The sequence below is a fragment of the Somniosus microcephalus genome, unplaced genomic scaffold, assembly GCF_052327205.1.
Source record: "Somniosus microcephalus isolate GS21.2 unplaced genomic scaffold, FLI_Smic_1.0 unresolved_chr4, whole genome shotgun sequence".
Taxonomy (NCBI): Eukaryota; Metazoa; Chordata; class Chondrichthyes; order Squaliformes; family Somniosidae; genus Somniosus; species Somniosus microcephalus.
The window spans coordinates 6,768,456-6,827,467 of NW_028225182.1; the positions used below are offsets into that span (position 1 = coordinate 6,768,456).

At 45.6% G+C, this 59,012-nt stretch overlaps 5 non-coding genes across 5 annotated transcripts; 2 read left to right on the plus strand and 3 right to left on the minus strand.

The window, feature by feature from the left end:
• Nucleotides 1–17,042: 17,042 nt before the first annotated feature.
• trnar-ccu (transfer RNA arginine (anticodon CCU)) lies at nucleotides 17,043–17,115 on the minus strand. The gene has a single exon. It is a non-coding gene; the product is annotated as a tRNA-Arg (tRNA).
• Nucleotides 17,116–17,553: 438 nt separating this feature from the next.
• On the plus strand, nucleotides 17,554–17,626 carry trnar-ccu (transfer RNA arginine (anticodon CCU)). Its single transcript has one exon. It is a non-coding gene; the product is annotated as a tRNA-Arg (tRNA).
• Nucleotides 17,627–31,787: 14,161 nt separating this feature from the next.
• On the minus strand, nucleotides 31,788–31,860 carry trnak-cuu (transfer RNA lysine (anticodon CUU)). Its single transcript has one exon. It is a non-coding gene; the product is annotated as a tRNA-Lys (tRNA).
• A 1,100-nt stretch (nucleotides 31,861–32,960) lies between these two features.
• Nucleotides 32,961–33,033, plus strand: trnaa-cgc (transfer RNA alanine (anticodon CGC)). Its single transcript has one exon. It is a non-coding gene; the product is annotated as a tRNA-Ala (tRNA).
• Nucleotides 33,034–36,188: 3,155 nt separating this feature from the next.
• trnak-cuu (transfer RNA lysine (anticodon CUU)) lies at nucleotides 36,189–36,261 on the minus strand. Its single transcript has one exon. It is a non-coding gene; the product is annotated as a tRNA-Lys (tRNA).
• Nucleotides 36,262–59,012: the final 22,751 nt, after the last annotated feature.

The following is a 59,012-nucleotide window of genomic DNA, read 5'->3' on the forward strand; positions in this document are numbered from 1 at the left end:
TGTGAAGCACCTGATTTAGCGCTCCAATCACCTCCAGGGGCAATAAAAGCCAAGTTTGCCGTCGGAGGCGATAATTAGTGCGCCAGGCACTAAATTTTGCGCATGGCCGATAATGCCGCCCCAAACGGGGCGATACTGAACTTTTCCCCCCTAGTCACAGTGCCCCGTGTGTGGCACTAATGGAGATTAACTGATAATAATAGAATGCTATTGAAAGATATAAATATAGACCGTATCCTAAGGTACTGCACATGGCAAGGTTCCTCTTCGCTGTGTGTGCTATTTCTCTCTGTCTCCTCCTTTGCTTCTTTCTCCCTATTTCCCTTCTCTTCAATCCTCAATTCCTATGTTCGCTTCTCTTTTTCTCCTTTTCTCACCCTACCCTTTTTCTTTTTTTCCTTTCGCATGGGAGCTGCTGGTTTGCATCGTGTGGTGGTGCACAATAAGCAGCCGCCAATGTCTTCTGGAAGCAATTTGTGGGTAGGACTTGGCCGGAATTCCCTCCCGACCCATCCCCAAACACTCACGCCTCCCACCCCTCATTCCCATTGCATCCCCTGTACCGTTACCTTCCCACTGACCCCGCCCATTATCTTCCCCTCTCAAGAACATGAGAAATAGTAGCAGGAGTCAGCCATATGGTCCCTCAAGCCAGCTCCGCCATTTAATAAGATCATGGCTGATCTTCGACCTCAACTCCACTTTCCCACCTGATCCCCATATCCCTTGATTCCCCTAGAGTCTAAACAGCTATCGATCTCAGCCTTGAATATACTCAACGATTCAGCATTCACAGCCCTCTGGGGTAGAGAATTCCAAAGATTCACCACCCTCAATGAAGAAATATCTCCTCATCTCAGTCGCCCCCTCCTTCTGGACTCTCCAGCCAGGGGAAACAGCTTCTCAGCATCTACCCTGCCAAGCCCCTTAAGAATTTTACACGTTTCAATGAGATCACCTCTCATTCTTCCAAACCCCAGAGCACATAGTCCCAATCTACTCAATCTCTCCTCATAGGACAGCCCTCTCACCCCAGGAATCAGTCTGCTGAACCTTCATTGCACTCCCTCTAAGGCAAGTATATCCTGCCTTAGGAAAGGAGACCAAAACTCTGCACAGTACTCCAGGTGTGGTCTCAGCAAGGCCCTCTACAATCGCAGCGACACTTTCCTCACTCTTACATTCAAACCCATTGAATTTCGTCTGCCATGTGCTCGCCCATTCCACCAGCCTGTCAATGACCTCCGTGTACACAGGGAAAAATAAACATAGAAACATAGAAGATAGGAGCAGGAGTAGGCCATTCGCCCCCTCGAGCCTACTCCGCCATTCAATGAGATCATGGCTGATCATCCAAACACAGTACCCTGTCCCTGCCCTCTCCCCATATCCCTTGATACCTTTAGCCTTAAGAAATATATCTAACTCCTTCTTGAATATATTTAATGTATTGGCCTCAACTGCCTTCTGTGGTAGAGAATTCCACAGGTTCACCACTCTCTGGGTGAATAAATTCCTCCTCATCTCAGTCCTAAATGGCTTACCCCTTATCGTTAGACTGTGACACCTGGGTCTGGACCGCCCCGCCATCGGGAACAGCCTTCCTGCATCTAGTCTGTCTAGTCCTGTTAGAATTTTATAAGTTTCAATGAGATCACCTCTCATTCTTCTGAACTCCAGCGAGTATAAGTCCAATATAACTCATACGTCATTCCTGCCATCCCAGGTATCAGTCTGGTGACTCTTCGCTGCACTCCCTCCATGGCAAGAACATCCTTCCTCAGATAAGGCGACCAAAACTGCACACAATACTCAAGGTGTGGTCTCACCAAGGCCCTGTACAACTGCAGCAAGACATCCTTGTTCCTGTACTCAAACCCTCTCGATATGAAGGCTAACATACCATTTGCTTTCTTAACCGCCTGCTGCACCTGCGTGCTTACCTTCAGCGACTGGTGCACAAGGACACTCAGGTCTCGTTGCACTTACCCTTCTCCTAATCTATTGCCGTTCAGATAATAATCTGCCTTCATGTTTTTGCCAGCAATGTGGATAACCTCAAATTTATTCAAATTATACTGCGTGTGCCATGCATCTGCCCAATCAGCCAACCTGTCCAAATCATCCTGGAGTTTCTCGGTATCCTCCTCACAGCACACACACCCACCCAGCTTTGTGTCATCTGCAGACTTGGAGGTGTTGATTGAAGGATAAACATTTGTCCAGGAGAATACCCCGGTGTTCTTCCAAATACAACTGTGGAATCTTTTACGTCCACCTGAGATGGAAAACAGAGCCTCGGTTTAACATCTCATCCAAAAGACGACACCTCCGACAGTGCTGCGCTCCCTCAGTACTATTTCACAGGAATTTGTGCTTCAGTCAAGTGGAGCTTGCACCTATGACTCACGCGAGCACGCGAACAACTGAGCCGAGGCTGACACCCAACATCAACCAGAAAGCCCCCTTAGAACAGAATAACCTAAGAATTAGGAGCAGGAGTCAGCCATACAGCCCCTCGAGCCTGCTCCACCATTCAATGAGATCATAGCTGATCATCGAGCTCAACTCCACTTTCCCGCCCGATCACCATGTCCCTTGATTCCTCTACAGTCCAAAAATTATATCTATCTCAGTCTTGACTATGCACAAAGACTCAGCATCCACAGCCCTCTGGGGCAGAGAATTCCAAAGATTCACCACACTCTGAGTGAAGAAATTCCTTCTCATCTCAGTCTTAAATGGCCGACCCCGTTTCCTGAGACTATGCCTAGTTCTATACACTCCAACCAGGGGAAACAACCTCTCAGTGTCTACCCTGTCAATCCCCATGGAACATAGGAACAGGAGGAGGCTATTCAGCCCCTCGAGCCTGTTCCGTCATTCAATGAGATTATGGCTGATCTGTGATCTAACTCCATCTATCTGCCTTTGCCCATACCCCTTATTACCTTTGGTTAACAATTATCGATCAATCGCAGATTTAATATTAACAATGGACCCAGCATCAGTTGCTGTTTGTGGAAGAGAGTTCCAAACTTCTACCACCCTTTGTGTGTAGAAATGTTTCCTAACTACACTCCTGAAAGGCCTGGATCTAATTTTTAAGCTATGTTCCCTAACACTAGACTCCCCAACTGGGGGAAATAGTTTCTCTCTACCTACCCTATCAGTTCCCCCTTAAAGATCAAACCAAACTTGGGGGTGTGGCAAACATTGAGGTTGATACCAATCGACGGCAACAGGAAATAGAAAGCCTAGCAGAATGGGCAGATGGAATTTAATACAGAGAAGTGTGAGGTGATGCATTTTGGCAGAAGGAACAGGGAGAGGCAATATACACTTAATGGCACAGTCTTAAAGAGTTTTCAGGGACAGAGGTACCTGGGAGTTAATGTACATAGGACACTATGGAGGGATTTTCTAGATTTAATATGATAATTTCTAGCAGGCATTTGAGAAGATTTCACACAAGCGACTGTTAGCAAAAATTTAATTCTACGTTAAATTAGTAACTGTTAATAATATATTGCATTGATAACTTTAATTAGGTACATCTTAGTCTTAATATTCTGTAAAGTTAGTTAATAGTCGAATAAATAAAGGCAGGGCAGCTCAGTCCCACGGAATGTGCATCCTGTGCCATGTGGGAAATCCAGGACGTATCCCATGTCCTGGACAACCACGTGTGCAGGTCGTGTCGTCAGCTGGAGGAGCTCGCGGTTTCGGAGCTTGATCAGCAGCTGGCGTCACTGCAGTGCATCCGCGAGGCTGAGAGCTACGTGGACAGCACGTTTCAGGAGGTGGTCACCCCGCAGCTAAGGAGTGTACAGGCAGAGAGGGAATGGGTGACCGTTAGACAGACGAGGAGAACAGACATGACTCCAGGATGGGGAGACAGGGACTGAATTTATATGGCTAGAGTTAAGATATAATAGAGGGGCCGTTACACTACTAGATGTATTCTATAGGCCACCAACTAGTGAGAAAATATGGAGAAGCAAATTTGCAGAGAAATTACAGAGAGATGTAAGAACTATTCAAGAAAGGCTGTAAGGATAATTCTAGTAACTACAGGCTGGTCAGTTTAACATCAATGGTGGGTAAAGTTCTAGAAACAATAATCAAGGAAAATATTAACGGCCAGTTGGAGAGGTTTAAGCTAATTAAGGAGAGCCAACATGGATTTGTAAAAGGCAGATCGTGTTTGACTAATATAATTGAATTTTTTGATGAAGTAACAGGGAACATTGATCAAGAGAATGCAATGGATGTTGTCTGCATGGATTTTAGGAAGGCGTTTGATAAGGTACCACATAGAAGGCTGGATAACCAAATTGAGGCTCATGGAATAGATGGGTCAGTGGCAGCTTGGAGAAGGAATTGGCTTAAGGTTAGAAAACAGCGAGTTGTGGTAAATGTGTGTTTTTTCAGACTGGAGGATGGTAGACAGTGGTGTTCCCCAAGGGACAGTGCTGGGGCCACTGCTTTTTATGATATATATGTAATTGACCTGGATATTGGAATACAGAGTAGAATTTCTAAATTTACCGATGACAACAAACTTTGGGGTGTGGCAAACAGTGAGGATGATACCAGTCAAATACAGCACGATATAGAAAGGCTAGCAGAATGGCCAGACAAATGGCAGATGGAATTTAATACAGAGAAGTGTGAAGTGATGCATTTTGGTAGAAGGAACAGGGAGAGGCAATATACACTTAATGGCACAGTTTTAAAGAGTGTGCAGGGACAGAGGGACCTGGGAGTTAATGTACATAGGTCTCTGAAGGTGGCAGGACATATTGAGAGAGTGGTTAGCAAAGCATATGGGATCTTGGGCTTCATAAATAGATGTATTGCGTACAAAAGTAGAGAAGTTATGCTGAACCTTTATAAAGTGCTGTTTAGGCCACGACTGGAGTATTGCGTCCAGTTCTGTTCACCACACTTTAGGAAGGATGTGAAGGCCCTTGAGAGGGAGCAGAGGAGATTTACCAGAATGGTTCTGGGGATGGGGCATCTAAGCTACAAGGACAGGTTGGAGAAGCTGGATTTGTTTTCATTACCACAACAACAACAACCTCTATTTATATAGCACCTTTAACGTAGTAAAACGTCCCAAGGCGCTGGACAGGATGACTTTAAGGCAAAGGAGATTGAGGGGTGATTTGATAGACGTGTACAAGATTATGGCGGGTTTGGATACACGAGACGGGAAAAGGCTGTTCCCACTAGATCATTGTACAAGGACTGGTGGACACAGATTTAAGGTTTTGGGCAAGAGATACAGGAGGGATGTGAGGAAAACTTTTTTACGCAGCGAGTGGTGAGGACTTGGGACTCGCTGCCAACGGAAGTCATAGAAGCAGAGACACTCAATGTTTTCAAGGGGAGACTGGTTAGAAACTTGAGGGAAATAGACTTGCAGGGCTATGGGGATAGAGCGGGGGAATGGGACTGAATGGATTGCTCCACAGAGAGCTGGAACAGAATCAATGGGCCGAATGGCCTCCTTCTGTGCCGTTATGACTCTATGACAATGAAGTATAGACTAGTGATAATGGGGGCTTCAACTATCCTAATATATCTGACTATAGAGAGTTCAGATTAGAAGTGAAAAGGAAAATAAGAGGGGCAAAGAGAGGGTCTGAGAATAGAATGGCAGCTAACATAAAAGGTAATCCCAAAGTCTTCTATAGGCATATATTACCAAGTTTAATGACACTAAGTTAGTGGCAGAGTAAGTAGTGCGGAAGGGAGCAGAAAATTGCAAAGGGACATTGGTTGAGTGGGCAAAACTAGAGGCATCAGATTCAGAGTGGAAGGAAATTCGGGAGTTTAATGAGTTTGAATGGAACATTTTTGACTTGTGCAGTTCGGTCAGAGAAATGCCAGTGAAAGGAAATCATTGCAGATAAGAGCGATTCTGTAGTGTCCCTTCTGTCTGAACAGTGTTTTGTCGATCACTAACTAAGCAGAGGTCTCCAGAGTGTAGCGGTTATCACGTTCACCTCACACGTGAAAAGTTCCTGGTTCGAGCCTGTGCAGAAACATTATGTTCCTGATGATTTTTTCTCTGTAATAAATTTAATAGGTTTCTTGTGTCAGGAAAAATGAACAATTTTAAACAGACTCCTAAAATACAGAGTGCGTAAATTCTGATAGGGTATAAATCTTCGTCAATGAATAAACTTTCACAAATTAATAAAGTTAAATTACTCAACTTTTGACTGTCCCTTAATGTGAGCATTTCTTTCATTCTGTAAAACAACGCTTTCGGTTAATGAATGTTGATTAAAACAATTAAACCACTAAACTACCAGAACACACATTAAAGAGTTGAACACAATTGCTGATATTTCTTATCTTTTTTCTTGTGTTTTTTCAGCTCTTGGTCCTTTTCAGCTCCTGACTGCGGATATTCCTCTGATTAAACGTGAACAAACTGAAATATCTCGCAGCCCCGGCCTCGGTTAATACCAACAGATCTAAGCCGCATTTCAGGCCCGAAAACAAACTCATTAATTATTCGCTTTTCCCCAGCTCCAGAGTTCAGGTTGTTACTGCCCATCCCTGGAGCTGCAAGATACCAGGGACCCAGGGCAAACCTCCCCATGCACCGAGCACAGGCTCAGGAAAACCTCGGGGGAGAAGATATCCCGGTCACTGAGCCTTCAACATCATTGAACAAGCACCTGGACTGAAACGTTCTTCATGTGGAAGTGATGAGATGCAAAAATTAATCAAATAAATCAGGATGACCGAGTGGTCTAAGGCGCTGCGTTCAGGTCGCAATCTTCTCTGGAAGTGTGGGTTCGAATCCCACTTCTGGCAGCCTTTACTTTTAATTACGAAGCGGAACTCATTTATTTTCACACCACTGTCAAGCACTTTGGGACATCCCTTAAAACTGGGATTCAGCGGTTCACCTGCTCCATTCACATAGAAACATAGAAGATAGGAGCAGGAGTAGGCCATTCGGCCCCTCGAGCCTGCTCCGCCATTTAATGAGATCATGGCTGATCATCCACATTCAGTACCCTGTCCCTGCTTTCTCCCCATATCCCTTTATCTCTTTAGCCTTAAGAAATATATCTAACTCCTTCTTGAATATATTTAATGAATTGGCCTCAACTGCCTTCTGTGGTACAGAATTCAACAGGTTCACCACTCTCTGGGTGAAGAAATTCCTCCTCATCTCAGCCCTAAATGGCTTACCCCTTATCCTTAGACTGTGACCGCTGGTTCTGGATTCCCGCACCATCGGGATCATTCTTCCTGAATCTAGTGTGTCTAGTCCTGTTAGAATTTTGTAAGTTTCAATGAGATCCCCTCTCGTTCTTCTAAACTCTAGCGAATATAAGCCTAATCATCTCAATCTGTCTTCATACGTCATTCCTGCCATCCCATGTATCAGTCTGGTGAATCTTCGCTGCACTCCCTCCATGGCAAGAACATCCTTCCTCAGATAAGGTGACCAAAGCTGCACACAATACTCTAGGTATGGTCTCACCAAGGCCTTGTGCAACTGCAGCAAGACATGCTTGCTCCTGTACTCGAATCCGCTCACTATAAAGGCCAACATTTGCCTTCTCAACCACCTGCTGCACCTGCATGCTTACCTTCAGCGATTGGTGCACAAGGACACCCAGGCTTCATTGCAGTGCCCCTTTTCCTAATCTATTGATGTTCTGATAATAAGCTGTCTTCCTGTTTTTGCCACCAAAGTTGATAACCTCACATTTATCCGCATTATACTGCATCTGCCATGCATCTGCTAAATCACCTAAGCTGTCCATATCATACTGGAGTTTCTCTGCATCCTCCTCACAGCACACATGCCCACCCAGATTTGTGTCGTCTGCAAACTTGGAGTTATTACATCTAGTTCAACCTTCTACATCATTAATATACATTGTGAGTAGCTGAGGTCCTAGCACTTATCCCTGCCCTACCCCACTAGTAACTGCCTGCCACTTGGAAAAAGACCCGTTTAAACATACTCGTTGCTTCCTGTCTGCCAACCAGTTCTCTATCCAAGTCAGTACCTCACCCCCGATCCCATGTGCTTTAACTTTGCATGCCAATCTCTTATCTGGGACCTTATCGAAAGCCTTCTGAAAGTCCAAATGCACCACATCCACTGGTGGTCCCTTATCTATTCTACCAGTTACATCCTCAAAAATTTTTAACATTTCCATCTGACCTGGAGATGCGCTATCAATTACTCAAAAGACTGAGGTTAAGCGAGTAACGAACAGGCTTTTATTAGCAAGAGAATGAAGGTGTGCCTCGAGTGGTCGACCAGTCCAGAATACAGAGGGACTGTGGAGCAGTCACCTTTATACCTGGACTCGTGGGAGGTGTCAGCCGAGGCATGTACAGACATGTACACAGTGGAATACAAACACCCACACAGGCAGGTATAACAGTGGTTTACCACATTCACCCCTTGTTTAAGAATGAGTCCGGCGGGGTGAAGTGTACTAAAAGTTTGTGTATTGGAGTCTCTCCGGAGGTCTTGTCTGCCGCTGTGATCGACGTGGCGATGGCAGGGGTAGTGAAGCTTCCGGCGTCGAGTCCCGCGTAGGCTGGGGCACTGGTGTGTAGTCCTCGTGGGTGTTGAGCGGTCGCGGGGCCCAGGCATGCCATCTGCTGGGGTTGGATATTGGATCGTGGGGGGGCGGTGGTAGTGGGTAGTGGGTTACTGGGGCCACCGAGGGTGCGAAGTCTCGTATGGAGACTGTGTCTTCCTGCCCGTCCGGGTACGCAATGTATGCATACTGGGGGTTGGCGTGGAGGAGGTCGACCCTCTCGACCAGGGTGTCCGTTTTATGGATCCTCACGTGTCTTCTCAGTAGGACCGGCCCTGGGGACGTCAGCCATGGCGGTAGTGATGTCCCCGATGTGGACTTCCTTGGGAAGACAAACATTTTCTCATGAGGGGTGGCATTAGTGGCAGTGCAGAGCAGTGACCAAATAGAGTGGAGCACATCGGGGAGCACATCCTGCCAGCGGGAGGTCGGAAGGCCCCTAGACTTTAAGGCTAGCAGGGCGGCCTTCCAAACTGTCGCATTCTCTCTTTCCACCTGTCCGTTCCGCCGGGGGTTGTAACTGGTGGTCCTGCTTGTGGCAATACCCCTAGCCAACAGGTACTGGTGGAGTTCGTCGCTCATAAACGATGAGCCCCGGTCGCTATGGATATAGCTGGGGAAACCGAACAGGGTGAAGAGGTCGTTCAGACATTTAATGACCGTGGCACTGGTCATGTCCGGGCAGGGGATGGCGAATGGGAAACGGGAGTGCTCATCAGTAATGTTGAGGAAGTACACATTGCAGTCGGAGGAGGTGAGAGGCCCTTTAAAATCAACACTCAGGCACTCGAAGGGGCGAGTGGCTTTTATTAGGTGAGCCCTGTCTGGTCTATAAAAGTGCGGTTTGCACTCAGCGCAGACTTGGCAGTTCCTGGTCATGGTCCTTACCTCCTCAATGGAGTAAGGCAGGTTGCGGGCCTTGATGAAGTGGAAGAACCTGGTGACCCCCGGGTGGCAGATGTCATTGTGGAGGGCCCGCAGTCTATCGATCTGCGCGCTGGCGCAGGTGCCACGCGATAGAGCATCCGAGGGTTCATTGAGCTTCCCGGGCCGGTACAAGATCTCGTAATTGTAGGTGGAAAGTTCGATTCTCCACCTCAAGATCTTGTCGTTTTTGATTTTGCCCCTCTGCTTGTTGTTAAACATAAAAGCAACTGAACGCTGGTCAGTGAGCAGGGTAAATCGCTTTCCGGCCAGGTAGTGCCTCCAATGACGCACAGCCTCCACAATAGCCTGTGCCTCCTTCTCAACAGCGGAGTGTCTGGTCTCCGGGCCCTGGAGGGTTCGTGAAAAGAAGGCCACGGGTCTCCCCGCCTGATTAAGGTTGGCGGCCAGGGCAAAGTCGGACGCGTCGCTTTCCACCTGGAAGGGGATGGATTCATCCACTGCGTGCATGGTGGCTTTGGCAATGTCTTCCTTGATATGGTGGAAGGCTAAGCGGGCCTCTGCCATCAAGGGGAAAGAGGTGGACTTGATCAGCGGACGGGCCTTGTCCACATAGTAGGGGACCCACTGGGCGTAATAGGAGAAAAACCCTAGGCACCTCTTCAAGGCCTTGAGGCAGTGGGGCAGTGGGAGTTCCATAAGGGGACGCATCCGGTCGGGGTCGGGACCGATGACTCCGTGTTCCACAACACAGCCAAGGATGGCGAGGCGTGTTGTGCGGAATATGCACTTCTCCTTGTTATACGTCAGGTTCAGGAGTTGGGCAGTGCAGAGGAATTTTTCGAGGTTTGCGTCATGGTCCTGCAAGTCATGGCCGCAGATGGTCACATTGTCCAGATATGGGAAAGTGGCCTGCAACGCATTTTGATCGACCATCCGGTCCATCTCCCTTTGGAAGACGGAGACCCCGTTGGTGACGCCAAAGGGAAACCTAAGGATGTGATAGAGGCGGCCGTTTGCCTCAAAGGCAGTATACTGGCGGTCCTCAGGGCGGATAGGGAGCTGGTGGTACGCTGATTTCAGGTCAATGGTCGAGAAGACGCGGTACCGCGCGATCTGGTTGACCATATCAGCTATGTGGGGGAGTGGGTAAGCCTCCAGCAGGGTGTAGCAATTTATTGTCTGGCTGTAGTGTCAGGGTTGGGGAGCCACGGGGCCGTATAAATACGAGGCCGTGCTCTCCGGGCGAGGTAGGATCTGGACCCAAGTGCAGAAACCAGACAAGAGACAAATATACAGTACTTTGTTTGAACTTTACTAGATTCACACATAACCAGATTAACACAAGGGACACAGCAATATACATACGAACTAGAGACAAGAGAACTAGAGACAAGTTACAAGACAGCTAGTCAAGATAGGAACTCAGGACAGCTTCCATGAGGAAGCCCACTTGTCTATACTGAGCTTGCAACAAGCTACCACAAGGGGCAACCGGCTTGCCGAGGCACAACTCCAGACAAGCTACCCCGAGGGTAATCGGCTTATCAATGCAAGACTCAAGACAAGATCCCAACGGCTCCCACATAGCAACACGCTAGTCCAAACAGCACCTTACCAAGACAAGCAGCTCAACAGAACAAGACTTAAATACATCTTAAATCCAGAGACAAGAACACAGACTTAGATACATAGCTCGAGAGAACTAGAACACAGACTTAGATACATAACTCGAGAGAACCATGGCACAGACTTAGATACATAACTCGAGAGAACTAGAACACAGACTAAGATACATAGCTCAAGAGAACTATGACAGCCAGCTTGTGAAGGCAAGCTGCCATAGAGGAAAGGCTAGTCACACAGAGAACCTAGTCAAGACAAGGAACATTGTCAAGACTAACTCCCTGGTTCACCCTAGTGAGGATTGAGAACTGAGTGAAACAACAACAGAACTTATATACCAAGAAAACCAGGTGCCACCCATAAACAGCTAACAGGCTGATTAAAAACTAACAGGGTTAGGAACAATTAACACCAGAGACTAGGAACAATTAACACAGGAGACTGACAAGTGAAGGTTCCATCTAGAGGTTACAAAAAGGAACTGACTGGCACCCTCACATGTAGTCGATGACCAGGTGCTGCTTCTCGCCGGTCTTAACGACCACAACCTGGGTCGCCAGGGGCTGGTGCTGCCCTCAATAATCCCCTCCTTCAGGAGCCGCTCCAATTCGGTTTTAATGAAAACCCTGTCCCCGGCACTGTATCGCCTGCTCTTTGTGGTGATGGGCTTACAGTCGGGGGTGAGGTTAGCAAACAGTGGGGGGGGGGCGACTCTGAGTGTGGAGAGGTTGCACCTGGTGCGCGGCGGGCAGTTTGGAAGCTGCTGGCTGCGGACTGTGAGTGGGGGGAGGGGTCCACCGTACGCCATCGTAACACTTTTAAGGTGGCACTGAAAATCTAACCCCAGTAGAACGGCAGTGCAGAGGTGGGGCAGGACCAGAAGTTTAAAATGATCATACAAAGTCCCATCTACTAAGAGTGTCACCGTGCAGTAGACGCCAATGTCCGCCGACTGGGACTCGGAGGCCATAGAAATCCGCTGGTGCGCAGGCAGGACTGGGAGAGAGCAACGCCGCACCGTGTCGGGGTGGATGAAGCTCTCCTTGCTCCCAGAGTCAAAAAGGCAGGTTGTTTCATGACCATTTACCTTAATGTCCATTGTGGACCGGGCCAGTTGGTGCGGTCTTGCTTGGTCCAGCGTAAAGGAGGCCAGCGTAGGGGTCGGTGTGTCGCTGCGGGTATCAGATGAGGCGGTGTTGGGGGCCTGCTGCGTCCCGGCTGGCGTCCAAGATGGCGGCGTCCATGATCCCCATGTGGCTGGAGGCGTCCAAAATGGCTGCTGTTCCGGTGGTTCGCACATGGCTGGGGAGGCCCAAGATGGCGGCCCGCATGGCCCACATGCGGTGCTGCTGGGGTTCGGGTGGCTTTGGCCCTGCAGACGCTGGCGTAGTGTCCCTTCTTCCCGCAGCCCGAGCAGATCGCATTTTTCGTCGGGCAGCGCGCTCTGGGGTGTTTGGCCTGGCCACTGAAGTCGCATTTCTGGCCTTGGGACACTGCTGCGGTAGTTGGGCCGTTGCTGGAATGTGGCTGGCGTGGCACGGCGCTATGAGACGGTCCTACCATGTCCCAGGCTGTCGTTCCCCGCGGCATCCACGGTGCAGAGGGGTAGGCATCCATGCCCCGTTAGGCTGCGTCCAATGATAGTGCGAGTTCGGAGGCTTTGTTGAGGTCGAGGTCACTCTGCTCCAACAGTCGCTGTCGGGTGTAATTGGACCTGTGGCCCGCTACAAAAGCGTCCTGGATAAGTTCCTCTGTGTACACGGTGGCCTTTACATCCTTACAACCACAGGCCCGGCCAAGCACAGACAGTGCCTGAAGGTATTCCTCGGTCGATTCCCCAGGTTGCTGTTTACGACTCCCCAGGAGGTGCCTGGCATACAGCTCGTTCACTGGGCACGTGTACTGGTCCTTGAGGAGCTTGAGAGCAGCCGTGTATGAGGTCGCATGCTGGACGACCGAGTACGCTCGGTGGTTCACTTTGGAGGTCAGGACATCCAGTTGGTCCTCATCCGATTTGACCGTTGCAGCGGAGGCGATTAGGAATCTTTCAAATCACCAAAGCCAGTGAGCAAACTTGGTGGATGCATCCACCTTCCGATGGTCTAAATCCAGGCATGCTGGTGTGAGGATCTTCTCCATTATAAAAAATCTTGTTAATAAAATTGATGCGTGATCAATTACTCAAAAGACTGAGGTTAAGCGAGTAACTAACAGGCTTTTATTAACAAGAGAATGAAGGTGTGCCTCGAGTCGTCGACCAGTCCAGAATACAGAGGGACTGTGGAGCAGTCACCTTTATACCTGGATTCGTGGGAGGAGTCAGCCGAGGCATGTACAGACATGTACACAGTGGAATAAAAACACCCACACTGGCAGGTATAACAGTGGTTTACCACACCTGGTACTGAAAGTGGAGACGGTTCCACAGTGTAGCAGCTATCCCGTTTGCGGAATCATTTTGTTGGAACTTGCTCCTTCTGCTAGTTCAGGGGCGAGATTGCTCTCCTGTGTGAGGAAATAACAACTAAGAACTAAAGAATTAGGAGCTGGAGTAGCCCATATATTATGTAAAATGAGATATGGGTAACAGTTAACAGTTAACATGCAAAGCACAAAACCTGCTGACAAGGGTGGTGCTGTTGCTGCTTGGCGAACCGACCTCTACCTAGCGGAAGCTGTACGCCAACTCTCCAACACCTCCTCCTACCTCCGCCTGGACCACGACCCCACTACCGAATATCAAGCCACCATTTGCAAGACTGTCACTGACCTCGTATGAGAAGAGATTGAGTAAACTAGGCCTGCAATCTCTTGAATTCGGAAGAATGAGAGGGGATCTCATTAAGCATGCAAAATTATTACATGGTTTGATCGGTTGGATGCTGGGAGAATGTTTCCCTTGGCTGGGGAGTCTAGAACCAGGGGCCACAGCCTCAGGATAAAGGTTAGGCCATTCAGGACTGAGAGGAGAATAAATTTCTGCACACAGAGGGTGGTGAATATTTGGAATTCTCTACCCCAGAGGGCTGTGGAGGCTCAGTCATTGGGTATGTTCAAAACAGAAGTGGGTAGATTTCTGACTGGTAAGGGCATCAAGGGATATGGCGATAGGGCCGGTGAATGGAATTGAGGCAGGAGATCAGCCATGATCTCATAGAATCCCCTACACTTGCTTAAAAATCTGTTCCATTACCTCTTTTTTCCAGTTCTGACGAAAGTTTATCGACCTGAAACATTAACTCTGTTTCTTTCTTCGCAGAAGCTGCCTGACCTGCTGAGTACCTCCAGCATTTTCTGTTTCAATTCAGATTTCCAGCATCTGCAGTATTTTCTCAGTTCGCATTTCTTTCATTGTGCAAAACAAGGTTATCGCTCAATTAATGGGCGAGAAATTCGTGAGCAAATGCGTGAGTACGGTCGGGGTACTCATGCATCTGGCCGTTGGAAATGCCAGCGTTCAGCATGCACAGTGCATGCGGGGAATGCCGGCATTTCCAGTCCTCGGAACGAAGGGGTTCATAGGCACAGCGCGTGCGACTGCACAGGCAGCGCTTGCGCAGTGAACTTCGTAGATTTCATTCATGGATTCAGTGAGGGTAATTCCTTACAAGTTACACTTGAAAAAAGCAGGTGTAAAGTTGTTCCAAGGCTGCGGAGGAAGATATATTTTATCGTGGAGCTTCTGAAAGGCAATATTTTTGTTTGGGAAAGGGAGGGAAGTTATTTTAAGAAATTTTAAATAAGTTTTAAAGTTAATAAAAAAAATTTTAAACGGGTTTTCAGAACGGTAGGTAGAAGGAGAAATTGTGGCTGTGTGAATGGAATGTGAAAATGAGTGTTCTAAAATGAGTAATGTAACATTTCCAGCACTTTTAAGAAAGAAACTTTTCATCAGTAATAAGTAATTATGTATGTATGTCCGCATATATTCCTTTACGTATATGTATGTATGTTTTATATTCCTTTACTTATGTGTATGAATGTATGTTTTTAATTATGATTATCCAATAAGTTACTTTCTCTGAAAGTCATAATTAAATAATACATTCATACACATAAGTAAAGGAATATATACATAACACGCAAAGGAATATATACAGACATACATACTTTCAGAAGCTCCATGATAAGAAATATCTTCCTCCGCAGCCTCTGGAGCAAATGTACCCATGCTTTTTTCATGTGTAAGTTGTAAGGACTTGACCTCACTGAAAGCATGAATGAAAGCGGCGAATTTTACTGCGCACGCGTTCTGCCTCTGAACCCCTTCGTTCAGAGGACAGGAAATGCTGGTTTTCCCCGCATGCGCTGTGCATGCTGAAAACTGGCATTTCCTCCGGCCAGACGCGTAAGTACCCCGACCATACTCGCGCATTTGGAAGGGAATTACTGGGCCAACATTTTACATGTAAATAAAATGAAAAATTTAACAATTGCACGATTTGCCCCCTCGCATCTGCGACTGAGGGTCCAAGGAGGTGCATTGCGCAAGAGGTCATCGTCGTACGTATCCTCACACTGTTCCCTTTCGGGAACTGTATGAAGTGGTGGAAGGATTTATGGCCGTGATTAATGCTCATTCCATGACCGTAACCATCTTTGAACCAGCCATTAGGGTGGTTAGTCCTATGGCGTGAGGGATTTACGGGCTCCCACAACCCATCTGAGGGGGGGGGCACCCACACCCACACCCACACCCACGCCCACGCCCACACCCACGGACACAAGTATCCCGCTGGATGTCCACCCAGAATTTATGGTTGGAGCTCCGACTCCACTTGCTGGGACTGTCTGGAGTGGGGTTCGAAACCCTACTCCTTCTGGCCCAGCGGCGGTGATGCTTACTGCTACGCAAAAGGCCCACTCCGCACAAAAGGTGACACCCATACGTTTCCTGCGCCTTTTCCCTCCCCGTGACTGGAGCCCTATGCTGCCACTTGAAAGACCAAGCTATCATCTGCCCTTTTTGCAGCGCCTTTGACTTCTCATTACCAATGATGAGCAGGCGCTGCGCCTCCACCTCCTTGAGGAGATTGCTGAGGTCATCATCAGTTCAATTGTGAGTTCTTTTAATGCCGTGAATTGTGCTCATTCCAGCCATTTCACGTTGTTAATTGGATTGGGCCTTTGGCATAGCGGTAGGATCCCCACCGCTGGGCCTTAGATCAGAATAGGGTTTCGAGCCCCACTCCAGACAGTCCCGGCAAGTCGAGTCGGAGTTCCAGCCCTAAATTCCTGGGTTGACATCCAGTGGGATGTTTGCGTCCATGGGTGTGGGTGGCCCCCCCTCCTTGTATAGCTTGTGAGAGCCCGTTAAACCCTCCTGCCATAGGACTAACTGCCACTAATGGATGGTTAAAGTCACAGAAAGAGCGTTAATCATGGCCATAAATCCTTCCACCACTTCATGCAATTCCCCAAAGGGAACAGTGTGAAGATATGTATGACGATGACATTGCTAAATAAAAAAATTCTTTTAGGGCTTTTAAAAGTCTTTAAATTGCTTTAATTCTGTTCAAAACTACTTCAGATTCTTCAAAATAATGTAATCATTTTTAAAAGTTTATAAAAGTTACCAAAATCTTCAAAAAACTTCCAAAAACCTATTTAAACTGCTGCTTTGCATGTAAAAATGCTTAGCAGCTTGGCAGAAACATTGGGGGCGTGTCCTGTGAAACTGAGACCTCAAGGGGCATGTCTCAGTTGCACTGCGCGCTCCAGGCTTCGCGCTGGCTGCACTCCTGGGCGGCGTGACATCATACGTTGCCCGGGATTCTTCTTTTTGAAACACGAATTCCAGGCGTCCCTGGAGGTGATCGGCAGGAGTATCGGGTAAGTGCATATATGGGGCTTGCACGCGCGGCAAGCCCCGTTCACGAATTTCTGGCCCAATGACGCTTTGAAAGCAACATAAAAGTTTAACAAAATAAATACCGCCCAACGTGGGGCTCGAACCCACAACCTTGAGATTAGGAGTCTCATACTCTACCGACTGAGCTAGCTGGGCCCGTTCGAGCTGCATTTCTTTGTCGCTGATTGCAGTCAGGTACCTGGTGGCTCTGGCCCGGTCACAACAGCATGTCTGAGCCGCGTTTCTGCAAACTACAAAACAAGTTCTCCAGAAGCCCAAGGCGTATAAGGAACTCAAGCAGCATAATCCCTTTCATTAACCACAGGGGTTCAGGCAATTTTCTGATCGCAAAACGCTTTAGTCCTTGTCAATATCTCTTGTCTATTTCCCAGAGATTCCCGGTTCTGTCTTTCTCTCTGGCTCTGTTTATTGTGTCTGTGGCCACCTGCGGGTTGATTTTGAAGGAATACCTGTGTTTGTGTCTGCTTGTTACGTTAAACAAATGAGGGCATCAGGCGCTTCTGTGCATGACACTGAGGAATCAGGAGAAGGCAGGAGGAATGAAAAAGTGTTTGTAGAATGGTTACATTGTAGGACCTCGTGGCGCAACGGTAGCGCGTCTGACTCCTAAATCCGAAGGCTGCGTGTTCAAATCACGTCGAGGTCACTGTTCTTCCGGGTAATTCCAAGATTGTTGTTTTCTTTACCGTTTCACAATAACCAGACACTTGCTCCAAAGACTGTCTCACTCTTTCCCCAGTGTCAGGGAGAGAAGCGCCACAATTCCTCATTTATTTAATGTGACAAGACACAAGCACAGGTATTCGCTAAAAATCAACCTGCAGGTGGTCACGCAGAATAAATAGAGCCAGAGAGACAGGCAGAATCGGGAAACACCGGCAAATAGACGAGAGATATTGAGAAGGTGAAGAAAGCGCTTTGCGATCAGAAAATTGCCTGAATCCCTGTGGTTAATGAAAGGGCTTTTGATGCTTGATTTCCTTACACACCTTGGAATTCAGGTGAACCTGGTTCATGGTTTGCAGAACAATTTAAACCCCTGGGTTAAACCAGAGGGAAGGAAATTCGGCAGTGTAATGAGTTTGAAAGGAACATTTTTAACTTGTGCAGTTCGGTCACAATTGCTGATATTTCTTATCTTTTTTCTGGTGTTTTTTCAGCTCTTGGTCCTTTTCAGCTCCTGACTGCGGATATTCCTCTGATTAAACGTGAACAAACTGAAATATCCCGCAGCCCCGGCCTCGGTTATTACCAACAGATCTGAGCCGCATTTCAGGCCCGAAAACAAACCCATTAATTATTCGCTTTTCCCCAGCTCCAGAGCTCAGATTGTTACTGCCCATCCCTGGAGCTGCAAGATACCAGGGACCCGGGACAAACCTCCCCATACACCGAGCACAAGCTCAGGAAATCCCCAGGGGGAGATGATATCCCGGTCACTGAGCCTTCAACAGCATTGAACAAGCACCCGGACGGAAACGTACTTCATGCGGAAGTGATGAGACGTAGAAATTAACAGAACAGTTCAGGATGGCCGAGTGGTCTAAGGTGCTGTGTTCAGGTCGCAGTCTCCTCTGGAGCCGTGGGTTCGAAACGCTCGTCTGACAGTCATTACTTTTAATTACCAAGCGGAACTCATTTATTTTCACACCACTGTCAAGAACTTTGGGACATCCCTTAAAAGTGGGATTCAGCAGTTCACCTGCTCCATTCACACAGAAACATAGAAGATAGGAGCAGGAGCAGGCCATTCGGCCCCTCGAGCCTGCTCCGTCATTTAATGAGAACATGGCTGATCATCCACATTCAGTACCCTGTCCCTGCTTTCTCCCCATATCCCTTTATCTCTTTAGCCTTAAGAAATATATCTAACTCCTTCTTGAATATATTTAATGAACTGGCCTCAACAGCCTTCTGTCGTACAGAAGTCAACAGGTTCACCACTCTCTGGGTAAAGACATTCCTCCTCCTCTCAGCCCTAAGTGGCTTACCCCTTATCCTAAGACTGTGACCGCTGGTTCTGGATTCCCGCACCATCGGGATCATTCTTCCTGCATCTAGTGTGTCTAGTCCTGTTAGAATTTTGTAAGTTTCAATGAGATCCCCTCTCGTCCTTCTATATTCTAGCGAATATAAGTCTAATCATCTCAATCTGTCTTCATACGTCATTCCTGCCATCCCATGTGTCAGACTGGTGAATCTTCGCAGCACTCCCTCCATGACAAGAACATCCTTCCTCAGATAAGGTGACCAAAGCTGCACATAATACTCAAGGTATGGTCTCACCAAGGCCTTGTACAACTGCAGCAAGACATCCTTGCTCATGTACTCGAAACCTCTCACTATAAAGGGCAACAAAGGGAGACATGGTTGAGGGAGGGTCAGGACTGGCAGCTCAATATTCCGGGGTATAGAATCTTCAGGCGAGACAGAGGGGGGTGTAAAAGGGGAGGGGGTGTTGCAATATTAATTAAGGAGTCAATTACTGCTGTAAGGAGGGATGATATATTAGCGGGTTCCTCTAATGAGGCCATATGGGTAGAACTTAAAAACAAAAAGGGGGCAAGCACTTTGCTGGGAGTGTACTATAGGCCCCCAAACAGTCAGGGGGAGATAGAGGAACAGATATGTAGGCAAATCTCAGAAAAGTGCGAAAATAATAGGGTAATAATAGTGGGGGATTTCAACTTCCCCAATATAAATTGGGATAGTCAGAGTGTGAAAGGCTTAGAGGGTGCAGAATTCTTAAAGTGCATCCAGGAGAGCTTTTTGAGCCAACATGTAGAAAGTCCTACAAGAGAGGGGGCGGTACTGGACCTAATTCTGGGGAATGTAGCCGGGCAAGTGGTGGAAGTGTCAGTAGGAGAGCATTTTGGCGACAGTGACCACAATTCGGTGAGATTTAAGGTGGTCATGGAAAAAGACAAAGACGGCCCGGAAATAAGGGTTCTAAATTGGGGGAAGGCCGATTTTAATATGATAAGGCAGGATCTGGCCAAATTGGACTGGGAGCAGCTACTTATAGGAAAATCCGCATCAAAACAGTGGGAGACTTTCAGAAGGGAAATAGAGAGAGTACAACGCCAACATGTTCCTGTAAAGGTCAAGGGTGGGACCAACAAGCAAAGGGAACCTTGGATGACAAGGGACATACAAAAATGCATTAGAAATAAAAGGGGGGCTTTTGGCAGTTACAAAAGACTAAAGACGGAAGAAGCCCTAGAGGAGTATAAAAAATGCAGGGGCATACTTAAAAAAGAAATTAGGAGGGCGAGGAGGGGCCATGAAATAACACTGGCGAGCAAAATAAAGGAAAATCCTAAGATGTTTTATAAGTATATTAAGGGCAAGAGGATAACCAGGGAAAGGGTAGGGCCCATTAGGGACCAAAGTGGCAATCTGTGTGTAGAGCCAGATGATGTAGGCGGGGTTTTAAATGAATTTTTTGCATCTGTGTTCACTATGGAGAAAGACGATGCAGACATAGAAATCGGGCAAGGGGGCTGTGACATACTTGAACATATTAGCATCGAGAGGGAGGAGGTGCTAGCGGTTTTAGCAGGCCAAAAAGTGGATAAATCCCCAGTCCCAGACGAGATGTATCCCAGGCTGCTGTGGGAGGCAAAGGAGGAGATTGCAGGGGCTCTGACACAAATTTTCAGAACCTCTCTGGCCACAGGGGATGTACCAGAGGACTGGAGAACAGCTAACGTAGTACCATTATTCAAGAAGGGTAGCAGGGATAAACCAGGGAATTACAGGCCAGTGAGCCTAACATCTGTGGTAGGGAAATTATTGGAAAAAGTACTGAGGGACAAAATTAGTCTCCACTTGGAGAGGCAAGGATTAATCGGGGATAGTCAGCATGGCTTTGTCAAGGGTAAATCATGTCTGACAAATCTGATTGAATTTTTCGAGGGGGTGACTAGGGGGGTGGATGAGGGAAATGCTGTGGATGTGGTTTACATGGACTTCAGTAAAGCTTTTGACAAAGTCCCGCATAGGAGACTGGCCAAGAAGGTAAGAGCCCATGGGATCCAGGGTGCCTTGGCGTGTTGGATCATAAACTGGCTGAGTGGCAGGAGGCAGAGGGTGATGGTCGAAGGTTGCTTTTGTGACTGGAAGCCTGTGTCCAGTGGGGTACCTCAGGGATCGGTGCTGGGTCCCTTGTTGTTTGTGATCTACATAAATGATTTGGATGAGAATGTAAAAGGTATGATCAGTAAGTTCGCAGATGACACGAAAATTGGTGGGGTGGTAAATTGTGAGGAGGAAAGCCTCAGGCTACAGGACGATATAAACGGGTTGGTCAGATGGGCGGAAAAGTGGCAAATGGAATTTAACCCTGAAAAGTGCGAGGTGATGCATTTTGGACGGACAAATAAGGCAAGGGAATACACAATGAGTGGTAGGACCCTAGGAAGTACAGACGGTCAGAGGGACCTTGGTGTACATGTACATAGATCCCTGAAGGCAGCGGAACAGGTAGATAAGGTGGTTAAAAAGGCATATGGGATACTTGCCTTCATTAGCCGAGGCATAGAATATAAGAGCAGGGAGGTTATGATGGAGCTGTACAAAACGCTGGTGAGGCCACAGCTGGAGTACTGTGTGCAGTTCTGGTCGCCTCACTATAGGAAGGATGTGATTGCTTTGGAGAGGGTGCAGAGAAGATTCACCAGGATGTTACCTGGGATGGAGCGCCTCAGCTATGAAGAGAGGCTGGACAGGCTGTGGTTGTTTTCCTTGGAGCAAAGAAGGCTGAGGGGGGACCTGATTGAGGTGTACAAAATGATGAGGGGCATAGATAGGGTAGACAAAGAGGAACTTTTCCCCTTAGTAGGGGGTTCAATAACAAGGGGGCATAGATTCAGGGTAAGGGGCAGGAGATTTAGAGGGGATTTGAGGAGGAACTTTTTCACCCAGAGGGTGGTTGGAATGTGGAACTCAATGCCTGAAAGGGTGGTAGAGGCAGGAACCCTCACAACATTCAAGAAGCATTTGGATGAGCACTTGAAATGCCATTGCATACAAGGCTATGGACCAAATGCTGGAAAATGGGATTAGACTGGACAGGGATGGATGGGCGGCGCAGACACGATGGGCCGAAGGGCCTCTTTCTGTGCTGTAAAACTCTATGACTCTATGATTTGCCTTCTTAACCACCTGCTGCACCTGCATGCTTACCTTCAGCGATTGGTGCACACGGACACCCAGGTCTCATTGCAGTTCCCATTTTCCCAATCTATTGTCATTCTGATAATTAGCTGTCTTCCTGTTTTTGCCACCAAAGTTGATAACCTCACATTTATCCACATTATACTGCATCTGCCATGCTTCTGCTAAATCACCTAATCTGTTCATATCATACTGGAGTTTTTCTGCATCCTCCTCACAACACACATGCCCACCCAGCTTTGTGTCGTCTGCAAACTTGGAAATATTACATCTAGTTCAACCTTCTAGATCATTAATATATATTGTGAGTAGCTGGGGTCCTAGCACTTATCCCTGTCATACCCCACTAGTAAATGCCTGCCACTTGGAAAAAGTCCCGTTTAGATATACTCTTTGCTTCCTGTCTGCCAGCCAGTTCTCTATCCAAGTCAGTACCTTACCCCCGATCCCATGTGCTTTAACTTTGCACGCCAATCTCTTATGTGGGACATTATCGAAAGCCTTCTGAAAGTCCAAATACACCACATCCACTGGTTCTCCCTTATCTATTCTACCAGTTACATCCTCAAAATTTTTTAACATTTCCATCTGACCTGGTACTGAAAGTGGAGACGGTTCCACAGTGTAGCAGTTATCACGTTTGCGGAATCATTTTGTTGGAACTTGCTCCTTCTGCTTGTCCAGGGGCGAGATTGCTCTCCTGTGTGAGGAAATAACAACTAAGAACAAAATAATTGGGAGCTGGAGTAGCCCATATATTGTGTAAAATGAGATATGGGTAACAGTTAACAGTTAACATGCAAAGCTCAAAACCTGCTGACAAGGGTGGTTCTGTTGCTGTTTGGCGAACCGACCTCTACCTAGCGGAAGCTGTACGCCAACTCTCCAACACCTCCTCCTACCTCCGCCTGGACCATGACCCCACTACCGTATATGAAGTCACCATTTGCAAGACTGTCACTGACCTCGTATGAGAAGAGATTGAGTAAACTAGGCCCGCAATCTCTTGAATTCGGAAGAATGAGAGGGGATCTCATTAAGCATGCAAAATTATTTCAGGGATTGATCGGTTGGATGCTGGGAGAATGTTTCCCTTAGCTGGGGAGTCTAGAACCAGGGGCCACAGCCTCAGGATAAAGGTTAGGCCATTCAGGACTGAGAGGAGAAGACATTTCTTCACACAGAGGGTGGTGAATCTTTGGAATTCTCTACCCGAGAGGACTGTGGAGGCTCAGTCATTGGGTATGTTCAAAACAAAAGTCAGTAGATTTCTGACTGGTAAGGGCATCAAGGGATATGGCGATAGGGCCGGTGAATGGAATTGAGGCACGAGATCAGCCATGATCTCATAGAATCCCCTACACTTGCTTAAAAATCTGCTCCATTACATCTTTTTTCCAGTTCTGATGAAAGGTTATCGACCTGAAACGTTACCTCTGTTTCTCTCTTCGCAGAAGCTGCCTGACCTGCTGAGTATCTCCAGCATTTTCTGTTTCAATTTAGATTTCCAGCATCTGCAGTATTTTCTCAGTTCGCATTTCTTTCATTGTGCAAAACAAGGTTATCGCTCAATTAATGACGCTTTGAAAGCAACATAAAAGTAAAAAAAAAAAAATACCGCCCAACGTGGGGCTCGAACCCACGACCTTGAAAATTAAGAGTCACGTACGCTACCGCCTGATCTAGCCGGGTCTGTTAAAACTGCTTTTCATTGTCGCGGATTGCAGTCAGGTACCTGGTGGCTCCGGCCCGGTCACAACATCATGTCTGAGCCGCGTTTCTGCAATCTACGAAACAAGTTCTCCAGAAGCCCAGGACGTATAAGGAACTCAAGCAGGAAAATCCCTTTCATTAACCACAGGGGTTCAGGCAATTTTCTGATCGCAAAGCACTTTAGTCCTTGTCAGTATCTCTTGTCTATATCCCGGAGATTCCCGATTCGGTGTTTCTCTCTGGCTCTGTTTATTGTGTCTGTGGCCACCTGCGGGTTGATTTTGAAGGAATACCTGTGTTTGTGTCTGCCTGTTACGTTGAACAAATGAGGGCATCAGGCGCTTCTGTGCATGACACTGAGGAATCAGGAGAAGGCAGGAGGAATGAAACAGTGTTTGTGAAACGTGTGTATATAAAAACAGCGCGGTTTAAACTGTAGGAACTGCTGGCGCAACGGTAGCGTGTCTGACTCCAGTTCAGAAGGCTGCATGTTCAAAACAAGTCGGGGTCACTGTTTTCCGGGTAATTCCAGAATTATTGTTTTCTTTGCCGTTTCACAATAACCAGACACTTGCTCCAAAGACTGTGTCACTCTTTCCCCAGTGTCAGGGAGAGAAGCGCCACAATTCCTCATTTATTTAATGTGACAAGACACAAGCACAGGTATTCGCTCAAAATCAACCTGCAGGTGTTCGCACAGAATAAGCAGAGCCAGAGAGACAGGCAGAATCGGGAAACACAGGCAAATAGACGAGAGATATTGGCCCAGTAATTCGGGTCGGGGGCTTGCCGCGCGTGCAAGCCCCGGATCTGCACTTACCCGACGCGCTGACATTTCAGCTCCAGGGACGCCTGGAATTCCTGTTTGAAAGAGAAGAATCCCGGGCAGCGTCTGACATCACGCCGCCCAGGAGTGCAGCCAGCGTGAAGCCTGGAGCGCGCTGTGCAAGTGAGATACGCCCCTTAAGGTCTCATTGTATAGGACACGCCCCCAATCTCTCCAAGACGCTGCAGAGGACTTTGTAGTTACACAGCTGCAGGGAAAGTAAGGTATCTGCTATTTTATGAATGTTTTGTAAACTTTTATAAAATTTTAAAAACGTTTAAATGATTTTGATGACTCTTAGAAAGTTCTAAAGAGAATTGAAGCTATTTAAGCATTTTTTAAAGCCTTGAAAACATTCTATTAATTCTTTTCAGTTAATTAGCAAAGTGAAATGGCTGGAATGAGCACATTTCACGTGACTAAAAGAACTCAGATCTTCACTGATGATGACCTCAGCAATCTCCTCAACGAGGTGGAGGCGAGGCACCTGCGCATCATGGGGAATGAGCAGTCGAGAGCTCCACGAAAATGTCAGATGGCAGCGTGGTCGGAAGTTGCACTAGCTGTCAGCGCGACCTCCACCATTCCACGTACAGCGGAACAATGCCGCAAGAAATTCAGTGGCTTACTCCGATCTGTCAGGGTTTGTACAGTTATTACTAAAGTGTACTGTAACATTGCTTAGAATTTAAGTTAGCTAGATTTATAAAGGCTTTCTCAATGCATTTACTGCAGTCAATTTACTTCTTGGTAAAGTCACCTGAGGTAGCGATAAAACTTTATGGCTTTGGGGCCAGCTCAGGGATACCTACTGTTCTCTTATCTTGATTCCATTGCTTGGAGCTGTAAAACTTCAATCAAAGATGTAAAGAAACACCCAACCCAGTCTTCAAAGCCTTCGCTGTCCATGTCAGAAATGCAGCTGTGTGATTCTCTTATTTCTGCTGCAATTTCAGAGTAAAAGTGCTCACAACTCCAGGGAACGCACACTCACAGGCGGTGGTGTTGCCATGCTGAGGGTTTTGACCGAACATGAGGAACGGGTCCAGCAGATGTACGAATTTGCTAGCAATCGCCCCGCGGATGCATCTGAAACAGACATTGCTGACCCTCAATGTGAGTTGGCCTGGGCAGCTATATGTTAAATAAGGTTAGGTGTGTGCTGAATATCTGTGATGTGGCAAATCGTGCTTTACCTTAGCAAATGTTTTCTGCCTCCTTCCCACAGCTGGACAGAGTACCTCTCACACACGGGATGAGCAGTGCGTGGAGTCAGCGGCCACAGAGGGCATTGTGGAAGGTTTTTCTGAAGCAATGGCAGCAATTACTGAAGAGGCTGAGGTGGTTGAGGAACAGGAGCAACCTGTCCTATGTCAGCAAGTGCAGCAGGAGTGTATAGACCCTGTGTCGCTGGCCACTATCTCACCATCTCCTGGCCCTTGTGGCTCTGTGCTAGACACTGATGACGGTAGCTCCACAGGCAGACACCATATGGACAATTCAGTGCAGGTGGGAGTAGCAGAAGTACAGCAGCACCTACAAGATGAGCAGCAAGATATTGCAGGTTTCAGGCAATTGCTGAGCTCTCTCACTGAGAAGGAAGTAGACGCTAGAGACTATCAGGCAGGGAATGGAGAATATTGTCATTACACTAAATCAGATATCATCGCAGTTAGGGGTGCTTAATGATAATTCTCTTAATCAGATATCATCGCAGCTGGTGATGCTTAATGAAACTATGATTGTACTACTTAATTCGCTTGTATCTATCACTACTGGCATAACGCTGACTCCAGCACAAATGCCCTCCCCAGGTCACAGTGCAGAGCCACTTTGGTCCCAGGAGCCAGCAGCTGCGCCAGTCATGATGCAGGACAGCATAGAATTGCCTCAGCAACAACCCTTTTCTCAAGCCGCTGCTGAAGAGCAGGAACAATCTGACAGGGCCCTTGCAAATAGATCTGGAGGGCTCCAGTCACGGGTAGTGAAAAGGCGCAGGAAGCGTTAGAGTGTCACCGTCAGCTCACTCCGCCACCTTCAACCCTCAGTCACACAGGCCAGTTGGCAAATCGTTAAATTGTTATATTTTTCACTTTATTTAAATGTTAAATGTTTTCTTACATATTTAAATTCAAGTGTTTATTTATGAAGGAAAGGATAGGTAACCTTATCGTTTCAGCAGTACACCCAGTAATCAATGTATAAAGAATTTAAACTTTTATTTAACTTCAAAAACTTTTACAACAAATGTTACAAAATTGTAAAATAGCTAGTTTGCGCTTTGAATGTCTGTATTGCAGTAAGAAAGTAAAAATTACTGTAAAATGTTTACATTTTCTTTTCTAACAGTCACCATTTTGCACATGTTTCAAAACGTTAAAAGAGGTAGTTAGCATCTTATTTTTTTTAATTTCACTAAGAATCAAACACAAATTAGTTAAACATGTTTACAAAGTGATTTCAAAACTGTTAACGTTAACATTTTTAAATTGCATAAAATAGGTCATTAACATCCTTGAACGAAGAAAGAAAGACAAGTAAAGACGAACTCTTTCCAATAACACTTCCTCACTGTTCCTGTCCATAAATTTTTTTAAAGTTCATAACTGTTACTTGAAATTTACAAGTTATTCACTTTAAACATTGAAACTGAATCTGAAAAGTGTTTGATTATGCAATAAAAGGTAACTGTTTCACTTCAATATGTGTCTGCTTCTGTCTTTGCCTTGCGGGGGGGGAGGGGTAGGTACAGGGCGTAACTACCGCGTGAAGGTGTTGGCTACCAGCAGTTCGCGAGCAGCCTTAGATTCGGCGGCACTTGGCTCCTCCCCATGAGGCCTGGCAACATGTACAATGCCATCGTCTTCATCCTCCACTTCAACAGGCAGCTGTTCCTCATTGTTAAGGGTCAGTCCTTCCTGCAGGGCAAGGTTGTGCAAAGCACAACAGGCCAGCACAATCCTTGCCACTTTCTGGTGAGAGTACTGCAAGGTCCCCACTGACCTATCCAGGCACCGGAAGCGTGATTTCAGAACTCCTATTGTCCTCTCCACCACTTGACGTGTAGACACGTGTGCATGGTTGTATCTCTCCTGAGGCTCATTAATGGTATTGCGGTAGGGGGTCATCAGCCATGGTTTTAGCGGGTAGCCCTTGTCGCCCAATATCCATGCGGATCCTGTAGGCAATTTGCTGAGAGAATCATACAATTTAGAGTTACGGAGGACGAAGGAGTCATGATTACTCCCCCGGTGTCCTGAATTAACGTTTAGGATCCTCAGGTGCGCATCACATAATATCATTACATTCAATGAATGATACCCCTTCCTGTTAATGAATGTCACAGGTGCATCCTTGGGTGTCTTCAATGCAATATGTGTTCCATCGACGGCCCCAATCACTTTGGGGAATCCAGCAATGCGATGAAATGCTAAGGCCATCTCCTTCTGATGACGAGCGGACAAGTCATACATAATGAAATCAGAAATCCTACGGCAAATGGCTGCTGTGACCTGGTGAATGCAGACCATCGCAGCATTCTTAGAGATGTTGGTTATGTCACCGGTGCCTGCTTGAAATGATCCACTTGCAAAGAAGTTCAATGCTGTGGTTACCTTCATGTTCACTGACAAGGCAGTACGGGTCTTTGAGCGTGGCTCCAAGTCTGCCTTCAACATGTCACATAGTCGTCCAATTGCCTCTTTACTGAAGCGCAGCCGCCTGATACACAACTCCTTGGACAGCATTTCAAATGATCGCCTCTCCCTGTAAACTCTGTGGGGTGGGTAGTTGTTCCTTCTGATCAGGAGAGGTTCATGGTTCCTAAATCTTCTACGTTGCTCCCTGGCATTCCTATTTCTTTGAAGCAAACATACAAATAGCATCACGGCAAAATTTCTACACCAGGGCATGTTCCTCGCTCACAGGACTACTCCTCACACAGAATAAATGGAAATAGTTGTTACACTTATTTTAATAAACTGAGTGCCTATAACATCAACTCGGCCTATGACAGGAAGCATGCTTTAACGGCTTGCAAACACATCCTTCCCGCCTGATGAATATCACAGGCCTACATATTTTTCGTAAATTGCATACATAAATACATTCATTCACGTACTGAAAGGAATACATACATAAATGCACATCCTAAATGGAAAATATAAATACATACATACAATCATACATACATACTTACTAAATATTACTGATGACAATAACATTTTGTAAGCAATTTATTATTTTTAAAACATTAAATTTCACATTTTATAAAAATAAATTCAATGAGGCCTTGGCCACAGCCACAGTTGCTCCTTCTCACTACAGTTCTGAAAACCCGTTTTCAACAAAAAAAAATTTTTAAACTTACCTCAGCCTTTCTTAAAATTACTTTCCTCCCTTTCCCAAACAGAAATTGAAGACTTTCAGAAGCTCAACGATGACAGACTTCTTCCTCCGCAGCTTCTCGATAGCTTTACTCCTGCTTTTTTCATGTGTAAGTTGTCAGGACTTACCCTCACTGAATCCATGAATGAAATCGACGAAGTTCACTGCGCACGCGCTGCCTGTGCAGTCGCACGCGCTGTGCCTCTGAACCCCTTCGTTCAGAGGACTGGAAATGCCGGTTTTCCCCGCATGCGCTGTGCATGCTGAACACGAGCAGTTCCTCCGGCCAGACGCGTGAGTACCCCGACCGGACTCACGCGTTCAGAGACGAATTACTGGGCCATTGACAAGATGAGAAAGCGCTTTGCGATCAGAAAATTGCCTGAATCCCTGTGGTTACGGAAAGGGCTTTTGATGCTTGATTTCCTTACACACCTTGGAATTCAGGTGAACCTGGTTCATGGTTTGCAGAACAATTTAAACCCCTGGGTTAAACCAGAGGGAAGGAAATTCGGCAGTTTAATGAGTTTGAAAGGAACATTTTTGACTTGTGCATTTCGGTCAGAGAAATGCCAGTGAAAGGAAATCATTGCAGAAAGAACGATTCTGTAGTGTCCCTTCTGTCTGAACAGTGCTTTCTCAATATCTAATTACGCAGAGGTTTCCGTAGTGTAGCGGTGATCACGTTCACCTCCCACGCGAAATGTCCCCAATTCGAGACTGCGCGGGGACATTATTTTTCTGTGAAATAAATTTAACAGGTTTCTTGTGTCAGAAGCAACGAATAATTTAAAGCAGACTCCTAAAATACACAGTGCGTAAATTCTGATAGGGTATAAATCTTCGTCAATGAATAAACTTTCACACATTATTAAAGTTAAATTACTCAACTTTCGACTGTCCCTTACTGTGAGCATTTCTTTCATTCTGCAAAACAACGCTTTCGGTTAATGAATGTTGACTAAAACAATTAAACCACTAAACTACCAGAACACACATTAAAGAGTTGATCACAATTGCTGATATTTCTTATCTTTTTTCTGGTGCTTTTTCAGCTCTTGGTCCTTTTCAGCTCCTGACTGCGAATATTCCTCTGATTAAACGTGAACAAACTGAAATATCTCGCAGCCCCGGCCTCGGTTAATACCAACAGATCGAAGCCGCATTTCAGGCCCGAAAACAAACCCATTAATTATTCGCTTTTCCCCAGCTCCAGAGTTCAGATTGTTACTGCCTATCCCTGGAGCTGCAAGATACCAGGGACACGGGACAAACCTCCCCATACACCGAGCACAAGCGCAGGAAAACCCCAGGGGGAGATGATATCCCGGTCACTGAGACTTCAACAGCATTGAACAAGCACCCGGACGGAAACGTTCTTCATGTGGAGTGATGAGATGCAGAAATTAACGGAACAAGCCAGGATGGCCGAGCGTTCTAAGGCGCTGCGTTCATGTCGCAGCCTTCTCTGGAGGTGTCTGTTCGAATCCCACTTCTGACAGTCTCCACTTTTAATTACCAAGCGGAACTCATTTATTTTCACACCACTGTCAAGCACTTTGGGTCTTCCCTTAAAAGTGGGATTCAGCAGTTCACCTGCTCCATTCACAAAGAAACATAGAAGATAGGAGCAGGAGTGGCTCCGGCCCGGTCACAACAGCATGCCTGAGCCGCGTTTCTGCAAACTACACAAAGCACAAAACCTGCTGACAAGGGTGGTGCTGTTGCTGTTTGGCGAACCGACCTCTCGCTAGCGGAAGCTGTACACCAATTCACCAACACCTCCTCCTACCTCCGCCTGGACCATGACCCCACTACCGAATATCAAGTCACCATTTGCAAGACTGTCACTGACCTCGTATGAGAAGAGATTGAGTAAACAAGGCCTGCAATCTCTTAAATTCGGAAGGATGAGAGGGGATCTCATTAAGCATGCAAAATTATTACAGGATTTGATCGGTTGGATGCTGGGAGAATGTTTCCCTTGGCTGGGGAATCACAGAATCACAGAACCCCCACAGTGCAGATAGAGGCCATTTCGGCCCATCGAGCCTGCACCGACACAGATCCCACCCTATCCCTGTAACCCCACACAGATCCCACCCTATCCCTGTAACCCCACGTATTTAATCCCCTAACACTAAGGGTCAATTTATCATAGCCAAATCAACCTAACCCGCAGATCTTTGCAGTCTAGAACCAAGGGCCACAGCCTCAGGATAAAGGTTAGGCCATTCAGGACTGAGAGGAGAAGACATTTCTTCACACAGAGGGTGGTGAATCTTTGGAATTCTCTTCCCCAGATGGCTGTGGAGCCTCAGTCATTGGGTATGTTCAAAACAGAAGTCGGTAGATTTCTGACTGGTAAGGGCATCAAGGGATATGGCGATAGGGCCGGTGAATGGAATTGAGGCAGGAGGTAAGCCATGATCTCATAGAATCCCCTACACTTGCTTAAAAATCTGTTCCATTACCTCTTTTTTCCAATTCTGACGAAAGGTTATCGACCTGAAACGTTGACTCTGTTTCTCTCTTCGCAGAAGCTGCCTGACCTGCTGAGTATCTCCAGCTTTTTCTGTTTCAATTTCGATTTCCAGCATCTGCAGTATTTTCTCACTTCGCATTTCTTTCATTGTGCAAAACAAGGTTATCGCTCAATTAATGACGCTTTGCAAGCAACATAAAAGTTTAACCAAATAAATACCGCCCAACGTGGGGCTCAAAGCCACGACCCTGAGATTAAGAGTTTCATGCTTTACCGACTGAGCTAGCCGGGCCTGTTGAAAATGTATTTCATTGTCGCTGATTGCAGTCAGGTACCTGGTGGCTCCGGCTCGGTCACAACAGCATGTCTGAGCCGCGTTTCTGCAAACTACGAAACAAGTTCTCCAGAAGCCCAAGACGTATAAGGAACTCAAGCAGCAAAATCCCTTTCATTAACCACAGGGGTTCAGGCAATTTTCTGATCGCAAAGCGCTTTAGTCCTTGTCAATATCTCTTGTCTATTTCCCGGAGATTCCCGATTCTGTCTTTCTCTCTGGATCTGTTTATTGTGTCTGTGGCCACCTGCGGGTTGATTTTAAAGGAATACCTGTGTTTGTGTCTGCTTGTTACGTTAAACAAATGAGGGCATCAGGCGCTTCTGTGCATGACACTGAGGAATCAGGAGAAGGCAGGAGGAATGAAACAGTGTTTGTGGAACGTGTATATATAAAAACAGCGCGACTGCTATTGTAGGACTTCGTTGCGTAACGGTAGCGTGTCTGACTCTAAATTACGAAGGCTGCGTGTTCAAATCACGTCGGGGTCACTGTTCTTCCGAGTAATTCCAGAATTATTGTTTTCTTTGCCGTTTCACAGTAACCAGACACTTGCTCCAAAGACTGTGTCACTCTTTCCCCAGTGTCAGGGAGAGAAGCACCACAATTCCACATTTATTTAATGTGACAAGACACAAGCACAGGTATTCGCTAAAAATCAACCTGCAGGTGGTCACACAGAATAAACAGAGCCAGAGAGACAGGCAGAATCGGGAAACACCGGCAAATAGACGAGAGATATTGACAAGGTGAGAAAGCGCTTTGCGATCAGAAAATTGCTTGAATCCCTGTGGTTAATGAAAGGGCTTTTGATGCTTGATTTCCTTACACACCTTGGAATTCTGGTGAACCTGGTTCATGGTTTGCAGAACAATTCAAACCCCTGGGTTAAACCAGAGGGAAGGAAATTCGGCAGTTTAATGAGTTTGAAAGGAACATTTTTGACTTGTGCAGTTCGGTCAGAGAAATGCCAGTGAAAGGAAATCATTGCAGAAAGAGCGATTCTGTAGTGTCCCTTCTGTCTGAACAGTGCTTTCTCGATGTTCAATTAAGCAGAGGTTTCCGTAGTGCAGCGGTTCTCACGTTCGCCTCGCACGCAAAAGGTCCCTGGTTTGAGCCCGGGCGGAAACATTATTTTTCTGTGAAATAAATTTAACAGGTTTCTTGTGTCAGAAGCAACGAACAATTTAAAGCAGACTCCTAAAATAAACAGTGCGTAAATTCTGATAGGGTATAAATCTTCGTCAATGAATAAATTTTCACAAATTATTAAATTTAAATTACTTAGCTTTCGACTGTCCCTTACTGTGAGCATTTCTTTCATTCTGCAAAACAACGCTTTCGGTTAATGAATGTTGATTAAAACAATTAAACCACTAAACTACCAGAACACACATTAAAGTGTTGATCACAATTCTGATATTTCTTATCTTTTTTCTGGTGTTTTTTCAGCTCTTGGTCCTTTTCAGCTCCTGACTGCGGATATTCCTCTGATTAAACGTGAGCAAACTGAAATATCTCGCAGCCCCGGCCTCAGTTAATACCAACAGATCTAAGCCGCATTTCAGGCCCGAAAACAAATCCATTAATTATTCGTTTTTCCCCAGCTCCAGAGCTCAGATTGTTACTGCCCATCCCTGGAGCTGCAAGATACCAGGGACTCGGGACAAACCTCCCCATACACCGAGCACAAGCTCAGGAAAACCCCGGGGGAGATGATATCCCGGTCACTGAACCTTCAACAGCATTGAACAAGCACCCGGACGGAAACTTTCATCATCTGGAAGTGATGAGAGGCAGAAATTAATGAAGCAAGTCAGGATGGCTGAGCGCTCTAAGCCATCTGCGTTCAGATCGCATTCTTTTCTGGAGTGTAAGGGTTCGAATCCCACTTCTGACAGACTTTACTTTTAATTACCAAGCGGAACTCATTTATTTTCACACCACTCTCAAGCACTTTGGGACATCCCTTAAAAGTGGGATTCAGCAGTTCACCTGCTCCATTCACATAGAAACATAGAAGATAGGAGCAGCAGTAGGCCATTCGGCCCCTCCAGCCTGCTCCGCCATTTAATGAGATCATGGCTGATCATCCGCATTCAGTACCCTGTCCCTGCTTTCTCCCCATATCCCTTTATCTCTTTAGCCTTAAGAAATATATCTAACTCCTTCTTGAATATATTTAATGAATTGGCCTCAACTGCCTTCTGTGGTACAGAATTCAACAGGTTCACCACTCTCTGGGTGAAGAAATTCCTCCTCATCTCCGCCCTAAGTGGCTTACCCCTTATCCTTAGACTGTGACCGCTGGTTCTGGATTCCCGCACCATCGGGATCATTCTTCCTGCATCTAGTGTGTCTAGTCCTGTTAGAATTTTGTAAGTTTCAATGACATCCCCTCTCGTTCTTCTAAACTCTAGCGAATATAAGCCTAATCATCTCAATCTGTCTTCATACGTCATTCCTGCCATCCCATGTATCAATCTGGTGAATCTTCCCTGCACACCCTCCATGGCAAGAACATCCATAAGGTGACCAAAGCTGCACACAATACTCAAGGTATGGTCTCACCAAGGCCTTGTACAACTGCAGCAAGACATCCTTGCTCCTGTACTCGAAACCTCTCACTATAAAGGCCAACATTTGCCTTCTTAACCACCTGCCGCACCTGCATGCTTACCTTCAGCGATTGGTGCACACGGACACCCAGGCCTCATTGCAGTTCCCCTTTTCCCAATCTGTTGACATTCTGATAATAAGCTGTCTTCCTGTTTTTGCTACCAAAGTTGATAACCTCACATTTATCCACATTACACTGCATCTGCCATGCTTCTGCTAAATCACCTAACCTGTCCATATCATACTGGAGTTACTCTGTATCCTCATCAAAGCACACATGCCCACCCAGCTTTGTGTCGTCTGCAAACTTGGAGTTATTACATCTAGTTCAACCTTCTAGATCATTAATATATATTGTGAGTAGCTGGAGTCCTAGCACTTATCCCTGCCCTACCCCACTAGTAACTGCCTGCCACTTGGAAAAAGACCCGTTTAGACATACTCTTTGCTTCCTGTCTGCCAACCAGTTCTCTATCCAAGTCAGTACCTTACCCCCGATCCCATGTGCTTTAACTTTGCACGCCAACCTCTTATTTGGGACCTTATCGAAAGCCTTCTGAAAGTCCAAATACACCACATCCACTGGTTCTCCCTTATCTAATCTACTAGTTACATCCTCAAAAATTTTTAACATTTCCATCTGACCTGGTACTGAAAGTGGAGACGGTTCCACAGTGTAGCAGTTATCACGTTTGCGGAATCATTTTGTTGGAACTTGCTCCTTCTGCTTGTCCAGGGGCGAGATTGCTCTCCTGTGTGAGGAAATAACAACTAAGAACAAAAGAATTAGGAGCTGGAGTAGCCCATATATTGTGTAAAATGAGATATGGTTAACAGTTAACAGTTAACATGCAAAGTACAAAACCTGCTGACAAGGGTGGTGCTGTTGCTGTTTGGTGAACCGACCTCTACCTAGCGGAAGCTGTACGCCAACTCTCCAACACCTCCTCCTACCTCCGCCTGGACCATGACCCCACTACCGAATATCAAGTCACCATTTGCAAGACTGTCACTGACCTCGTATGAGAAGAGATTGAGTAAACTAGGCCTGCAATCTCTTGACTTCGGAAGAATGAGAGGGGATCTCATTAAGCATGCAAAATTATTACAGGGTTTGATCGGTTGGATGCTGGGAGAATGTTTCCCTTGGCTGGGGTGTCTAGAACCAGGGGCCACAGCCTCAGGATAAAGGTTAGGCCATTCAGGACTGAGAGGAGATGAAATTTCTTCACACAGAGGGTGGTGAATTTTTGGAATTCTCTACCCCAGAGGGCTGTGGAGGCTCAGTCATTGGGTAGTTCAAAACAGAAGTCGGTAGATTTCTGACTGGTAAGGGCATCAAGGGATATGGCGATAGGGCCGGTGAATGGAATTGAGGCAAAAGATCAGCCATGATCTCATAGAATCCCCTACACTTGCTTAAAAATCTGTTCCATTATCTCTTTTTTCTATTTCTGACGAAAGGTTATCGACCTGAAACGTTACCTCTGTTTCTCTCTTCGCAGAAGCTGCCTGACCTGCTGAGTATCTCCAGCATTTTCTGCTCAATTCAGATTTCCAGCATCTGCAGTATTTCCTCAGTTCGCATTTCTTTCATTGTGCAAAACAAGGTTATCGCTCAATTAATGACGCTTTGAAAGCAACATAAAAGTTAATGAATTAAATACCGCCCAACGTGGGACTCGACCCCACGACCGTGAAATTAAGAATCTCATGCTCTACCAACTGAACTAGCCGGGCCTGTTGAAAATGTATTTCATTGTCGCTGATTGCAGTCATGTAGCTGGTGGCTCCGGCCCGGTCACAACAGCATGTCTGAGCTGCGTTTCTGCAAACTACGAAACAAGTTCTCCAGAAGCCCAAGGCGTATAAGGAACTCAAGCAGCAAAATCCCTTTCATTAACCACAGGGGTTCAGGCAATTTTCTGATCGCAAAGCGCTTTATTCCTTGTCAATATCTCTTGTCTATTTCCCGGAGATTCCCGATTCTGTCTTTCTCTCTGGCTCTGTTTATTGTGTCTGTGGCCACCTGCGGGTTGATTTTGAAGGAATACCTGTGTTTGTGTCTGCTTGTTACGTTAAACAAATGAGGGCATCAGGCGCTTCTGTGCATGACACTGAGGAATCAGGAGAAGGCAGGAGGAATGAAACAGTGTTTGTGGAACGTGTGTATATAAAAACAGTGCAGGCTATATTGTAGCGCAACGGTAGCGCGTCTGACTCCAGATCTAGTAAAGCTGCGTGTTCCAATCACGTCGGGGTCACTGTTCTTTCGGGTAATTCTAGAATTATTGTTTTCTTTGCCATTTCACAATAACCAGACACTTGCTCCAAAGACTGTGTCACTCTTTCCTCAGTGTCAGGGAGAGAAGCGCCACAATTCCTCATTTATTTAATGTGACTAGACACAAGCACAGGTATTCGTTCAAAATCAACCTGCAGGTGGTCACACAGAATGAACAGAGCCAGCGAGACAGGCAGAATCGGGAAACATGGGCAAATAGAGGAGAGATATTGACAAGGTGAGAAAGCGCTTTCCGATCAGAAAATTGCCTGAATCCCTGTGGTTAAAGAAAGGGCTTTTGATGCTTGATTTCCTTACACACCTTGGAATTAAGAAGAACCTGGTTCGTGGTTTACCCTGGGGCCGAGCCACTAGGCGCCTGGCTGCAATCAAAGACAAGAATGTATCAGCTTCTCCGGCCCGGCTAGCTCAGTCGGTCGGGACTTTTAATTGTAGGGTCGTTGGTTCGAGCCCCATGTTGGGAGAATTATTTTTGTTCAACTTTTATATTGCTTTCACGGAAAAGCATAATTAATTATCGGATAATATTCTTTTGCCCAATGAAAGAAATGATAACTGAGCGAGAGTCGATACTTCAATCACTTTATTTTTGCTTTGCATGTTAACTGTTACCCATATTTCATTTTACACACTGTGCTTTAGGAGTCTGGGTTAAAGTGCTCATTGCTGATGACACCAGGAATCTGGGCCAACTTTTGTTATATTGAACAGGAAAATATAATCAGCAGTGAACATCAAATTCCATGGTGCTGATTTTCAGATTCTACGCAGCCCGAATAGGAAAAAAGTGATATCATTTTAACAGTGAAGATTTGGAAGTAAGTGTTACTCGTATTTGTGCTTTTAATTAAAGTTTGTGGCGACTGACTCCCGTTCATGTCTCTGAATAAGAAAGGAGGGGCTTGTCATTGACCAGACTGCACTGCGCCTGGTGTTTGTGAGTTCATCCTTTATATTGAGCGGTTTCTTATTCTTTAACCGGTGTCAGCTTTCGCTCAGCGTTTACTTCGCAGCACCACCTACTTTCTAAGTTCGAACTCTGTCTCACTGCGGGCGCAGTATGGGCTTTTTATTGTCATTTTCAATCCCCTTCTTCAACACCGAAACACATTATAGCAGTAATTTTAATTTAGCACTGTGACATTTTTCGAGGGCATCATAAAATTATTCAATAACGTATTCTTATCAGCGCTGCGAGATGGGTTCGATTCCCAGTTAGGGAAGAAATTTTGGTATCACCGTTTTTTATTCATGAATGCGATGTAATTTTATAAAATTAATTACATGCATCTAATGTGAATAAATAAGAACTGCTTTAATCACCATTAATTAACCGGTAACTTTATTTTGCAGAATGAAAGACATGATAATATGGTTACTGAGGGACAGTCGAAACTTCATTCATTTATTTTGCTCTTTGCATCTCCTGAACTGTTAACCCATATCTCATTTTACACATTGCATTTTAGGAGAATGGTTTAAAATGTTCATTGCTTGAGAGAGCAGCGATCTGGGGCAATATTTGTTAAATTTAACGGGACCGGCTATTTCACAGAATAAAAACCTATTCTCTCACATGATGTTTTCAGACCACACACTGACCGATCTTTGCTAGGCACCAAGTGGATGATCTGACACTTGCCCGCGTTGAACTCCATTAATCACTGGTCAGGGGAGATTTAATAGAGGTGATCAAAATTATGGGGGATACTGTTTCCACTGGCAGGAGTGTCAGCAGGTCTATGGGCGAAGAGCAGCGGAGTGGGACTGATTGGATAGCTCTTTCAAAGATGCAACATGAATTGCTCATTTTAACCTGCGATTGATAGATTTTAGTTAACCAACGGTATTAAGGGATCATTGAAGTCTGTGAGACACTTCATAATTGTTTCTATTATCATTAATCAACCCACAACATTTTGTTGCGCACTGCAGGAATTGCTAACATGTTTACCGGATGACAGTCAAACTTTAATAACTTTTTATAGAATCATAGAAAATTTCCTGAACTCCTGTGGTTAATGAAAGGGATTTTAATGGTTGAGTTCCTTATACACCTTGGAATTCTGGAAAACATGGTTCGTAGTTTGCAGAAACGTGGCTTAGATCTGCTGTTGTGAACTGAAGTAAAGCTGCAGGATCCTTGAATAATCTTTCACAATTCAACTGAAAGCAGCCGGAATGTGCAGCTTTGAGAGGGGCTGCCTGCACGGTCAGAGCTGGAAACGGGAGTGAGCGAGCGACACTGTAGTGCTTTGAGTGAGTGCAGAACTGTACAGAGAAACACAAATGGAGCAGGATTTTGTTACATTGCATTAGAAATGCGAATTGTTCCATTTTTTCTACTATTTAAATGAACACGATTTACATAATGTTTCCACCCGGTTTCGAACCGGGGACTTTTCGCATTAGGCGAACGTGATAACCACTGCACTACGATAACACTGGACTGAATAATCGGCGTCTGTCATAAATCTCTGATTCTATAAAAAAGGTTATTAAAGTTTGACTGTCACCCAGCAAACATGTTAGCAATTCCTTCATTGTGCAACACAATTTTTGTCGGTCGATTAAAACATATTTTTATTAATGATATAAACATACATACATTTAAAATTACTTTAGGTAAATTCTGGCCTGCTTTAAAATGTTCAAATTTATATTTCATAAAATTAAATTATATTTTAAATCTTTAATTAATTTCATTACGTTTGAACAAGTGACCATTTATTTTTATTTCCGTGGTGTGAAATGTTCTTTATTTGGAGATTTCTAATATGCTTATGGGGATTCCGTACATAAATGGAATCCCAATTCGCCTCATAGGAATCCCCCTTTTTGATTGGTTGGTCTGGCCCATGTGATCCCAGGGATGAAACATGGAAACATAGAAGATAGGAGCAGGAGTAGGCCATTCGGACCCTCGAGCCTGCTCCGCTATTCAATGCGATCATGGCTGATCAGCCAATTTCAGTACCTGGTCACTGCTTTCTCCCCATACACCTGGCTCCCTTTAGCCTTAAGAAATATATCCAACACCTTCTTGAATATATTTAATGAATTGGCTTCTACTGCCTTCTGTGGTAGAGAATTCCACAGGTTCACCACTCTCTGGGTGAAGAAATTCCTTCTCATGTCTGTCCTAAATGGCCTACCCCTTATCCTTAGACTGTGACACCTGGTTCTGGAGTCCCCGACCATCAGGAACATCCTTCCTGCATCTAGTCTTTCCAGTACTGTCAGAATTTTATAAGTTTCAATGAGATCCCCCCTCATTCTTCTAAACTCCAGCGAGTACGAGCCCAATCCTCCCAATCTCTCCTCATATGTCATTCCTGCCATCCCAGGTATCAGCCTGGTCAATATTCGCTGAACTCCTTCCATGGCAAGAACATCCTTCCTCAGATAAGGCGACCAAAACTGCACACAATACTCAAGATGTGGTCTCACCAAGGCCCTGTACAACTGCAGCAAGGCATCCTTGCTCCTGTACTCGAATCCTCTCGCTACGAAAACCAACATACCATTTGCCTTTTTAACCGCCTGCACCACCTGCATGCATACCTTCAGCGACTGGTGCACAAGGACACCCAGGCTTGTGAACCGTGTGCGCCCCTGGGATCCATGGGCCTTTGTGCAGGCGTATGCCAGCAGGCCCAGGGCAGCAAGAGTCCGAAGCTCTGGAGACACCAGATAAGTCGTATTGGTTTTTTGATTTGGAGGCGTTAGCCAGCGGCGAGTTTCCGATCGCATTTTCCAGGCCGATTGAATTTCAGGAGTCTGGTTTAAAATGTTCGTTGCTTATGTCACCAGGAATCTGGGGCAACTTTTGTTTAATTTAATGGGACCAGTTATTGCACAGGATAAAATTTTCTGGAACACATAATTTCTGCAGTTGAGGCCGAACCAGTGTTTTATAAAGGTTCATCATAACTTCCTTGCTTTTGTACTCTGCGCCTTTATTTATAAAGCCCCGGATTCTGCAAGCTTTTTAAACTGAATTCTCAACCTGTCCTGCCACATTGAACGATTTGTTTACATACACCCCCAGGTATCTCTGTTCCTGCAACCACTTTGGAAATGTATCCTTTAGTTTATATTGCCTCTCCTCATTCTTCCGACCAAAATGTATCAATTCGCACTTTTCTGTTTTTAACTTCATCTGCCACATGTCCGCCCATTCCACCAGCCGATCCATGTCCTCTTGAAGTCTATCACTATACTCCTCACTGCTCACTATACTTCCACGTTTTGTATCATCTGCAAATTTTGAAATTGTGCCCTGGATACCTAACTCCAAAGGATTAATATATGTCAAGAAGGGCCGTGGTCCTAGTACCGACCCCTGGGGAACACCACTGTGTACCTTCCTCCATTCATGAAACAACAGTTTAGCACTACTCTCTGTTTCCTGTCACTTCGCCAATTTGACATCCATGCTGCCACTGTCCCTTTTATTCCATGGGCTTCAGCTTTGCTGGCAAGCCTGTTACGTGGCACTTTATCAAATGCCTTTTGGAAGTCCATGTCCACCACATCAACTGCATTTCCCTCATCAAACCTCTCTTTCACCTCATCAAAAAATGCAATCAAGTTGGGAAAAGACGATTTGCGTTTAACAAATCCGAGCAGACTTTCCTTAATTAATCCACACTTGTCCAAGTGACTGGTCATTTTGTGCAGGGTTACCCTTTCTAAAAGCTTCCTCACTACCGACGTTAAGCTGACTGGCGTGTAGTTGCTGGGTTGAACTTTATACACTTTTTTCAACAAAGGTGTAACATTTGCGATTCTCCAGACGTCTTGCACCACCCCATATCCAATGAGTATTGGAAGATTATGGTCAGCACCTCCGTAATTCCCACCTGTACTCCCCTCAGCATCCTAGGATGCATTTCAACTGGTCCTGGTACAGCCAGCTTTCTAGTACCTTCTCTTTATCAATTTTTATCCCATCCAATATTCAACACAGCTCATTAACTGTAGCAGTGGGCCCGGGCAGCGCTTCAGCAGACAGTTCGAAAAGACAAAGTCAGTGTTTTGGTCTTAAGTGCTCTGCTCATCAAGAACAACCACACAAACAACCAGCGGGTTTATTTTAAGTGACAATAGAAAATTATTGCAAATGCTGGGAATCTCATATAGAAATGGAAAATGGTGGAAATTCTTAAGAGGTCAGGCAGTATATTTGGATAAAGAAACAGAGTGAACGTTTCAATTCGATTACACTTCTGTTAGAATTGGGAAACGTGAGAGATGTATGGCTAGTTTATTCTCCTGTCAATAGGGCTACCGCGGCTTCTCCCTTGTTCTTTATTAAACTTCACTAATCAGATACCTCTGAGTAAGAGAAAACTGATACACAATGAGGCCCAGTTCATCTTTTGTTCCCTTTTAAACCCTGGAATCTCCGAATCCCTGAAGTTCAGAAATGTAATTCATTGATCTGCAGGGTGGCCGTCAGTAAGAAGCCTTTTCTGTCTGGATCCGGGAGTGCAGCTGGATTCAGGCTGAAGATTGCCGCTACTGGCGATAGATTTTTGTTGGGTAAGGTTATTACGGGTTACGGAAACAAAGCGGGCAGATGAAATGAAGATACAGATCAACCCTGATCTAATTGAATGGCGCAACAGGATCGAGGGGCTGAATGGCCTCCTCCTGTTCCGATTGAGGCGCTACAATGCAATGCACCCAAGTGGTGGAGGGTTTCCGGTGTGTACTGGTGATCGCTTTACGAAAACTCAACGGTTCGAAAGTGGGTAGAGGCAATTTCAGGTATTTTCTCCATTCAAGTTTAGTAAATATGAAAACGGGAATACATTCATGCTTGGTTCAGTATAAATAAAACACGCATTGTCAGGCAAATTAGGCCATTCAAATGGCAGCGTTACACTGAGTGAAGTAATTCTCAATGATATTTCCCATAAAGGACACAGTTTGGCTGGCGATACTGTAAGAAGGATTTGGGAAAAGTTGGCGCTGATTTAGGGAATCTCCCACTCGCGGTTCGATATTTGAAGAGGTGGGCCTTATTTTACTTAAAAATTGAGGCTGGTAGCACTCTCATTGAGAATATGGAAAGCAGAACAACACAGATTAATAGGATAACACAAGGTCGGCGACAGGATTGAAATTGCAGTTTCAATCGGTCCGGCTGGCTGTCCATTCAATAAGTAATAAAAAAGCGCGTCTCTAAAAATGTCCCCTCCCTGTTATGATTCAGGAAACTGCACAGGGATAGAGAGAAGAGGAAGAGAGAAGGGGAAAATACTGTTTCCGCGGAGAACTAATGCAGAGACTCCTCTGCTGCGCCTGGGGTGGCCTCCTGCAGCTCGGATACATTAGCATCCTAACAGCTCATTAACCGTAGGAGTGGGCCCGGGCGGCGCTTCAGAAGACAGGTCGAAAATGCAAAGACACTGTCTCGGTCTCCAGTGCTCTGCTCATCAAGAATAGCCACACAAACAAAATGGTTTTACAATGGTCAGCTTCTCATCTGGCTAGGTTTGAACCGGAGTTCTCGGGGTCCGATTTTCGCTTCGGTGGTTGTTTAAGTTTCCGAGAAGTCCTCGGTTCAAATCCCAAATGAGCGCTCGTGTCGCCGGCCACTATTCAGCTTGCAGTTGAATCTTTTGCAATCACCATTAAATAACCGATTACCATAATTTACAGAATGAAAGAAAGGCGAAAAACATTTCAATAAAGCATTTTGCCCTTTGTAAGTAATGAACTGTTAACCACATCTAATTTTACACATTGTATCTTAAGAACCTCGTTTAAAATATGCATTGCTTCTGAAAGCAGAAAAATGGGGCAACATTCGAGAAAAATTAACAGGACTGGTCACTGCACAGAATAAAATATTGGCTATTGTAATGTTCCCGCCCGCCTTGGCTGGAAGGCAGGACTTTTTGCATGTAAAGCGAATGTGATAGCCACTACACTACAGAAACCTTTGCATTGTTACTCGCAGCTAATATAATCAGTAGTGAACAAACTATCCCACGGTGTTCATTTTCAGATTCAAAGCAGTCAGCGTTTACATCAAGTGAAAGAATTTATCAGTGAAACGATTTGGAAGTAAGTGTTACTCTTATTTGTGTCTTTAATTAAAGTTTGTGGCGTATGACTCTCGTTCATGTCTCTGAATAAGAAAGGAGGGGCTTGACTTTGACCAGACTGCACTGTGCCTGATGTTTGTGAGCTCATCCTTTATATTGAGTGACGCTATTTAAGGTGAGCCAATCAGCACAGATGGAGTGCCCTGGTCCGTTCCCCTCTGTTGATTGGACAAGGCTACATGGAAGGAAGGAGTGTGGTTTGGAGAAAAGGGAATTGATACTCTGGTTACAAGTTCCGGTAATATAAAGAGAAAATGATGGAAGAACTCAGCAGGTCAGGCAGCGTCTGTAGAGAGAGAAACAGAGTTAACATTTCCGGTCGATGACCTTCCATCAGATGTTGGGCAGTTGTGATAGGTAACACAATTAAATGTGCAAATGCTCAGGTAGAAGAGGTGAGGAAAGGATGTAAAAGTAGCGTTTGGAACAGATATTTTAGAATCCGATCAATGTTGGATTAACTTGTATATCGAAATCGGAACCATAACGTATTTGAGTTCTCCGGTTAAAATTCGCAAGGATTTGTCTAAATGCTGTTGTTAATTATATGTCTAATTATTGCATGATTAATAACTCTGACATTTAATGTTGCGAACACTTTTACTGCACTGCGCGTTCTCCAGCTGTGCTTGGAGCGCCGTCCCCTTCAAATCATCGCTCACAGGGACAGTTCCATTCAGCGTTTCAATTCTCTGGCCCTTGGTGAAATGTCATAGGTTGAAAGCGACGTGTCGCACCCCAAGCTGGTCACCGACTCGCTAACCGCTGCACAGCGACCACACTCTGCTCCCGCGAGATGGATGCCCAGGAGCTGTTTCAAGCTCGAGTGCAGTTACAAGCAGTGCTCATTCTAAGAAAGTCCAAGACATTGAGGAGCCTGAGTCTTTGCACCGAACTCCTTCCCAGTGTTCAGATTCATGTGGGGGGCATTTCGGCTCACCTTTCCCCACATTGCAACACTTCAAAGGTACTTCAATGTTTATAAAGCGCTTTGGGATGTCCTGTGTTCATGAAAAGCGCTGTATCAATGCAAGTCATTCTTTTCAACAGTTTCAACTGCAAGTGCAAAATCCGCGGACAAAAGAAGGGCATGTCGGGGATTTGAACCCAGAATATTGGCCCAGAAATTCGGGTCTCCGGCACTTCCGTTCCCCTGAACGAAGAGGTTAAGAGTTCGAACGCGTGCGCGGGAGAGGGTGCACGTGCGCTTTGAACTTAGGTTTTTTTTGCAGGTTTTCCCGGGATCGTAAGCCTGCAGGATTTAGGAATGTAAAAAGCAGGTGTAAGGCCTGCTTTTTACAAGGTAAGTGGTCAATTAATTAAAATTAAAACATTTTTTCCACAGGTTTATAATTTTTAAATACTTTAAAGCAAGGTAAGTTTATTTTTAGCCCCGTTAGAATATGAAATAATTTTATTCAAAAATTTAAATTATTGTTTAAAATAGTTATTTAATGTAATTTATGGATTATTTTAAAAAGTGAGATTTAAAAAAAAAATTATTTGAAGGTTTAATGCTATTTTGGGGCCGTAGTATTTGTAAGTCTTGACAGGTCTTCCTGTCAGATTTATGAATGGGCTTTCCCTCCTCCGATTGGCTGCCCATGGCTCACGTGATCCCAGGGGACGCATCGCACTAACTACGCACCTGAAATACGCAAGCACTGCGCGCCGACAGCTGGACTAGGCCCCGGATCGGAATTCCACGGGGCCCTACAGCTCAACTGCCGGTGCGCTAGCTAAGTGCAGGTCGGGGGCTTACACCCACGGGAAGCCCCCGACCCGAATTTCTGGGCCAATATCTCGCAAGTTTCAACCAGCGAGAATCATACCTATCTTGTTTTGCACAATTTGTTCAAAATAATAACTTGCAGGACAATGGAGTATTGCAGTTCGAACTCTTTTATGAAGCATTAGGTCTGATCTTACTCACAGCAGTACCGTGGGGACAAGATGGAGTTAGGACCCCTAGCCTGGGTCTTCAAAACAATAGCAGTCCTTACAGATGCCTGCAGGCCAATGACAACTCAGCATGTGATCACATGTGAATATACTTGGTATTCCTTACAGATGCCTGCGGGCCAATGAATATTCAATATGCAAATGTTACATCCCCTTTCTTTTAAAAGAAAAATGTTATGCTTTACTTTTAAACTTTTCTTCTACATAATGTTCTCAGTAGCATCAACATATAAGTAAACTCAGCATTTAACTAGCAGTGAAAACATCTCAACGTTTCAATAACGATGTACAGTTTTTTTAAGGCAGCGATCCGCCTACACCCTTTGACAGTTCACAGGTCAAGGATAACTCTAGGCTTGACCTTTCGTCCCGACCTTGTGTGGTATGGAACTGAGCATGCCTCTGAATCGGTCAACAATTCAGGTTCAGGTTTAGGTTCAGGTAAATATGGTATGTTTTGTGTATTGCTCTGTTCATCACATTCTGTTGAACTGATCCTCTCGTCGGAATGACGGTGTTGTTCCTTGGTGTTCTGGAGGTGCCTGCGATTGTGGCGGTACACCTGTCCTTCTGGGGTGCAGACATGATACGATCACTCAGTGTCAGCTGGCTGGATGATGACTGCTGGCTTCCAATAGTCATGCTCCTGGATTCTGATGGATTCTCCATTTTGCAGTGGCGGCAGTAGTCTAGCTGACCTGTCATAATATTTATTTTGGTGTTGCTGTCTCTGTACACGTTTTGCATACACTTGCTTGCAGCTGGCGACCTCTGGCTGCAGCTGCTGGTTGGTGCGTGGAAGGATTGAGTGAGGTCTGCGGCTCATCAACTGATGTGCTGATGACTTGAAGTTGTCAACCGGAGTGTTGCGGTACTCAAGGAGACTGACGTAGGGGTCTCTTTTGCCCGCTTTGGCTTTGTCCATGAGTGTTTTTGCAATCTGGACAGTTTTTTCAGCAAGGCCATTACTTTGAGGGTAATGTGGCCTTGATGTGACATGTGTGAAATCCCATGCCTTGGCAAACGACTCGAACTCTTTTGATTTATATTGGGGGCCATTGTCTGAGACTAAAGTCTCTACCATGCCATGCCTGGCAAAGGCTGCCTTTAGCTTGTGGATCACAGCTGCAGATGTGGTGCTGTGAAGCTTGTCCAGTTCAAAAAATCTGCTGTTGTAATCAACAGTCACTATGTAGTCCTCGTTGTTCCATGTGAACAGATCAATTGCCGCGACCTGCAAGGGCCTGTCTGGGATACGGTGAGGTATCATGGGCTCTTTGACATTTGATGGGCGGCATTCGAGACAAATGGAACATTTTCCGACAATGTCCTCAATATGTTTGCACATTCCGGGCCAAAACATAATGTCAAGTGCTCTTTGTTTGCATTTTTCCATGCCCATATGTCCAGCATGAATTTCTGTCAACATCTCTTCTCTGAGACTGGTAGGAATGATGATTTTCTTCCCTTTGAAGACGATTCTGTTGATTTATGACAGTTTGTCTCTGTGGTTCCAGAATTCAGATATGCTCTGATGGCGTTTCCTCCTTTACTCAGGCCATCCTTCATGTATGACTTTGCTCAGCAGTGTGAGTTGTGCATCTTTCTCTGTTTCTGCTCGGATCTCCTTCAGCTTTGAGTCACTCACAGGTTAGCTGTTGCACACCATGTGCACCTGCACATCCATGCATTCACTGAAGCTGCTGTCCTGGCAGCTAAGTGACTTTCTGGAGAGCGAGTCTGTGACAGGAATGTCTTTGCCTGGACGGTGAATGATTGTGAAGTCATACTTCAGTAGCTGAAGGATCATTCTCTGTAGCCTTGGTGGGGCTGTGGCGAGTGGTTTCCTCATGATTGACTCGAGGGGCTTGTGGTCGGATTCCACAATGACTTGTCGGCCATAGACGTACTGGTGGAAACGCTTACATCCAAACAGAATTGCATATAACTCTTTCTCGATTTGAGCATAGTTGATATCACTGTCTGTGAGAGATCTGGAAGCGTAGCCAATGGGTTTTCCTTCTTGCAGTAATACAGTGCCGAGTCCATGCTTTGACGCGTCCACTTGTAGTCTGAGCTCCTTGTTGGGGTCGAAGTAGGCAAGAACTGGTCCTGGTTCTCTGGTGATTAGGTCTTTCATTTTCTGAAATGCTGTGTCATGTTGTTTGTCCCACAGGAACTCATTGGATTGTTTGAGCAACTGACGCATGGGTGCGTTGATTTCGGAGAGACTCGGGGCAAACTTGGCTAAGTAGTTAACCATGCCTAGTACTGCCTCTAGCTCTGCGTGGTTCTTTTGGCGTGTAGACTTTCTATTACCATCGTAAGGGTTAAAATCAATATTAAAATGGCTGATCATCCAAATTCAGTACCCTTTCCCTGCATTCTCCCCATACCCCTTGATCCATTTAGCCTTACGAAATATATCTAACTCAGTGAAGTGAAATAAAGAGCAATTAAAGAACAAGGTAGAAGCCGCTGTGGCTCTTTTGACAGGAGAATAAATTCGCCTCTGGTTGCTCGTCACAGCAAGTTTAAAAAACATATGTTTCCAGCCGGGCTCGAGCCTGATAACCGCTACAAATGTGGAAATCGCCGGCTCTGCAGCAGCAGCAGAGGGCTACTGAGTCAGTTAACACCCTCTGTGCTGATCGGCAATGTGTTGCCTCAATTTAAACAGCTTCTGTCCCACACTGAATGCTCTCAGTCCTTCTCCCCCGCTGCCCTTTATAAAAAATGTCACTGATTCCCCCACACACCCCTAACGTGAATCCTTCCACATCCTGACAGTGGAGGCAGCTGAAGCTCCCACTGTCTCCCCGCGATCAGCGATCTCACCCAGTTTGTAACATTAAACCCGGAACAAATGTCACGCAAAGAGCGTCTGTAACTGAAATCTGTAACAGCAAGTAATGGATTTATTAACCAAGATTAAAGCAATTATTACTCATCTCACAGGCTTGAATTATCTTTCTGCAATTTACTGTTCCCAAATCTTTTGTCAACATAACTTCCTTGATTGAGAATCGAAAGCGGGTGAGTGTCATTCGACCACCAGGAACCAGGTATGATACTTCTGTATATATGAACTTCAATACACAGTTGCAGCTGTCTAGATCTCGTGGTGCAACGGTAGCGCGTTTGACTTCACATCAGAATGCTGCGTGTTCAAATTACGTCGGGGTCACTGTCCTTTTACAGCTCATATCAGTCTGGACAATTAATATCTTATTTGTTAACTCACAACAATGAGTACTTGTATTAGATATATTTTTTATATTGTTCCTGGGATGTAGGTCTCGCAGGCAAGGCCAGCATTTATTGCCCATCCCTGGGGTGGTGGTGAAACACTGTAGTCGCCTTTTACCACTTACAGATCTACACCTTAGAATCAGAGAATGGATACAGCACAGAAGGAGGCCATTCGGTCCGTCCAGCCCGTGCCGGCTCTCTGCAGCAGCCCTCCAACTAGTCCCACTCCCCCGCCCTTTCCCCGTAGCCCTGCACATTTTATTCCCTTCAGGCACTTATCCAAGATTTGCATTCATCTGTGTTATTGATTTATTTATTTGGGTGAATCTGTCTCATTCAAAAAGCATATTCTGGCTCTTTATGTCTGTATTCCTTTTAAATGCCACGCAAATACATTTATATAGAACACAGATACACACAAATACATTGCGAAATAACACACAGATACAATCACATTTATTCATCACCAGCCCACTGATACACACAAAATCCATTTAGAAGAATCTCTCGTTCAAACACAGATATTTATATATTGATAACCTGATGCATATGATAAAAGTCAAGAAACTAAACGTACAGCTGACACACAAAGGGAGACTGGACAAGCACTTGAGGGAAATAAACTTGCAGAGCTACGGGGATAGAGCGGGGGGAATGAGACTGGCTTGATTGCTCTACAGAGAGCCGGCACGGACTGGAAGGGCCGAATGGCCTCCTTCTGTGCCGTTATGATTCTATGGCTCAATGACATGCAAAGGATCACACTCAGAACACAAACACTCGCTTGATATAGAAACGTGCCACCCATGTACACCCACTCACAGCTCATATTGTCACACGAAGCTGGTTCCATTTCTGTGAAAAGTCTACACGCCAAAAGTTTAATTGTTTTTCACAAGTTGCCCGCCCTGTTGTGTATTTCGAGCAGTTTCCTACCTTCTGGGGCTGGGTGCGTGTCATAAACACTCAACATTTTAAACCAAGGCTCCAAAAATACAATGAGCTAGGGATAAAGGCTCATCACATGCTCAGAGCTAAATAAATGATTGAATTTCTACAAAATAACTTTTCACAGAAATGGAACCAGCTTCGGGTGACAACATGAGCTGTGACTGTGTGTACATGGGTGGCATGTTTCTATATCAAGCGAGTGTTTGTCTGCTGAGTGCGATCCTTTGCATGTCATTGAGTCATAGAGTCATAACAGCAGAGAAGGAGGCCATTCGGTCCTTCCAGTCCGTGCCGGCTCTCTGTGGAGCAATCCAGTCAGTCCCATTCCCCCCGCTCTATCCCTGTAGCTCTGCAAGTTTATTTCCCTCAAGTGCCTATCCAGTCTCCCTTTGTGTGTCAGTTGTACATTTATATTCTTGACTTTTATCATATCCATCAGGTTATCAATATATAAATAACTGTGTTTGAAAGTGAGATTGTTCTAAATGGATTTTGTGAATATCAGTGGGCTGGTGATGAAGAAATGTGATTGTATCTGTGTGTTATTTCTCAATGGATGTGTGTGTATTGGTGTTCTGTATAAATGTATTTGCGTGGCATTTAAAGGTAAGACAGACATAAATAGCCAGAACATGCTTTTTGAATGAGACAGATTCACTCAAATAAATGAATACATAACGCAGATGCATGTAAATCTTGGATAAGTGCCTGAAGGAAATAAAATGTGCAGGGCTACGGGGAGAGGGCGGAGGAGTGGGACTAGCTGAAGGGCTCTTGCAGAGAGCCGGCATGGCTGGACGGGCCGAATGGCCTCCTTCTGTGCTGCATCCATTCTCTGATTCTATGGTGTAGATCTGTAAGTGGTGAAAGGCGACTACAGTGACACACCATCACCTCAGGCATTGGCAATAAATGTTGGCCTTACCAGCGAGACCTACATCTAACCAATATAAAACATTCATCTGATACAATTTCTCATTGTTGTGAGTTAACAATTAAGATATTAATTGTCCAGACTGATATGAGCTGTAAAAGAAGAGTGACCCCGACGTGATTTGAACACGCAGCCTTCTGATACCAGGTGTACCAATTTGGATACTGTTGAGGCGGATGACTCACCAGGGGAAGGCAGCAGCAGCCAACTTCCTGGCACTGGGGGTGCTCCTGCTGCCCAGGAAGGGAGGAAAAAGAGTAGGAGAGCAATATTGGGAGGGGATTCTATAGTAAGGGGAACAGATAGGCGTTTCTGTGGCCGTAGACGTGAATCCAGGATGGTTTGTTGCCTCCCTGGTGCCAGGGTCAAGGATGTCACTGAGCGGCTGCAGGGCATTCTGGAGGGGGAGGGTGAACAGCCAGAGGTCGTGGTCCACATTGGTACCAACGACATAGGTAAAAAGAGGGATGAGGTCCTGCAGCAAGAATTTAGGGAGCTAGGTGGAAGATTAAGGAGCAGGACCTCAAAGGTTGTAATCTTTGGATTACTCCCGGTGCCACGTGCTAGTGAGTATAGGAATAGGAATATAGAACAGATGAATGCGTGGCTAAAAGGATGGTGCAGGAGGGAGGGCTTTAGTTTCCTGGATCACTGGGTCTGCTTCTGGGAAAGGTGGGACTTGTACAAGTCAGACGGTTTACACCTGAACCAGAGGGGAACCAATATCCTTGCGGGGAGGCTTGCTTGCACTGCTGGGGGGGGGGGGGGTTTAAACTAACTTGGCAGGGGGATGGGATACAGAGTGGAGCTATAGTAGGGGGTGATTTACAGCCAAATACGGAGGAAAAAACAAGTCAGCTGGGAAGGCAGAGCAAATATGTGAAGGCAAAATGAAATATGGCAATGCTGGAAGGCATTTATTTTAATGCAAGGAGTCTTGCAAATAAGGTGGATGAACTGAAGTTGTTGTTGAACACATGGGAGTACGATATTGTTGCTAACACGGAGACATGTTTGAGGGAGGGTCAGGACTGGCAGCTCAATATTGCGGGGTATAGAATCTCCAGGCGAGACAGAGGGGGGTGTAAAAGGGGAGGGGTTGTTGCAATATTAATTAAGGAGTCAATTACTGCTGTAAGGAGGGACGATATATTAGCGGGTTCCTCTAATGAGGCCATATGGGTAGAACTTAAAAACAAAAAGGGGGCAAGCACTTTGCTGGGAGTGTACTATTGGCCCCCATACAGTCAGGGGGAGATAGAGGAACAGATATGTAGGCAAATCTCAGAGAAGTGCAAAAATAATAGGGTAATAATAGTGGGAGATTTCAACTTCCCCAATATTAATAGGGATAGTCAGAGTGTGACAGGCTTAGAGGGTGCAGAATTCTTAAAGTGCATCCAGGAGAGCTTTTTGAGCCAACATGTAGAAAGTCCTACAAGAGAGGGTGCGGTACTGGACCTAATTCTAGGGAATGTAGCCGGGCAAGTGGTGGAAGTGTCAGTAGGAGAGCATTTTGGCGACAGTGACCATGATTCGGTGAGATTTAAGGTGGTCATGGAAAAAGACAAAGGCGGCCCGGAAATAAGGGTTCTAAATTGGGGGAAGGCCGATTTTAATATGATAAGGCAGGATCTGGCCAAAGTGGACTGGGAGCAGCTACTTATAGGAAACTCCACAGCAAAACAGTGGGAGACGTTCAGAAGGGAAATAGAGAAAGTGCAACGCCAACATGTTCCTGTAAAGGTCAAGGGTGGGACCAACAAGCAAAGGGAACCTTGGATGACAAGGGATATACAAAAATGCATGAGGAAAAAAAGGGGGGCTTTTGGCAATTACAAAAGACTAAAGACGGAGGAAGCCCTAGAGGAGTATAAAAAGTGCAGGGGCATACTTAAAAGAGAAATTAGGAGGGCGAGGAGGGGCCATGAAATAACACTGGCGAGCAAAATAAAGGAAAATCCTAAGATGTTTTATAAGTATATTAAGGGCAAGAGGATAACCAGGGAAAGGGTAGGGCCGATTAGGGACCAAAGTGGCAATCTGTGTGTAGAGCCAGATGATGTAGGCGGGGTTTTAAATGAATTTTTTGCATCTGTGTTCACTATGGAGAAAGACGATGTAGACATAGAAATCGGGCAAGGGGACTGTGACATACTTGAACATATTATCATCGAGAGGGAGGAGGTACTAGCGGTTTTAGCAGGCCAAAAAGTGGATAAATCCCCAGGCCCGGACGAGATGTATCCCAGGCTGTTGTGTGAGGCAAAGGAGGAGATTGCAGGGGCTCTGACACAAATTTTCAGAACCTCTCTGGCCACAGGGGATGTACCAGAGGACTGGAGAACAGCTAATGTAGTACCATTATTCAAGAAGGGTAGCAGGGATAAACCAGGGAATTACAGGCCAGTGAGCCTAACATCTGTGGTAGGGAAATTATTGGAAAAAATTCTGAGGGACAAAATTAGTCACCACTTGGAGAGGCAAAGATTAATCGGGGATAGTCAGCATGGCTTTGTCAAGGGTAAATCATGTCTGACCAATCGGATTGAATTTTTCGAGGGGGTGACTAGGTGTGTGAATGAGGGACATGCTGTGGATGTGGTTTACATGGACTTCAGCAAAGCTTTTGACAAAGTCCCGCATAGGAGACTGGTCAAGAAGGTAAGAGCCCATGGGATCCAGGGTGCCTTGACGCGTTGGATCCTAAACTGGCTGAGTGGCAGGAGGCAGAGGGTGATGGTCGAAGGTTGCTTTTGTGACTGGAAGCCTGTGTCCAGTGGGGTATCTCAGGGATCGGTGCTGGGTCCCTTGCTGTTTGTGATCTACATAAATGATTTGGATGAGAATGTAAAAGGTATGATCAGTAAGTTCGCGGATGACACGAAAATTGGTGGGGTGGTAAATTGCGAGGAGGAAAGCCTCAGGCTACAGGACGAAATAAACGGGTTGGTCAGATGAGCCGGAAAGTGGCAAATGGAATTTAACCCTGAAAAGTGCGAGGTGATGCATTTTGGATGGACAAATAAGGCAAGGGAATACACAATGAGTGGTAGGACCCTAGGAAGTACAGAGGGTCAGAGGGACCTTGGTGTACATGTACATAGATCCCTGAAGGCAGCGGAACAGGTAGATAAGTTGGTTAAAAAGGCATATGGGATACTTGCCTTCATTAGCCGAGGCATAGAATATAAGAGCAGGGAGGTCATGATGGAGCTGTACGAAACGCTGGTGAGGCCACAGCTGGAGTACTGTGTGCAGTTCTGGTCGCCTCACTATAGGAAGGATGTGATTGCTTTGGAGAGGGTGCAGAGTAGATTCACCAGGATGTTACCTGGGCTGGAGCGCCTCAGCTATGAAGAAAGGCTAAACAGGCTGGGGTTGTTCTCCTTGGAGCAAAGAAGGCTGAGGGGGGACCTGATTGAGGTGTACAAAATGATGAGGGGCATAGATAGGGTAGATAAAGAGGAACTTTTCCCCTTAGTAGGGGGGTCAATAACAAGGGGGCATAGATTCAGGGTAAGGGGCAGGAGATTAAGAGGGGATTTGAGGAGGAACTTTCTCTCCCAGAGGGTGGTTGGAATCTGGAGCTCACTGCCTGAAAGGGAGGTAGAGGCAGGAACCCTCACAACATTCAAGAAGCATTTGGATGAGCACTTGAAAGGCTATTGCATACAAGGCTATGGACCAAATGCTGGAAAGTGGGATTAGACTGGACAGGGATTGATGGATGGCGGAGACACGATGTGCCGAAGGGCCTCTTTCTGTGCTGTTAAACTCTATGACTCTATGACCCTATGATCTGGAGTCAGACGTGCTACCGCTGCACCACGAGGTCTCGACAACTCTCTTTGTGTATTCAGGTTCATATATACAGAAGTATCATACCTGGTCCGTGGTGGTCGAATGACACTCACCTGCTTTCGATTCACAATCAAGGAATTCACCTTGACATAAGATTTGGGAACAGTGCATTGCAGAAAGATAATTCAAGTCTGTGAGACGAGTAATAATTGCTTTAATCTTGGCTAATAAATCCATCACTTTCTGTTACAGATTTCGGTTACAGACGCTCTTTGCGTGACATTTGTTCCGGGTATAATTTTACAAACTGCGTGAGATCGCTGATCGCGGGGAGACAGTGGGAGCTTCAGCGGCCCCACTGTCAGGATGTGGAAGGATTCATGTTAGGGGTGTGTGGGGGAATTAGTGACATTTTTTGTAAAGGGCAGTGGGGGAGAAGGACTGAGAGCATTCAGTGTGGGACAGAAGGTGTTTAAAGTGAGGCAACACATTGCCGATCCGCACAGAGCGCGTTAACTGACTCAGTACCACTCTGCTGCTGCTACAGAGCCGGTGGTTTCCACATTGTAGCGGTTTTCAGGTTCGAGCACGGGTGGAAACATATATGTTTTAAACTTGCTGTGGCGAACAACTGGAGGCGAATTTATTCTCCTGTCAAATGGGCCACAGCGGCTTCTACCTTGTTCTTTAATTGCTCTTTATTTCACTTCACTGAGTTAGATATATTTCTTAAGGCTAAAGGGATCAAGGGATATGGGGAGAAGGCTGGCACAGGGTACTGAATTTGGATGATCTGCCATGATCTCATTGAATGACGGAGCAGGCTCCTAGTACCGACCCCTGGGGAACACCACTGTGTACCTTCCTCCAGTCAGAGAAACAACAGTTCAGCACTACTCTCTGTTTCCTGTCACTTAGCCAATTTGACATCCATGCTGCCACTGTCCCTTTTATTACATGGGCTTCAGCTTTGCCGGCAAGCCTGTTACGTGGCACTTTATCAAATGCCTTTTGGAAGTCCATGTCCACCACATCAACTGAATTTCCCTCATCAACCCTCTCTTTCACCTCATCAAAAAATTCAAACAAGTTGGGAAAAGACGAGTTGCGTTTAACAAATCCGAGCAGACTTTCCTTAATTAATCCACACTTGTCCAAGTGACTGGTCATTTTGTGCAGGGTTATCCTTTCTAAAAGCTTCCTCACTACCGACGTTAAGCTGACTGGCGTGTAGTTGCTGGGTTGAACCTTATACACTTTTTTCAACAAGGGTGTAACATTTGCAATTCTCCAGACGTCTGGCACCACCCCATATCCAATGAGTATTGGAAGATTATGGTCAGTACCTCCGTAATTCCCACCTTTACTCCCCTCAGCATCCTAGGATCCATTTCAACTGGTCCTGGTACAGCCAGCTTTCTAGTACCTCCTCTTTATCAATTTTTATCCCATCCAATATTCAACTACAGCTCATTAACTGTAGCAGTGGGCCCGGGCGGCGCATCAGTAGACAGTTCAAAAAGGCAAAGTCACTGTCTCGGCCTTAAGTGCTCTGCTCATCAAGAACAAACACACAAACAAAATGGTTTTACATTGCTTACCTCTTATCTCCAGTCAAATTTCTCAGTTGGCTCATTGGTATGATTCTCGCTTCGGTGTTATTGGTTGAAACTTGCGAGAGATCCCGGACGAGCCCTTATTATGCCCGCAAATTATGAACTTGCTGTTCGAACTTCTGGAAAACAAAACACTGGCTTTGATACAGAGCTTTTCACGAACTCAGGACGTCCCAAAGGGCTTTAACCCCATTGAAGTCCCTTTGAAGTGTTGTAATGTGGGGAAAAATGTACCCAAATCACCCCCACATTAAACTCAACTCTTTGGGATAGAGTTCGGTGCAAAGACTCAGGCGCCTCAATGATGTGGACATTCTTTGAATTAGTTCTGCTTGTAACTGCACTCGAGCTTGAAACAGCTCCTGGGCCTCCATCTCACGGGAGCAGAGTGTGGTCGCTGTGCAGCGGTTAGCAAGTCGGTGACGAGCTTGGGGTTGAGAAGCGTCGCTTTCAATCTATGAAATTTCACCAAGGCCCAGAGAAAAGAAATGCTGAATGGAACAGTCCCTGTGAGCGATGGATTGAAGGGGACGATGCTCCGAGCTCAGCTGGAGAACGCGCAGTGCAGTAAAAGGGTTCGCAACCGTAAATGTCAGATTTATTAATCATGCAATAATTAGAAGTATAATTAACAACAGCTCTTAAACAAATTTTCCGAATTTTAGCCGAGGAACTCCAACACGTTATAGTTCCGAGTTCGATATACAAGTTAATCAAACCTTTAACGAATTCTAAAGTATCTGTTCCAAACTTTTGATATATTTTCCTTGCCTCTACTACGTGACAATGTGCACGTTTAATAGTGTAACCTTACACAACTGCCCTCCTTCTGATGGAAGGTTTTGGACCGGAAACGTTAAATCTGCTTCTCTCTCCACAGCTGCTGGCTGACCTGTTGAGTGTTTCCAGTACTTTCTATTTTTATTACCAGACCTTGTTACCAGAGTATCACTTCCCTTATCTCTTTACCACTCTCCTTCCTTACATGTAGCGTTGTCCGACAAACAGGCTCCATTCGCACAACGGGATGTTCTGCTTCAGGCATTCATTGGAACTATAAGGGGAACCAGTGGAGGCAGCATATTTGGATTTCCAAAAGGCATTCGATAAGCAAACACGTAAAAGCTTGTTACACAAGATAAGGGCTCATGGGACTGGAGGTAATTTATTAGCAAGAATAGAGGTTTGGTTAATGGACAGAAAATAGAGAGTAGGAATTATCGGGTCATTTTCAGATTGGCAGGCTGTAACTAGTGCGGTGCCGCAAGGATCAAGTGCGCATGCTTCAGCTATTTACAGTCGATATTACTGACTTAGATGAAGGGACCGAGTGTAATGTATCCAAGTTTTCTGATGATACAAAGCTAGGTGGGAAAGTAAGCTGTGAGAAGGACACAAAGGGCCTACAATGGGATATAGACAGATTAAGTGAGTGGGCGGGCAAGAAGGTGGCAGATGGAATATAATGTAGGGAAATGTGAGGTTATTCACTTTGGTAGGAAGAATAGACACACAGAATAATTTTAAGTGGTGCAAAGCTATTAATTCTTTCGTTCTGCAAATGAAAGTTATGGGGTAAGTAATGGTAATTTATACAATTCGAATTTTTTCAAATCAGCTGAATATAGTCAATTTCATCAGGTTGTTATTTAAAAACATTGTTATAAAAGTCACTTTCCTGACCAGGAATCGAAATCGTGTTGCGGAGGTGAATGGACTGGTTTTCTGAATCATTTAAAGGTGATCGCTATGAATCACGCAGCATAGTTTTAAAATCACGGCTACAATTTGTTTCGGTGTAGAAGAAGGGGATTGAATATGAATATAAAATCACCATACAACGCCCGCGGTGAGAGAGGGTTCGAGTTTACAATTAAGTTAAGGCTGCGAAGTTACCGCTGAGCTGATGCTGAGGCCGATCAAAGGATGAGAAACCGCTCAATATAAAGGATGAGCTCACAAACATCAGGCACAGTGCAGTCTGGTCAACGTCAAACCCCTCCTTTCTTATTCAGAGACATGAGCGGGAGTCAGACGCCACAAACTTTAATTGAAGGCGCAGATACGAGTAATACTTCCAAATCTTTTCACTGTAAAATTATTTCACTTTATTTAATGGCTGACTGCATTGAATCTGAAAATGATCACCATGAGATTTTATGTTCGCTGCTGATTCGCTTTTCCGTGGACACTAACGCTCCGGTTTCCGTAGTGCAGCGACTACCATGTTTGCCTCCTACATGAACAGTTCCCAAATCGAGCCCGGGTGGATATGTTCGAGTGGAACCTTTTTATTCTGCGCAATAACCGGTCCGGTTATATTGAACAAAATATGCCCCAGATTCCTGATGTCGTAAGTAATGAACATTTTAAACCAGCCTCCTAAAATACGATGGGCCATGAAATTGCGATCGGAGGTTTGGCTCCGGCTTATGCCTCCGAACCGAGAAACAAATCCCAATTAACTGGTGTCTCCGGAGTTTCGAACACATGCGGTCTTGGGCCTGCTGGCGTCCGCCTGCATAAAGGCCCACGGATACCATTGG